The following is a 72,089-nucleotide window of genomic DNA, read 5'->3' on the forward strand; positions in this document are numbered from 1 at the left end:
TCTCTCTCATTTTGCAGAAATGATCATGAGTTCTCTAATTATTGTTGATGCAATATGAATATTGTTCTGGCTTCAGAAAAGGTCTTTTAACCTTTTAAATGGTAGTAACACCTTATTGTTCCTGGTGGAACTGGACACTTCTAATCAAGTGTTATTACCGCCATTACAATTTAAAGTAAATCCTGAAAATGTTATTTACCACAATGATCTGTTGTCCCATGCTCCTTAGAAATACGAACCAGCTAAATCCTTCTATTTTGAATCAATTGGAATTTTACTTTGAGGAAGGGAAAAGAATTTTCCATTCACACAAAGCATGTGCAGCAAAACAAAAATGCTTTAGACAAGGCTCAAAGGGTTATTTCTCATTATTTTTGGCATCCCTCTTCCCATTGAAACAAGTCACAGGCATATCTACAGTTGATCAGTTAACAGATCAGCAATTCTATTAAGATGAAAACTAACCTTGGAAATGTTTAGAAAGAAAAGGGTGTCCTTTGATTTATTGTGCCATTTTATGTTTGTGCCATTATTTCCCTTTTAGCTATTCAGGCTATGTTAAGTGGAAACATCTAGCATTTTTAATAAAGTGCTTCATTCAGACCAAATATTAACCAGAAGCATTTTAGAAGAGCCTTCTGATTAAAGTAAATGAAATAAAGATCATCCAGTTCTGTTCAATAATAGAGAGTATGGCATAATGAACAGAATACAGCAACATCCTTGTGATGACAAACTATGCTGTCATTTCTTCTTAGTGTCAACTGAGGTCTGGGTGTTTTCCTCAGAAATTATAGGAACATTTGCTTTTTAGTAGGTAGCAATGCATTCTAGCTATCTTGCATCTTAAAAATTCTTATGAGTGATATGTGCTTCAAGTGTATATTTAGGTAAAGTTATTTTGAAAATGATTATTTGTTTTTGCTCAAAGTCAGGACCAATAGCTATTTTATGTAATTTAAGGTTTGAAGTTTGCCAAAGGTTTATTAGATTTCCTTGAATTTCAAAATATGTATCTTCATCAATTTCTTTATTTGCATCTCTCAGATCCCATAATCCACTCTCTTCACTACCTTCTTCTATAGCTTGTAAATGATCATTCTTAAGTTCTTTTGGAATCTATAGTTTTATAAAGAAAGATACAAGATTTCTGGGAAGGGTTTCTCAGGAAGGAAGACATAGAGGTTAAAAGGAAAAACTGATAATATTAGATATACCTTGGCACAGAATAATCTTAAAGTTGTAATAGTTTTCCATTAAACTTTAATTTTGGATATTCCATTGACTAATTCAAATATAATATTTAATTCCATTCTTGATTCAAATACATTTAACTTGTATAAAAATGGTACTTTAGAAATTTTTTATCAAGTGCTTTATTTATTTACTTACTTATTTTTAAGTTTTTATTTAAATTCCAACTAGTTAACATACAATTTAATATTAGTTTCAGGTGTACAATATAGTGATTCAACACTTTCATACACGAGAGGGGAGGTGGGTGGCAGAATGCATTGCATAGGTGACGGGGATTGAGGAGTGCACTTGTGATGAGCACCAGGTAGTGTATGGAAATGTTGAATCACTATTTATTTATTTTTAATTTGAGTATAGTTGACACACAATGTTACATTAGTTTCAGGTGTACAACAGTGATTTGAAAACACTGATTGGAAATGATACATGCACCCTTATGTTTATTGCAGTATTATTTACAATAGCCATGATATGGAAGCAACACAAGTATCCATCAATACATAAATGGATAAAGAAGATGTGGTATAGGGGCGCCTGGGTGGCTCAGATGGTTAAGCGTCTGCCTTCCGCTCAGGTCATATTCCCAGGGTCCTGGGATCAAGCCCTTCATTGGGATCCCTGTTCAGCGGGGAGCCTGCTTCTTCCTCTCCCTCTGCCTGCCGCTCCCCCTGCTTCTGCTCTCTCTCTCTCTCTCACTGTCTCTCTCTCTGTCAAATAAATAAAATCTAAAAAACAAAACAAAACATGTTGTGTGTGTGTGTGTGTGTGTGTGTGTGTGTGTGTGTATGAATACTACACTGCTCTAAAAAAGGATGAGATCTTGCCATTTGCAGCAACATGAAAAGACCTAGACGATACTATGCTAAGTGAAATAAATCAGGCAAAAAGAGACAACTGGATTCTTATTACTGTCTACCTTATAGTGAACATATTGAATGTAGTGTTTTTTGGTTAATAAAGTAATTGTTTCAAAATTTCCCAGCCCTTTTAGAAATGGAAGCTTCTCATCACATTGAATTAGTAATCTTAAGAACTATTAAGAAAAATTGTTGGGTGAGACGGACAGAAAAAATTCAAATTGCATGGCTCCATTAAAAAGATGAAGAGAATTTCAAAAAAGAAGAGAATTTGCCAAGACTGAGTACAAGTGGTTGATCTCATTGTGATAATATGAGAAAATGTATGAAGATATATTAATGGATAATAAACCAGAACAAATTTTGAATTGTATTTTCATCAGTTATCAAATGACAATAAATTTAAAACTGCCACTCTCATTGGTATAACCTATAATAATGCCTAGACTTAACCAAATAATTGAAGAGGAATAGAATTTTGTTGCCATTGAGATAATACAGGATAAAGCATATTGTTTGAATTCATAATTTTTTTATTATTAATATAGTTTATTTTATTTGGTATTGTGATTTATATTTTAGAGTATTGTAAATAATATTTTATAAATATTAATGATTTCATGATGTTGTATCTCTGAGATTGGTGGATTTTTCTCTGTGAATTATCAAACCCATAGTGACGTCAATGTGACAAAAACTGAAGTCATTCTTTCACCTGAAGGTAATACATAGTGGGAAGATTGAAACACAAAATGAAAATGAGCAGAGTATTGAGACTGTGCTACAGACCTTGAACTTTTCACTGAAGTTCAACTTTATTTTTTTAAAATTTAAATTCAATTTAATTAACATATAGTGTATTACTAGTTTCAGAGGTAACTTAGTGATTCATCAATTGCATACAATATCCAGTGCTCATTCCATCAAGTGCCCTCCTTAATGCCCATCATTACCCCACCCACCTCCCCTCCAGCAACCCTCAGTTTGTTTCCAATGGTTGAGTCTCTTATGGTTCTCCTTCTCTGGTTTTGTCTTATTTTTCCTTCCCTTCCCCTATATTCATCTGTTTTGTTTCTTAATTTCCACATATAAGTGAAATCATGTATTTGTCTTTCTCTGACTGACTTATTTCACTTAACATAATACCCTCTAGTTCCATCCATGTCATTGCAAATGGCAAGATTTCATTTTTTTGATGGCTGAGTAATATTCCATTCTATATATATACACCACATATTCTTTATCCATTCACCTTTCGATGGACATCTAGGCTCTTTCCATATTTTGGGTACATGGGATATTGCTGCTATAAACATTGGGGTACAAGTGCCCATTCGAATAAATACGTTTGTGTCCTTTGGATAAATACCTAATAGTGCAATTGCTGTGTTGTAGGGTAGCTCTATTTTTAACTTCTTGAGGAATCTTCATACTGTCTTCCAGAGTGGCTGCACCAGTTTGCATTCCTACCAACAGCATGACAGGGTTCCCCTTTCTCCACATATTGGCCAACCTGTGTTGTTTCCTGAGTTGTTGATTTTAGCCATTCCATCAGGTACAAGGGGATATCTCACTGTGGTTTTGATTTGTATCTCCCTGATGCTGAGTGATGAACATTTTTTTCATATGTCTGTTGGCCATTTGTATGTCTTCTTGGGCAAAATGTTTGTTCATGTCTTCTGCCCATTTCTTGACTGGATTTTTTGTTTTTTAGGTGTTGAGTTTGATTAAGTTCTTTATGGATTTTAGATACTAGCCCTTTATCTGATAACATTTGCAAATATCTTCTCCCATTCTGTAGGTTGCCTTTTAGTTTTGTTGACTGTTTCCTTTGCTGTGCAAAAACTTTTATCTTGATGAGGTCCCAATATTTCATTTTTGCTTTTGTTTCCCTTGCCTTTGAAGACGTGTCTAGCAAGAAGTTGCTGCAGCCGAGGTCACAGAGGTTGCTGCCTGTGTTCTCCTCTAGGATTTTGATGGATTCCTGTCTCACCTTTCATCCATTTTGAGTTTATTTTAGTGTATGGTGTAAGAAAGTGGTCCAGGTTCATTCTTCTACATGTGACTGTCCAATTTTCTCAACACCGTCTTCAACCTTTAGTTTTTTAGCACCTTAGAAATAATAATAAGAAAAACAAATCCTTAAACATTCTAATTTTCAATAAATGACATGGCAGTATCACGAAGATTCCTAGGATATATTGATCCAGAAATATCCATTAGTGTGATTGAAGGTGGTAAACAAATATATTGCAATGCTGATGACTCTAAACTAAAATCAGAGCTTTTTTTCCATCCATAGATGAGTATTTTTATCTCTGTGTTTGGTAGAACATAGAGCTGGAGAAATGAATTAGTATTCTGTGAAATTTGTAACTGGAATGAACTTCTGATAAAATAAAAGAGAACAGGTAATCAATAAGGTAAAATAGCCATCTCCTTGATATCCTCACGACTACATCCATCTGTCCACCTCTATATCATCTCAATCTGTATAGTTATCTAGTTAGCTAGCTGTTTGTTATCAACCTATCCACATTCAAATCTGTATTCATATATAGCATAAATAAAAGACTTTTCCAACTAGCTATCTACATGTGTGTTGTGTGTATACACACTTTATTTTGATATAACAACTATAGCTTTCATATTTTCACTTTATCCAGTTATTTTCACAGCTACATGAAACACTATATGATCTAACTTTCAGATAACTATAATTAGCAATTAGCTTTCTACCTGCATTTAATCTTTTTTTTAGCATCTCTCAAAATCAGTAAAATAATGCAGCTTAGTTTCAGAACTCAACACCAGATTAAGAATGGAAAAATCTATGGGGCGCCTGGGTGGCTCAGTCGTTAAGTGTCTGCCTTCGGCTCAGGTCATGGTCCCAGGGTCCTGGGATCGAGCCCCGCATTGGGCTCCCTGATCCGCAGGAAGCCTGCTTCTCCTTCTCCCCCTGCGTGTGTTCCCTCTCTCACTGTGTCTCTCTCTGTCAAATAAATAAATAAAATCTTTAAAATAAAAAAGAATGGAAAAATCTAGATACAAATGAAAGGAGCTAAGAAAACAAATTCATTATAATTTAAAATGTTGAAGACTATTAAATTTTCCTAATGGTAGAGCAGCAGAATGCTAAATATAAAAATTCATTTATTTCATACATGCCATTGAATACAACATTCAGAAACAATCTAAAAATTGCCTCCTATCAGACAAATCTTTAAATATACATGTGAATGGAATATCAAAAAATTTAAACACCAATTCTCTACCTATGTGATAATGATAGTCTCCTGAAATTTCTCCTTGTTTGGCTTTTAAACTTACCCTTCTTTCCTTTTTTTTTAATAAATACAATTCTATAGTGGAATTTTTCCTTTAAAAGAAAAATCACTTGACACAAAGCAGAACTGTCAAGGAATGTCATATATTGAGAAATGCGGTGACAAATGAGGAAAGGCCGAGTCACTGAGAAAGTGCCATGCAGACCGTTCGTTCAGGATAACAAGCACTAAACTGAAGAGGAGAGTGGTTGGTGGAAATAGGTCAAAACAGCCCAGTGAAGTGTTAAGTCTATATGTCAAAATGACCAGTAGATATGTTTACACTCTTAATAGGTGGTCTGCTTATTATCAGAGTTTTGATGTTGATGAATCTCAAATTAGGTACTTTAATTTTGTCAGATGCTTTGGTTTGGTTTGGTTTTGCTTTTGCTTAATTTCAACGGAGTGTGATCAATGAAGACCTTTTTAATTTTTTTAAATTTGTAATGCTACTCAAAATTGCTCTCGAAATACAACGCCAACTCAAAGAATATGTTGCTTGCATTTTCCATGAAGCATAATTAGTTAAATTTTTAAAAAATCAATTGTGCATAAATTTAAACCTTTGAAAATAGGACTGCAAGAAATTCAATCAAATTAAACACTTTTCTAATTCAAAGAATTTTATGATATGATAGTAATATGAGATATTATATAGGATATTATTATATAGTAATCATAAGCTAAGTTCAATTGATGGTTTTTACTTAAACATAAGACATTAAATTATTATTCATAAGTGGACTTTGTTATCCCAGGCTATAAAAAATGATAAATTATCAGGCAAAATAAAACATATTTTTCACAGGATCAAATAGCCTTTTGGGAGGAGATATTTTGGAATATACATTTTTCATATATTTTTTAGAGATAATGATTTTGATTATCACAAGCTCAAAGTGAAAACAACTGAAAGAGGTACTATCTGAGGAAGAAGCAGCAAACTGTGACTGCAAATAAAGATTTGTTGAATCTTTAGTGGAATATTATATGAATTTTTAGAAACCTTTTTCTTCCCCTCCTCATATTTCTCTTGTTTCTCGGTAATTTGGCTATTATATTTAATAAAATACCTACTCTTATTGTGACTTTTTTTCATACACGTGGGAAAAGGATGCCCAAAGACTTAAGGTTTTTTTTTTTTTTTTTTATAATTTATGACTGAATGAATGAAAAAGAGACTCAGTGTCGTTGGAATATAGAGGTCATTGCCCAGCTATCACCAAATTTCTCATTGAACTAACTTCCTATATAATCTCTAGTCCTGGGGAAAGTTTACATTTTTCCAGGTATAGATATCTTACCTCCCATAGTGATTTACTCTAACTACATCTAATTTTCCAAAATGTTCTTCAGATAACTGTGTTATGAAAACTCTTACACATGTCCTTCCATTTTTACACCATGTGCAGAGACCACTCTCATCCCTCCTGCTTGCATGTGATCAAAAATCTGACATTCATATCCTGATAACTTATCCATATTGCAAAATTCCCATTCAAATGCTGTCAAGCATTTTTCACAGACAGGAATTTATGGATTTTTCTATGAATTTCCATCACTTCTCCTCCAAGGCCTGCAGCCCTGAAGGATTCTAGTAGTGTGTTAAGATCATACAATCAAAATTCCTTTCTCCCATCCCTGATCCTGTTATCTCTAGGCAAAACTTTGCTGCTTCCTAAGGAATATCTTCCTCCATTTAATTGCTGTCAGTCACCTTGCCTCATAGCATTAGTTCCAGTTCCAAGGATCTTCTTTTCAACAAGTGAAGTGAATTAAGGATCCTAAATAAGCTCAGGTATATCTACAACTGAATTTTTCCAATCCCAAGAGTGGATGTAATTTCTCAAAATACTAGGCATCCATGAAGATTGCTTAAACCAAAATTTCTAGCCTGTTTCTTAGCTAAAGTCACATCCAGTAAATTTATCTGATGCTTTATAAGCCTGTACATTCTTTCTCTGAAACCTTCAATTTCCGATAATTAATCTCTTCTATACTATGACTCAGATAACTGGGCAGTTTCCATAGCTTCTAACTGAAAGAGAGGAGATATTCTAATAATTCTCAAAGCTAGACCAGAAGTGCCTGAAACAGTCTGGGCTTTGAGTTCTCTTTGATGGAAGGAACTTAACTATGAATTCAGTTTCTTTAAAAGATGTTGGACTATTCAGGTTATTTATTTTCTTGTGTATGATTGAAAAAAATTTGTCCATTTCCTCTAAATTTTTAAATTTATGGGCATAGTATGGTATGTAATGTTCCTTTATTAATTTTCTAATGCCCGTGTGTCTATTAGTTATTGTCCTTGTTCCACTCCTGGTGTAAGTAATTCATTTTCTTTCTCTTTCGTTAGTTGACCAGTCTAGATAGAGTTATGATAATTATATTGCTCTTTTCAAAGACCAGCTTTAGACTTCATTGATTTTCTGTTTTTGATTTCATCAATGTCTGCTGTTATTTTTATTATTTCTTCCTTTCTGCTCAAGTTGAGTTTTTAATTTGCTTATTTTCCTAGTTTTCTAAAGGAAAAACTTAGGTTTCTGATTCCACACCTTTATTTTTAATAGAAACACTAATGACATAATATCCTTTTTTAGTACTGCCTTAGCTCCATCCCTCCAATGATGATAGATTTTCAGTTTACTTCAGACAGGCAACCCATAAGAGTTAAGAGTATTCTTACTTCCATTGAGAGTTTCTTTTTGACTAACTTCTGGGACTAAATATTTGAGCATTTTCCACATATCTTTCTGTTCTTGAGTTTTGGTTTTATTTTGTTCCAGTCATAACATAGGAACATATAAATATGTGAATATAACCTATTTTATTGCCATAAACAATGTTATGATCAAAACACATTGTACAGTATCCCTTTCTACATTTGTTATGTTTTTGAAATGCACAAACTATGGTATATATTAATGATTGCTCCACATGGACTTGAAAACAATTCCTGTTATTACTGGGGGAAGAGTTCTTTAAATGTCAATTAGATCAAAGTGTCTGATGGTGTTGTTAAGGTCTTCTGTGTCCTTATTGACTATCTGTCTACTTGTGCTACCAATTGCTGACAGAGGAGTAGGAAAGTCTCCAATTTTGAACATGAATTTGTCTATTTCTCCTCACAGTCCCTTAAGTTTTTGGTTCAGATATTTTGAAGCTCTTTTCAATTTTCTACATCTCTTTTTTTAAATGATTTTATTTATTTGTCAGAGAGAGAGAGCATATGCACAAGCAAGGGGAGTGGCAGGCAGAGGGAGAAGAAGGTTCCCCACTGAGCAGGACCCTGGGATCATCACCTGAGCAGAAGGCAGATGCTTGACCTACTGAGCCACCCAGGGTGTCCTTCAATTTTCTACATCTTAAGTTGGAGCCCATTAGGTTCTTCTTGAAAGTTTACCCACAAAAAGATTTTAAAATCCTTCTGTAAGTATAAGATTTAATAAGTGTTTGTGCATTCAACAAATGCTTACTGAGCACCTCTTTGTGGGAGGTACTATTTGGGAAGCAGAAGTGAATAAAACAATATCATTAGGATCTTGGGACTCATATTCTCAATGGGAAGGAGGTAACAGAAAATAATATGTACACAAATTTTATGGTATTTTAAAAGTTGTTAAGTGCTATGGGAAAAGGATAAAATAGAGGAGAATAGGGATGAGTGGTGCCATTTAGGTATGGTTTGATTTAAAATAAGATCAGGAAAAGTCTTATGGAGAAAGTATACTTTGAAGAAGAAAAAGAAGTTCACCCTGTAAAAATCTGGGACGGACAGACAGTATTTCCAGGACCTGAAAATAACCAACATAAAAGGCCCCAAGGCAGGGGCGAAGCCGGGCATGTGTAAGAGAGAAAGATGGCCAGTGTGGCTGACTAGAGTAAGCAAGGGGAAGAGTAAGGGGACATGCTGTCAGGGGGGTGATGATGGGGAACAGCTCATGAGTGTTTTGGTATGATTTGGGCGTTCAGAGGGAAATGTGGAGGCATGGTAGGGTGTTGGCTATAAGAGTAATATGATCTGACTTTCATTTTAAAAAACATTACTCCAGCCTCTCTGTTGGGAATAGACTGGGGTATGGAGCATGAATGGCATAATCAAATTGTCATGCCATTTAATAAGGGTGACCTTTAGAGAAGATTTCTCCTTTGAGTCCAATTCAGAGTTCTTTCTCCTTTCCAGTAAAATTGTATTTAATTGTCAAAAATGAAGCATGGCTTTATTCTACAATTAATGGGACTTAAAATGCTAAACTGCAAATCACAGTGGCTTAAACTATACACCAGTAAAATATGAAAAATATTCGGAGATATTTCATATGATCAACTTCTTCATGATGTCCTTGCTTTGCCATTAATCACATACATTTGGAGTGTTCTGAAAGAAATATATATTAAATTTATAATATTTTTCGTCTTTTTAAAATTTCTTTAATTTATATTTTCTGTATTTCTCACTCAACCACACAGTTTTTAACCCTAAGTACTTAAGGTTAATATTCTCTAGTTTGAAGAAAAAAGAGTAACAGACATGATTTTTTAAATTGAACATTCTGTTACCCATTTCCCCACCTTAGTCCTCAAAATAGACTCGTTGTGTATAAGATGTACTGTAACTCAAACTTTCCATTACACTTATTTGCCTAACTTGTCTGCATGGTGGTATAATTAGCAGAAAACTGATTAACAGGCTGTCAATTTTGTTATTGTTGTTGAATGATGCATGAACAGTCATAATACAGTATCTGAGACATTCTATGTACAGCCCTTTCCTTGAACTCTCTGCCTAGATTCAATATGTCTATAACTGAACACATTTTTTCCCACTTTCAGAGCTGTTCAGAAACCTTCGGGTTCTTCAGGCCAGAAATCTGGAAGTCGTCTTTGGCTCATTCTTCTTTCCTCCGTACATGCAGCCATTCACCAAACGGAATAAACTTTTACATCTTGATTACCTTTCAAACCCTTTTTATTTTTTTGCATTTCTATTATCGTCACCACAATTGATACCACCACCTCCTTCCCAAACACCTGCAATAAATAGCCTTTTGAAATGCCTCCACTGGCTGAAAGCTAACTCAGTATCCATTTTCCGCAGTCTGAGAGATTACTCCTGAATTCAGATCTATCGCCTCACTTCCTTGTATAAATCATTTTGGTGGTTGTCCATTGTTCTTAAGATAAGGGCAGAATTTCATATTATGGCCTATAAAGTCGTGCCTGATCTAGACTCACATTTAATCATCTCAATCCATATCCTGCTTCAGTTTTTAGCTTCCAGCCAGGTCACTTCTTCCAGGTCCAAAGACGGACGGTGGGTGCCCTTTCAGTTCCCGGAGGGACCTCCACATTCCCCTTACTCCATCTTCCGCCCCCTTTATTCGCGCCCCTCTCACAACCTCTTTTTTGGCTGAATCCTATTCACTTTTCAGATCTCAGCTTAAACGTGTTGTTTGTATTTGTGCTATTTTTTCTTTGTTTTTAATTTTTGTTTTACTTTACAGATGAGGGATTTTTTTTTAATTTATTTTTATTTTTTTTATCCTCCCAGCCGCAGTACTATGTACTTTCCTTTGCCACAATCTTTACTTTTTCTTCTTCTTCTTTGTTTTTAAGATTTTATTTTTTAAGGTAATCTCTACCTCCACATGGGGCTCAAACCTACAACACCAAGATCAAGAGTTGCCCCCTCCCGGACTGAGCAGCCAGGCGCCCCTTTACTTCTAATTATTATGTTTTTAAATCTATACTTCCTGCCTACTACGTGGTAAGCACCAAGAGGTCATACGCAACGTCTGCTCTGTTCAGTGGTTTAACTCAGGTCTCAACACAGTGTCTGGGACACGCTGTGCAATCAATACATATTTGTTGAATGAATGAATGGATAAATTTCAATGAACTTTTTTAATACAATGGGAACTTTTATCAAGTAAACTGAATAATATAAACCCTATTTATCCTGTAACGGTGATGATTTTAATTAATTCTAAATATCATACATTTCTGATCATATATTTTTGTAATAAATTTGACTACAATTTACAGAAAATGTCTTATCAGAATAAATAATACAATAACATAATTAATATTCTATTTAAAAGAGATTTAATCTACTCTAATTAGATACCATTTATTTTTGGGAGAAAATGTGTTATCCCTGTGAAATATCCAATTTTTAATTAGGAAATAATGACACCACATATAAAAATATCTCTAAGGACAACTTACTGATCCTTTTACAAGTTTTGGTGTTTTAAAAATTGTTTAAAAATGTCTTTTCTTCAACATTTGATATTTGAATGTTATTTTGGTTTGGATATTGAAAATTCTGGTGCATGTATTTGGATTATTATTTATAAACTAAGGCACTTAGGCAAAAATACATGGGTAGTGGCAGAGAAAAACGGATTTAAAGAATTGCAGAAAATAATGACAAACGTACTTAAGTAATTAAAAATATTTTAATAGCTATACTGAAGGCAGAATATCATATTTAAGTGTTTGTATCATAAACAGGATTTGTAGCATGCATTTATACTCCGTTCTTTTTGTTAAGATGCCACTGGTGTTTGTAATGTGGAACAGATACCTAAATTCCAATATCATTAATATATGCCAAGTACTACTCCTTTATCTGACACTATTCATCACATTCTAATTAATCATTAAGGAAGAAACCAACTATTCCTTTTCAGATATGGACCAGTAGCTCTTAGGAAAATTAAATCATCTTTCAGAAACATTTCATTCCTTGGTGCTAATAATTCAGTGCAAATGAATTTTCAGAATAACAGATCATATTATATAATTTTCTTTAAGATTCTTCATCTCATGTATTAAAATTTCATTCTGCATTTGAAATCTGTTTTTTTTTCCCCAAAGTCATTTGCAATATTGTGATAAGTAGCAAAAGGCCATTCACAAGGTATAATATGAGCTTCAGCTGAAGCTAGAGAATGAAAAAGAACATTTTTGTTTGTTTGTAAAAGCAAGACTGAATAGTGGGTCACTGTGAACAAGAAGGGAATGCAGAATATTCTCATTCTTTTAGTAACATTTAATCTCATTTTAACCTTTGTCTCTTCACTATTACACTTGATAACATTTCAGTGGCCCAGTTTTCTAGGATAATTTGCAATTCCCTTACATGCTTATCATAGTACACAAACAGAAGAGATCAAAGGACAAAAAAAAAATCCTTCAGGGCCCATTTATATGTATTATTATTTTAGATCCATGATTTCACTTTTGATGAGAATGAGTTGCTATAAATAGGTGTGATACTAAAACCTGAGTCATCAAGGCACTTACCCATCAAACCCATTGTGGTTCTCATCCCCCTTAGTAGTCAACAACCATTAATTACCATGCTCCACAATCTCCCAGTTTATATCCTTTCCTTGGCATGGAAAAGATAAAGGGACGACTTTAACAATTCTATCTTTCACCACAGCAATTTGGGGGTACGAGCTCCATTTTATATTTTTAACAGAGACAATGATCTTTGTTGTTTTGTTGGTATTATTTAAAAAGTCATTGGTAACATTTTTGAGTGCATAATTCTAATTGTAGACAACTGGACTTACCAGCATATAAGTACAAATAAGTACTTATATGTACAAAATAAGTACATATAAGTACAAATAATAAAGTACAAACATTAACATACCAACTAATGCTTAATGTTTTAAAATTTCACTTGATGCAAAGTAGGACCTCAGATTCCCCAACTCTACCCTCTTTGGCAGTTCTCCTCTGCCTTTATTACTAGCATATTATAAAATAAAATAATCATCCTTCATATATACTTCCTTCTTCATATGATCTATGTCATGTAATGGCACTTTTGCTTTCTGGAATTTTAATGATCCTCAACATGTTAGTATGTGGCAAGAAGTGTTAGTGGCACATTAACCAGCTACTATCATCTCAGTGATCTAGAATGTTCTATATCAGGGAAGTATTAAAAAAAATTCTCTTACATAAAAATAACAGATTTATTAAGAGGTTTTATGCAGAATGGATGTATAAGAAAGGAGAAAAGATCAATTTATGAAATTTTATGCTAACCTAATTATGTGCATTAAAGATATTCTGTGTGTTGAACTTTTTCTCTGGGAAAGAGTAAAGCCGTACTAGAGACAGAATATTCATCAAATGGATAATAATAGAGGAATTAGCAAATGACTATTATCCTCAATCATGGCCATAAAGGATCAATACATTTCTTAAGTAGATTTAGCTTTAGTTTCTTTCAGGGTCAGTGTGGAAGCAGGGGTTAAATGCCCCAGGGGAACCAGAACTGTACCTCAAAGACATGAGTATCTTTTGATAAATCAGTAGCCCCAGATGTTGCGATGGGTGTTATTCCACAACTGGGAGCTATCAACTGAGATCTCCCCTGGTCTGGATGCTCCCTTGACAAAGAAGTTGGAATTTGGTGATGACCAACATGTCTTGCCCAACTTTACTTCTACTGGTTTTGTGTTAGAGGACTCAAAAGCCCTATGAAAGATCACATAAGAATGATCCTGCTTTTGGACTAAAATGCAGTGAAATAATAAATACATGGTTTTGTTTCACTTACTAAAATATCTTCAAATAAGTTGACTTTTATTTTAAGAGACTTAGTGTTACAAAGTCTTAACTTAAATAATCACCATGACCAATCATGAAGACTAGAATAAACTCTTGTCTGTTAATCTCTTTAAATGTAAGGATTAAGCCTGGAGTTTACTAATCTAGGTGAAGCTGATCCAAAGAACTCCTATTACAAGTTTGACACTATAGGGACACTTTTCAAAGAAACTAAAATTAGTACACAAAACTTAGGCCGTGGGTGGATGTTTTCCACAAAAATTTTGACATCATTTTTGAGATGGGATCTCTAAAACCATAGGATTTTATTGAACACATAGTTCAGTATGAACAAGACCAATGGAGAATGCCCCAGCTTAGTTAGAGTCACTGAATCATAGAATTTGCAATTTTCTAGGATGATTAACAGTGGGTAATATTCATGTCCTTTAGAGAAAAGTCAACACCAAGGGCTGTGACTTCCTACACTGATTTCAATGGGTCACGTCAGAAAACGGTATCCCGACATTGGTGCATTTCCCATCGTCAAGATATTTGATGCTTGTATAACCTCATTGTGATAAATTGCATTGTCGTGTTCACTGTAGGTCCAGTGTATGTCCTTGTCCCTAGACTTTATGCTTGGCTTTCTGACTTGTTAGGCCAATGATGTATGGGCAGAAGTGACAGTATGCCAGTTCAGAACCTAATCTCAGGAAGTTTATGTGTTCCACTTACACCTTGCAATTGTAGAGGAAAAAAAACCCAACTGCCCAGCTAGTCCACATGTGCAGGGACAGTGACAGAAATGTGGGCTAAAATTACCCTACATGACCAAAAGACCTGCAGTGAGTAGTGCTGTCCCAGTTGCTGCTTCCTAATGCAGAGACATACAGCAGAGCCCAGCCTAGATTAGCCAAACTCCAGCTCATCTGCAGACTCATGAACCATAATAAATTATTGTGTTTGAAGCCACTGAGTTTTGGGGTGACTTGCAACTCAACAGTAGATTATGGATACAGTCATCAATAACAATCCAGTCCAGACTGAGATTTCGCTGGACCACTTTTTATGTCCCACCCTCGCAGCGTCAGGTGAAGGTTGGGTCCACACATCCTTCTTGGGCTCTTCTGTCTCAGCTCTGCATCTTCTGCAAACAACTACTGACAAGAGAAGACAGATCCACAAAAATGAGCAGAAGAGTGCAGCACAGAGCCATCAAACTCCATTCTTACAAGAAGCATAAATCCTAAAAGCCACAATTTCTGCAGAGACAAACCTCTCATAAAAAACAGAATAAATAAAACGCATGCCACACAGAACATTTGGCTTCTCTAAAATATTTGCATTCAAGTTAATGGTTTCTTCTCAGTTTTTTCCTTCTAAAGGTGGAGAACATGGTCACTTTATATATGAGTAATTGAAGGACTGATTAAAGATGTTTTCTAAGGTAAAAGGAAATTTACGCAAAGAATAATTCAAGTCCTCGCCACTGAGAAAGATAAAAATCTTTTGTATTTTAAGATGTCTTTTGGCACTTCAGTTCAGACAATATAACACATTAAAAAAATACTGAAATAAGAGGATCCTAATGTATATACAGTTATATATTTCACTTTCCCCACAGAATGTGCTATGAGCATTTCTTATTATTCAAATTTAATAAAATGCAATATTAATTGCTGCAAAATATATCATCAAATCAATATACCATAATTTATTTAAACAGTTTTCCCTCTCTATATTAAAGTTTTCCCCAATTTTTCCTGTTATAAAGATGGACATGGACATTTTTATATGTGATTTTTAAAATTGTTTCTCTGGTTACTTCTTCATGCAAAATCAGAATTTGAATTACTTGGTCAAAGATTTAAAATGGCTTTAAGTCTTCTGATTTAATGTTATCAATAAAAAGCTTTTTTATGCACCCCTTTATGCACCTTAAATAACATTCTCAGAAATATATAAACTGACTCTGAGCATATAGTTATTAGTTTTTCAATAGTTGTATTCTCTACCAAATGCCATGTATTTATAATATATAATACATATAATATACATAAAGGCAGAGAGCTATTAATTATTCACTTTATATATGCCTCTGTTCAAATATAGTCTCTATGAGGTCAGGAACTATTTCCTCACCACTGTAGCCAGCACCTAGAATACCTGGGGACAAAGTAATGTTCCATGAACATTTGTTCAATGAATGAATAAAACTCAAAGTTGGATTTTAACTTTCTTTAAAAATTAATCTTTAATAGTAGAATTTTTTGAATAGCTCAATTTCCTGATACTGAATCTGTGATTATGTCCTTAAATATCACTGAGTTCCTGTACAATCCAACATTAAGAGTATCAGCCCTAGCATAATTCTTTATTAGAGAACTCTATTTTCATAGTCTTTTTAAAGGGTTACTACTATGAATACAAAGAAAAAAAATCATGCTGTATAAAAATATTGGTGGTTTTGTTTTGTTTTTACTTTTGGGTAGATGATACAGTGGCTTTGTGTTTGTTTATACAATGATCTTTATGTCTTTTATTTTAGCTAAATCTGACTTTTTGTCCTCTGACTGCAGGTGTTTGAAACAATCTGAAGCCTGCTGATATTTTAAAAATATTATTACAGATAGAATGAGAAGAAAATAGAAATTATAAACGTCTGTTCTTTTAGTATCCTCTATGTTCTAAATTTCTCTCACTGGATGTCAGGCACTGAATATTTCCTGATTATCTTTTTTGTCTACATTACATAATTTCATTTATTCTTTGCATGACTTTTCTACATTTATTCCCCTCGAATGTCTATGCCAATTCATTTTGTATTTACAAAATGCCCTATTGACACGTCTATTTTTATGGTTATTTTCTAGGCTTTTAGACTTCTGTAGAGTTTAAATTTAATAACTGTGCCCTTACCAACTAACTGAAGTTAAACTATGTTTCTCCATGCTAGAGTTAGAAAAATATTTACTGACAGTGGACAAGTAATAATAAATTAGAGAAATAAGTACAAATTTATGATGGATCTTAGAACAAACTTTGATTATTGGGATTTTGAGTGTTATAAAAAATGTATTTAATATTTATAAAAATTTATACATAGTATCATATTTGATGGCGATAAACTGGACACTTTCTGCCTAAGATCAGGAACAAGGTAAAAAAATCTTCTCGTGACACTGCTCTTCAACATTGTATGGGACCCCATAGCTAATATAGTAAGAGAAAAAGAAATTAAAGGTATACAGATTGAAAAGGAAACAATAAAGCTGTCTTCATTCATAGATGACATGATTATCCACGTCGAATATCCCAAAAACTCAACAAAAATACTTAGAACTCAAGAACAAGTCTAGCAAGTTCACAGGATTAATGGACAAAAGTCAGTTGTTGTTGTTGTTGTTTTAATATACCAGCATATAACAATTGGGATTTGAAAATTTTAAAATAATCTCATTTAAAATAGCACTAAAAGAAGAGAAACACTTAAATGTAACATTAACAAAATGTGTGCAGGAGCTATACACAAGGCACTATAAAACTCTAATGAAACAAATCAAAGAAGTGCTAAATAAATGGAGAAATATTCCATGTTCATGGTTAAGAACATTCAGTACTGCTAAGATTTCAATTCTATTCAATGTGATCTATAGATTCGATACAATTCCATTAAAAATTTCAACAAGTTATTTTATAGATACTGATAAATTCTAAAGTTTATGGGTAAAACCAGAAGACCTAGAATTGCCAATCCAGTATTAAAGAGGAAAAAAAATTAGAGGACTCACACTACCTAATTTCAATAGTTAACAGAAAGCTACAATAATCCAGGCAGTATTGCATTAGTGAAAGAATAGACACACAGATCATTGGAAAAGAATAGAGAGCTAGATAGAACCATATGAATATAGTTGGCAAAGGTACAAAGTCAATCCAATCCAATGGGAAAGTATGATCTTTTCAAAAAATGATGTTGGAACATTTTATGTCCACATGCAAAACAACAACAAACCCGTAAAAATGGCTTAAACACAGACCTTATACCTTTTACACAATTTAATTCAAAATGAATCATAAAACTAATTGTAAAAAGCAATACAGTAAAATTTTTAGAAGAAAATATCTGATCAAAATTATCTTGAATTTGCTGATGAGTTTTTAGAGGGAATACCGAAAATTCAATCAATTAAATAAAAAATTGAAAAGTTGAACTTAGTAAAATTAAGAAAAGACAAGTCAGGGCGCCTGGGTGGCTCAGTCGTTAAGCGTCTGCCTTCGGCTCAGGTCATGATCCCGGGGTCCTGGGATCGAGTCCCACGTCGGGCTCCCTGCTCAGCAGGAAGCCTGCTTCTCCCTCTCCCACTCCCCCTGCTTGTGTTCCTGCTCTCACTGTCTCTCTCTGTCAAATAAATAAATAAAATCTTTAAAAAAAAAAAAAAGACAAGTCAGAGAGTGGGACAAAATATTTGCAAAACACATGCCAGGTAGAGGATTGGTATCCAAACCTACAAAGAACTCTTAAAATTCAACAGTTAGAAAACAAACTACACAATTAAAAAGTAGCTAAAGTATCTGAATACATACTTCACCAAAAAAGATATATAGATGCCAAATAAACACATGAAAAGATGTTCAAATCATTTGTCATTAAAAAAATACAATTTAAAACATCGAGATACTGTTGCACACATATTAGAAATCCAAAAAGCTGACAATACCAAGTGATGGCAAAGATAAAGTGCAACAGGAACACTCATCCATTCTGGTGGGAATGAAAAGTGGTACAGTCACTATGGAAGAGAGTTTGGCAGTTTCTTACAAGGTTAAAGATAGTCTTATCATGAAATCCAGCAAACACGCTCCTAGCTATTTACCCAACTGATTTGAAAACTTAAATACCTTCAAAAACTTGCATGTGAATGTTTATAACAGTTTTATTCATAATTGCCAAAAACTGGAAGCAATCAACATATTCTTCAATAGGTGAATGGATACTGGAATTGAACAATTAAGTAAATAGATGGTGGATGTTCAGAGCCAGGTATCTTCTTGTTGGAGTCAGAGTTTATAGATAAGCAAGGGGAGGAAGTTAGAATGCTCCATGTGTCAATGAATTAGAGTTGGAGACATCAGTATGAACTCACGTTTCACTTAATATGGACACAGATTGTTATATGTAGAAATATATATAGATATGTTAGTATACACCCATATATTTACCTACTCTCTCAGATGAGAGAAACTGGAGGAAATAACATTCTAGTAGCAAAGAGCACACTAGGACCCAGATCTTTGTTCCTAATCTTTCTAAAACAAATAAACAAAAGCTCCTTAAAGACTGTAATGAAAATAAACAAAATGACTGAACTTTGAGCATAATGTAGTGCCATAAAGTAAGGAAGGTCACCAACACACACGCATGTGCACACACACACACACACACACACACACACCACAGTGGTATTTTAAAGTGATGCAGAAGCCAATTGAAAGATCACCCAATAGCCAAATCTAGAACAATATGAGCAAAAAAATTAAGTAGTACTGGATTATAACTCAAAGTATGAAATAAATATCTACAAGTCTGTACTGATAGAAATAAATGATTGAATAAATGAATACTGTAAATAAATGGGGAGAAAAAACAAATCATTCATATGTTAGAATTCCAAATAATTTACATAAATACTCCATTCATGAAGCATACTCCCCACTACCTAAGTGTTGATTGTACCTAATGACTTTCTTTCAAGGAATACATACAATAAAGGGGGAAAGAAGAATAACTTTGGAGTAGAGAAACCTGACAAACTACTTCAGCCAGGTAATCAAGGTTAAAATCAGCAGTAATTAGTCATTAGTAGTATGTACCCTGATACAGTTTGATGAGAAATGCACTTTACATCTCCAAAATCCAGTCTAATTGTGAGAAAAACATCAGACAAATCCCAAATGAGAGACCTTTTACAAAATACCAATACCCCTCCAAACTATCAAGGTCACCAAAGACAAGGAAAGTTGGATAATTGTTACAACCAAGAAAAGCCTAAGGACACATGGTAACTAAATGTAATGTGGTATCATAGATGGGATCATGAAATTAAAAAAAAGACATTAGATAAAAGTTAAAGAAATCAGAATAAAATATGAACTTTAGTTAATAGGTGCCTTTGAGGGGCGCCTGGGTGGTTCAGTGGTTACACATCTGCCTTCGGCTCTGGTCATGATCCCAAGGCCCTGGGATTGAGCCCCACATTGGGGTCCCTGCTCAGCAGGAAGCCTGCTTCTCCCTCTCCCACCGCCTTGCTTGTGTTCCCTCTCTTGTTGTCTCTCTCTCTGTCAAATAATTAATTAAATAAACTCTTCAAATAAACAGATGCCTTTGGATTTTTTTCTCTCAAGTATATATTATGAGCTATTTGAAAATTTTTAAAAAGTTCTTATATTCCGGCAATTTTACATTTCAGTAGTTTCTGTATTAAATTCATTTCAATCATTTAAAAAATATGGCATAATAGATTATAATTTTGGTCTGTAGAGAAAGGAAAGTGCAAGCATTTTCAGCTTTCTGTTATAGAATCAGTTTTGACATCATGTTTACACAACAAACAATGGGGCAAAAATACTTATGACTCTTTTCTGAATGATCTAAACCAAGAAGTAATTTAATCCATATGTTTTTCACAAATGGTTCATCAATTATTGATTAGGCTTAATGAGTATGTTAATAAGCAGAACTCAAGTGGCTTCTTTAGCCCTTCTGTGTTTTCCAGGTCCTCATAAATTTTTGAAATGGTAACTGCTGGAAACAGATTGTGGATTGGTGCCAAGAAGCCATAATGCAGACCACATATGGTGTTCAAGGGCTGATGTTTGTCCTTTCAGGATAGTATCAAAAATGCACTTTGTATGACATTTGTTCTCATTGTAAATTAATTTATAGTTTCCCCTTGTGTACTTGCTACACATATTGTTTCCTCTTCACAGGAGATATTAAAATATGGATTTTGCTCATTTTAAGGTTTACATTGCAAAGGATCAAATTCAAGCCATGTTGTCCTTAGAGATAGATACAGTAATGGAAACCTGGATTTCAAACGGAAACATCTGTAAATTGGCCTCGCTCTAAAAAGCTGTACTCTCAAAGTCCTGAAAATAATTTCCTGACCCTGACTCATGTACTTTCACTGTCTACATGACATTGCATGTAGTAATCTATCCTTTTTAACATGTTAATGCATTCTGATTATTTCATCAGAAAAAGAGAGTTAAAGTGCAATTGCTTTCTTGGATGGGGAAAGAGCTACACAAAATATGTACAGAGCATAATTAAAGTATAATTTTTGCTTGAGACAATGAGCTACAAACTGTTATATTTACATACAATCAACCTTCAATAACACAATCTGGAAATAATATGAATGAAAAGCCATTAAAAGAGTTTATTAGAGACAATTACTTGAACTTTGCTTCAGATGTTTCAAAATAACACCCTAGTTAACTAAATTCTCTCTGAATGGATATTATAATGATGGTTTATTAAAATTATTGCAAATATATTGAAAAACTTTTATTTAACATTGTAGATGTTATTATTGTATTACAAAGGATAGAGCTCTTCCAATTGTAACTTCAGTATGTTCTTAGGATTGTTGCTCAAAAACCCAGAGAACTAAGAAAGATATACAATGACATCTAGCTACAATGATATTGTTCACCAGAATATCAAATTCTTTGTTTTAGGATTCAAAGAAGGCTGACTGTACCTTTATTGCTGACTATACTTTTAACAACCTTCGTAAGGAAAGCAACATAATAAAACAGATTCTGAAATAAAACAATTGGTTTTATTTTATCGGTGCTTTTTTTCCCCCGTGACTATGATCTTTACTATTTCTAGGTTCTTATGCATCAAAATATTAATTTCTTTCAGATAACTTTAATTTTGGTAACATCCTTTATGCTTTCATTTTGAACTTTAGTAAAATGATAAAATGTCTAATTATTTATTTGGCCTTGTTTCCTAAAGCTCAGACTGTCATTGTTGACATGAGTATCATTATGAAAGCTGTGATAAAAGAGTAAAACCATAAGAAACAGATTAAAGAATAGATATACTTTAAAGAAACTAATTGCAATTATCCAAGGATAATAGTTTAAAATGGTGAGTAAAAAGTCGGTCAATTATTCAGGTATTTCATAAAAAAGGGATAAATAATAATTTATACAAACCACTGAAACAAAGTGTTTATTCAGGTATTTTGTCCCTTTGTCAATGCACCTTAAATTAAATGGTCTTTATTAACTTATCCTGATGTTTATTCTTTTTACTACCTTCTTTCGCTGAAAAAATTGAAAGCTAATCAAACCAATATTCTAACCCTCTTCAAAAAATTACAGCCACCAGAAAGATCTTTTTTTTCAAATTGTGTTTGATGTATGTATTTAATATTTGTAGGTGGGTCTCCTGGAGAAAGAGATTTCATGATTAAATCGTGACAGTTAAAATTGGGACTGAAATCTAGCATGCTTTTTAACTTAGATGTTGTTTGCAATGTTATGGCACTCTCTCTAGGTTGATTGATTTCTGGAAGTTATCAATTTTAGTTTAAAGATATTTTATTTTCAAACACATTAGTTCTTTTACCCTCAGAAAAATCAAACTTTACCAGAAAACCATAAATAATCATAGAAATAAATAGTAGGATCCTAATTTACATTTAACCTTTGTTTTAAATGATTAATGGATGCTATTTATGTAAACTACTTCTACAATGCACCATGAAATGAAATTTAAATTGCAGATTTTACAGTGGTGTATTTTAACTAGTGACCCTATCCCCATGAAGAAAAATAAAAGAAAACCAATTACATTTGTAATAAAGATGCTAATGCATTTCTTGTTTTAAAGTTATTTAAGTTGTGATTGTGTAAGAAACTTTTATTTCTACCGAACTAGGAATAGATGCTCTGTTCCGTGGAATTTTCCAAGAGAGAAATGACTTGGTTTCTGCTCCACTCTCAACTTTGACAAACTTCCCTCCTAGGACCAGGTGTTGTAGGAGTCAGCAAGTAGACTGGTGTGAATCAGGCTCGGGATATTTTGTGCATGCAGATTGAGGAAGAGGTGTGAGATTTTTGTTTAGTGGATCAATCACTGGAAAGGTTGCACACACTATCAACCTGTTCTAGTGGGGGATCAGAGCACATAGGGCACTCTGGGAAGAATTCCATTCACAAAGATCTCTAGACCTCTCAGTAGGGAGGTTGAGTGCACCATTGAGGGCACCTGGTCCCTCTGGTCCCAAGAATTCAAAGATGAGCTATTAAGATGGCCTATTTCCACTACTTTCCAAGACTGTAGGAAAACAGCCTGCCTCTGCCAGTGGTGTAATTAGGGATTGAAAGCTGGCTAGCTACTTCAAACCAAGAGTACAGCAGAGAATACTTTTCCTAATATCACTCACAGATCCACTAAAACTTACAACTTACACCTTGACCCCAATCTCAAACAGTAGATGTAGAAATGATGGAACATGTCAATGAAGGGAGACAAGAAGAGATGGAGAATATTAAGAGAATTCAACCAAATAGAGTCTGGAAGAAACAGAGCAACTTAAATGTAAAGATATTATAAAAGCAATTTTTAAAATCAGACAAAATAAAAGAACCATCAGTGTATAGTTGGTGATTTGGGAAAACAAGAAGACAAATTTCTCAAATCACAGAACAAAAATACAAAAGTGTGAAAATCACGAGAGTCTTAGATTCTTGTGATTGGTGTGAGATTCAAAAAAAGAAATAGATGGCAGAGAGCAAATGATAAAGAACATTCATTTGAATTGACAAAGACTAAGTCAGTATATCTATTTCATATCTACCTATCATTCACCTGCATAGATAAGTGAAAAATGTGTATCAATACAGCAGAATTGAGAGAGAATATTACCCATATAGCCTATCTGAAGAAAATAATGGAGAAAAGACTCAAACCAAATAATAAATCAACCACAAAAAGGCCACAGAATGAAAAAAAATAAAGTTGAGAAGAAACACTATTGACTGTGTAACAGTATATATGTGTATCTAGGAAAAACGTCAATAAATGGGACAAAAAAAATTCAGTTGCATAAAATCAGATTTTGCATTACTGTAACATCAATTAAAAATAATAGTTTTTAGTAAATCCACTGGTTTGTAAGCAAAATGTGCAACTAGAAAATGCGGTAAGTGTAAATGTAAGGAACCATCAATAAATGTCTTTCAGATTTGGGGTGAGTCAGTAGAGAAGATAAAAGCTGCAATTTCCACATATAGAGATATAGATATATTATAAAATAAGAAATATACATTACTTTATAATAATAAAGGCTTTACCAAAATCCATCATATATTTGATTACAAAGATAATTAAACCAATTTAATAAGTAGAGATATTAAAACCTGCATCCTGTGATCATAGTCCAATCAAGAGTAGGAAAAACAAAATTGGAAAGTTTGCCAAAAATGAAATTCTATTTGAAAATTAAGAAATGATCCCTAGCTAATACCACATCAAGGAAAAATAATCTGTCAAATTGTTTAATTTTTAAATAAAGTGTGCATATAAAAATCTGTAAGACACAGAGAAATGGGGAGACATTAAAGTTACATATCTTTATTATTAAGAAAGTTCTTTAGTGTTCATCAGAAGAAATTTAATCTGATGTTCACTTTGGTATGGATTATGACAAAATGTCCAAAAGCATGTAAGAAAAGGAAGTTAATAAATACACAAACTGAAATCAATAAAACAGAAAACTAAGAAATAGTGAGAAGAATGCATATATCCAAAACCGTTCCTATAAAAATATCAGATTAATAGTTAAATAAATTTTGGGTGCCTGGGTGGCTCAGTAGGTTAAGCATCTGCCTTCAGCTCAGGTCATGATCCTGGGGTCCTGGGTTTGAGTCCTGCATCAGACTCCCTGCTCAGTGGAAAGTCTGTTTCTCCTTCTGCCCTTCAACCCACTCATGCTGTCTCCCCCCTCTCTCTCTGTCAAATAAATAAATAAAATCTTTAAAAAAATAGTTAAGTAGATATTTAGCCTGAAACTAAAGAAGAGTCAAAATATACAAAATTAGTAATGAAATATGAATAGTCACAGATATAAAAGAAATTAAACAAATACTAGGTACAAATCCTTGACAATTAAAGTTGAAACATTTGAAGTATTGCTAAGATGCCCAAGGACAGTAACTTCATCCTCTTCTGACCTCAAGTGTCCTGACTCTGTCCTGGGAGATGGAATCACCATAGTCTGCATGGGTAGATTTTTCAAAGGCTGGGTGGGACAAGGGCGAGGTGGGGCAGGGGAGGGGACAAAGTCTCCAGGGTCTCCAGGGCCATTGGTGTCCAACCTTCTAGAGGAAAAGGCTGATGTCTTCATGATGAGCTGTGACAAGGCAATAATTTTTAGATATTATAACTTCCCAGGAGGAAAGGATGCTACAGAAGGTGTTCCTTTACATTAGTAAACATAACAATAAAATTAGCTACGAGATATATGTGCTCCTTTTATCCCTATAACTCTGATTATGTGTTGTTATCCTTGTCCTAGCTTATTTTCAACCCTTTCTATTTCTATTAATTCGTTTACCTTTTCCTTACTAAATCTGATTCCTATGAATATTGGCCAGTTATATTTCAACTCCTATTAAGTTTCACAAACTACACTTAGTAAAAGTAATCTTCACTATAAAAACTGATATTTGCCTCTGTTATCCATAATAACTCACTGATGAAGGAGATGATACATTTAAATGACAAGCACAGCAGTGATAACATAAATTAGACTTTGAGATTTTATTTATTTTTTTAGAGAAAAAGAGAGTGCCCATGTATGCATGAGTGGGGGGAGGGGCAGAGGGAGAAAAATCTCTAGCAGACTCCCTGCTGAATGCAGAACATTATCCAGGGCTGGATCTCAGGACCCTGAGATCATGACCTGAGTTGAAATCAAGAGTGGAAAGATTAGGTGAGGGGGGGGAAAGATGGTGGAGGAGTAGGGGACCCCATTCCAACCAGTCCCTGGAGTTGAGCTGGATATCTACCAGACCAGTCTAAACACCCACAAAATCAGCCTGAGATGTACGAAAATAGATCTGGGTCTCTACAAACAGAATATCGCAGGCAGTTGGTTTTGAGGTACTGAGTGGGTAGCCATGATTGCCTGGGCAGATATCAGAGGATAAACAGCAGTGGGGAGGGAGCCAGCCGTGGAGATGCTACACCGCCGGTGAGCAACAGCCTCCTGTGCTGGGGACCGGGTACAGACTTGCAGACCGGTAATGGCAGGGACAGGACTTTAGGGCAGCCCCACCTGGATGGAAAACCCGAGCAGTGGGGCCGCATGTGAGAACTGGGGGTGGCTGGCAGTCTTCGAAGCACAAAGGACAGGGACGTGTCCCGACCTGGAGGTGAGGACTGGGAATGCTGCAGAGGGGTGCATAACCCAGGGTGCCAGTTTATAGCAGCACAGACAGAAATGGAGAGACTGTGGCCTGGAGAACTCACTGAAGAACAGACTGCAATCTCTTTGCTCTGAGGCAGAGGGTTGGAAATGGTCTCTTCTTCTCTGACTCTTGGAAGAGAAACGGAAAGCTGCCAGGGAAAGCCTCCAGAGAACAAAAGCTCCCCAAAACCAGTTTTCATTGAGCCCATCCCCCACCACAGGGGGCAGGGCAACTCTGCCCCAATAGGGTTGCCTGAGTAACAGCACGGCAGGCCCCTCCCCCAGGCTGGGAGAACAAGAGGCCAGCAATCCTAAGGTCCCTATAAAACACGTGCATCTTGCTTGGGTTGTGGTCAATAATTTGGACTCTATATATTCCCTCAACCACCCCTCAACAAAATGACTAGGAGGAGGAACTCCCAAGATAGGAAAGACTCAGAGATTATGACTTATGCCACAGATTTACAAATGGATTCAGATATAACCAAGATGTTGGAGATGGAATTCAGGCTAGCAATTGTGAAGACAATAGCTAGAATGGAGAAATCAATTAATGGCAACATAGAGTCTCTAAGGACAGAAATGAAAACTGAATTGGCACAAATTAAAAATGCTATCAATGAGATCCAATCTAATCTAACAGCTAGGCAGAAGAACGAATTAGTGACCTAGAATACCAATTAATAGATAAAAAGGGAAAAGAGGAGGCCAGGGAAAAATAATTCAGAATTCATGAAAATAAAATCAGACAAATAAGTGATGCCATGAAATGTTCCAATGTCAGAATTATTGGAATCCCTGAGGAGGTGGAGAGAGAGAGAGAACTAGAAAGTATATTTGAGCAAATTGTAGCTGCGAACTTCCCTAACCTGGGAAATGAAACAAACATTTGTGTCCTAGAGGCAGAGAGGACCCCTCCCAAGATCAAGGAAAGCAGGCCAACACCCCGGCATGTAATAGTAAAACTCGCAAATCTTAGAAACAAGGAAACCATCTTAAGGGCAGTTAGGGAGAAGAGATTCCCTATGTACAGAAGGCGGAACATTAGAATCACATCAGACCTATCCACAGAGACCTGGCAAGCCAGAAAGGCCTGGCAAGACATATTCAAGGTACTAAACGAGAAGGACATGCAGCCAAGAATACTTTATCTGGCAAGACTGTCATTTAGAATGGATAGAGAGATGCAGAGCTTCCAAGACTGGCAGAAACTGAAAGAATATGTGACCACTAAGCCAGCCCTGCAGGAAATATTAAGGGGGGTTCTATAAAAGGAGAAAGACCTGAGAGTGATATAGAAAAGAAATTTACAGGGACAATCTATAAAAACAAGTTCTTCACAGGCAACATGATGACACTAAATTCATATCTTTCAATAATCACTCTCAATATGAATGGCCTAAATACTCCCATAAAACAGCACAGGGTTGGGGCGCCTGGGTGGCTCAGTCGTTAAGTGTCTGCCTTCGGCTCAGGTCATGACCCCAGGGTCCTGGGATTGAGACCTGCATCAGGATCCCTTCTCTGCAGGAAGCCTGCTTCTCCTTCTCCCACTCACCCTGCTTATGTTCCCTTTCTCGCTGTGTCTCTCTCTGTCAAATAAATAAATAAAATGTTTAAAAAAAAATCACAGGGTTGCAGATTGGATAAAAAGACAGGACCCATCCATATGCTGTCTATAAGAGACTCATTTTGAACCTAAAGATAGATCCAGACTGAAGGTGAAGGGATGGAGATCCATCCTCCATGCCAACAGACCTCAAAAGAAAGCTGGGGTAGCAATTCTTATATCAGACAAATTAGATTTTATTTTTTTTATTTATTTTTATTATTTTTTTTAAGATTTTATTTATTTCTTTGAGAGAGAGAATGAGAGACAGAGAGCATGAGAGGGAGGAGGGTGAGAAGGAGAAGCAGACTCTCCGCCAAGCAGGGAGCCCGATGTGGGACTCGATCCCGGGACTCCAGGATCATGACCTGAGCTGAAGGCAGTCGCTCAACCAACTGAGCCACCCAGGCGCCCCAGACAAATTAGATTTTAAACTAAAGACTGTAGTTAGAGACACAGAAGGACACTATATCATTCTTAAAGAGTCTATCCAACAAGAAGATCTAACAATTGTAAATATCTACGCCCCCAACATGGGAGCAGCCATCTACAAAAGCCAATTGTTAACCAAAATAAAGAGTCATATTGATAACAATACGTTAATTGTAGAAGACCTCAATACTCCACTCTCAGCAATAGAGAGATCATCTAAGCAGAAAAATCAACAAAGAAACAAGAGCTTTGAATGACACACTGGACCAGATGGACCTCACAGATATATACAGAACATCCCACCCTAAAACAACAGAATACTCATTCTTCTCAAGTGCACATGGAACTTTCTCCAGAATAGACCACATACTGGGTAACAAATGAGGTCTCAACCGATACCAAAAGATTGAGATTATTCCCTACATATTCTCAGACCATAATGCTTTAAAACTGGAACTCAATCACAAGAAAAAATTTGGAAGAAATTCAAACACTTGGAAGCTAAAGACCACTCAGCTCAAGAATGTTTGGGTCAAACAGGAAATCAAAGCAGAATTTAAACAATTCATGGAAACCAATGAGAACAAAAACACATTGTTCCAAAACATATGGGATACTGCAAAGGCAGTCCTAAGGGGGAAATACATAGCCATCCAAGCCTCACTCAAAAAAATAGAAAAATCCTGAATTCACCAACTAACTCTACACCTTAAAGAACTAGAGAAAAAGCAACAAATGATGCCTAAGCCACACATTAGAAGAGAAATACTTAAGATTAGAGCATAGATCAATGAATTAGAAACCAAAAACACAGTAGATCAGATCAACGGAATTAGAAGCCGGTTCACTGAAAAAATTAATAAGATCGATAAACCACTGGCCAGACTTATACAAAAGAAAAGAGAAAAGACATAGATTAATAAAACTATGAATGAAAGGGGAGAGACCACGACTAACACCAAGGAAATAGAAACAATTATTAGAAATTGTTATCAACAACTATATGCCAATAGACTGAGCAATCTGGATGAAATGGAGGCCTTCCTGGAAACCTATAAACTACCAAGACTGAAACAGAAAGAAATTGACAACCTGAATAGGCCAATAACCAGTAACGATATTGAAGCAGTGATCAAAAACCCTGCAAAAAACAAGAGTCCAGGGCCTGATGGATTCCCTAGGGAATTCTACCAAACATTCAAAGAAGAAATAATACCTATTCTCCTGAAGCTGTTTCAAAAAATAGAAACAGAAGGAAAGCCTCCGGATTCCTCATTCTATGAGGCCACCATTACCTTAATCCCAAACCAGGCAAAGACCCCATCAAAAAGGAGAATTTCAGACTGATATCCCTGATGAATATGGATTCCAAAATCCTCAAAAAAATCCTAGCTAATAAGATCCAAAATTACATTAAAAGGATCATTCACCATGACCAAGTGCGATTTATCCCTGGGATGCAAGCATGGTTCAACATTTGCAAATCAATCAATGTGATAGAACACATCAATAAGAGGAGAAAGAAGAACCATATGGTCCTCTCAATTGATGCAGAAAAAGCATTTGACAAAATATAGCATCCTTTCCTGATTAAAACTCTTCAGAGTATAAGGATAGAGGGAACATTCCTCAAGTTCATAAAATCCATCTATGAAAAACCCACAGTGAATATCATCCTCAATGGGGAAAAGCTAAGAGCCTTTCCCTTAAGATGAGGAACACATCAAGGATGCCCACTCTTGCCACTATCGTTCAACAGAGTACTAGAAGTCCTAGCAACAGCAATCAGACAACAAAAAGAAATAAAAAGTATTCAAATTGGCAAAGAAGAAGTCAAACTCTCTCTTTTCGCAGATGACATGCTACTTTATGTGGAAAATCCAAAAGACTCCACCCCCAAATTACTAGAATCATACAGTAATACAGTAATGTGGCAGGATACAAAATCAATGCACAGAAATCAGTTGCTTTATTATACGCTAACAATGCAACTGTAGAAAGAGAAATTAGAGAAACGATTCCATTTACAATAGTATCAAAACCATAAGATACCTCGGAATAAACCTAACCAAAGAGGTAAAGGATCTATACTCTAGGAACTACTGAACACTCATGAAAGGAATTGAGGAAGACACAAAAAGATGGAAAAACATTCCATGCTCATGGATAAGAAGAATAAACATTGTTAAAATGTCTATGCTACCCAGAGCAATCTATACCTTCAATGCCATCCCGATCAAATTTCAATGACATTTTTCAAAGTGCTGGAACAAACAATCCTAAAATTTGTATGGAATCAGAAAAGACCCCAAATCACCAAGGAAATGTTGAAAAAGAATAACAAAGCTGGGGGCATCACGTTGCCTGATTTCAAGCTATATTACAAAGCAATGATCACCAAGACAACACGGTATTGGCACAAAAACAGACATATAGATCAATAGAACAGAATAGAGAGCCCAGATATGGACCCTCAACTCTATGGTCAAATAATCTTTGACAAAGCAGGAAAAACTATGCAATGGAAAAAAGACAGTCTCTTCAATAAATGGTGCTGGAAAAATTGGACAGCCATATGCAGAAGAATAAAACTCGACCATTCTTTAACACCATACACAAAGATAAACTCAAAATGTATGAAAGACCTCAATGTGAGACAGGAATCCATCAAAATCCTAGAGGAGAACATAGGCAGTAACCTCTCTGACATAGGCCACAGCAACTTCTTTCAAGATACATCTCCAAAGGCTAGTGAAACAAAACCAAAAATGAACTTTTGGGACTTCATCAAGATAAAAAGCTTTTGCACAGCAAAGGAAACAGTCAACAAAACAAAGAGGCAACCCACAGAATGGGAGAAGACATTTGCAAATGACACTACAGATAAAGGGCTTGTATCCAAGATCCATAAAGGAAATTCTCAAACTCAACACCCAAAAAATAAATAATCAAGTCAAAAAATGGGCAGAAGACATGAACAGATACTTCTCCAAAGAAGACATACAAATGGCTAACAGACACATGAAAAAATGTTCATCATCATTAGCCATCAGAGAAATTCAAATCAAAACCACATTGAGATACCACCTTACACCAGTTAGAATGGCAAAAATTGACAAGGCAAGAAACAACAAATATTGGAGAGGTTGTGGAGAAAGGGGGAACTCTCTAACACTGTTGGTGGGAATGTAAGTTGGTACAGCCACTTTGGAAAACAGTGTGAATGTTCCTCAAAAAATTAAAAATAGAGCTACCCTATGACCCAGCCATTGCACTCCTGGGTATTTACCCCAAAGACACAGATGTAGTGAAAAGAAGGGCCATATGCACCCCAATGTTCATAGCAGCAATGTCCACAATAGCCAAACTGTGGAAAGAGCCAAGATGCCCTTCAACAGATGAATGGATAAAAAAGATGTGGTCCATATATACAATGGAATATTACTCAGCCATCAGAAAGGATGAATACCCAACTTTTACATCAACATGGATGGGACTGGAGGAGATTATGCTAAGTGAAATAAGCCAAGCAGAGAAAGTCAATTATCATATGGTTTCACTTATTTGTGGAACATACGGAATAGCACGGAGGACACTAGGAGAAGGAAGGGGAAAAGGAAGGGGGGTAAATCGGAGGGGGAGATGAACCATGAGAGACTATGGACTCTGGGAAACAATCTGAGGGTTTTGGGGGGGGTGGGGGGATGGGTTAGCCTGGTGATGGGTATTAAGGAGGGCACATACTGCATGGAACACTGGGTGTTATACACAAACAATGAATCCTGGAACACTACATCAAAAACTAATGATGTATTGTATGGTGACTAACATAATATAATAAAATAAAATTTAAAAAAAAGAGTGGAAAGATTAACCAACTAAGCCACCCAGGAGCCCCAACTTTAAGATTTTATATATATATTTATAACATATATTCATGTGTATAATTTATATATAATCACTATATAATTCAGATTAGAGACATATAATTATATATAGTACATATGCATGTAGTATATATAAATTATATATTATATATATTGCCAATCTGAATTATAACAACTGAGTGCTCCTGTGAAAATAATACACCAAAAAATTGTTTGCAGCTTTAACAGTTTGTGGAAAGCTAAAAGTTATATATTAAAAGTAACAAACTACCTATATAAACATAAGTAATTTTATTTTAAAATTATATTTACAGGGGTGCCTGGGTAGCTCAGTCGGTTAAGCATCTGACTCTTGATTTCAGCTCAGGTCATGATCTCAAGGTTGTGAGATCCAGCCCCTCGTTGGGCTCAGTGCTCAGCATGGAGTCTGCTTGAGATTCTCTCTTTCCCTCTTCCCCTCCCCTCCTCAATAAATACATAAAATCTTTAAAAAATTATATTTACAATGTGAACTTAAAAACACATTCCTATTGTAAACATTTTGTTTGGAACATTCATGGATCACTAATAGTTTACTGAGGCTTATATAAAAATACTGAATTAGTTTCAGTTTCTCTGGTGACTATCACATTTTTTCAGTACTTACCAACTTATCTGATATAGAATAAGCATTAAATAAATCCTTACTACATACCATTTCCTGACTGCAACCTATCCATGTCTCCCTGGACCCTCCATGCACCTTTCTTGTGCTCCCTGCAGACACTTCTATTATATCAATGAATCACAAGTAATTAAAACTGTCTTTTTTCATATCCTTACCTCTAGCAATTAAAAGTATATGAGATGAAAGTAAGGACTTTGAGTGAATGTGTGGCAAATAAAAGACTATGACCAGCAAGTGTCGTTCTATTGAGTAAATTCAGTGAACAATTCATCTAAAAATTTAACTTAAAAACAAACAAACAAACAAACAAAAACCTTGGTATGTGTCTTATTAGCTGATGACATTTTAAACTAACTTTTCCTAATACCGTTGTTCAAAAATTTCATTCAGTCTTACAGTCAGACTAACTAGAAGAGTCTTGAACAATTCTCCTTCCATTATTTCAGGGACATTGGGCTTAGAGATTTTTCCATTCATTTAATTTACTATTTTTATATTCAAATGAAATGTTTTAAATGACATAAATTTATTTTTTAAAAGAAATCAGAAAGACTTGTTAGAAGTTCTGTTTATACATTATTCTCCCTTGGATTTGCAGAATGTTTCACACGTTTGAAAATGATTTGTTTTGATAATTTATTTACATGGCCAAAAAGATAACCTGGTTAGTTGTAACCTGATATTAGGACCAACTTGTACAGATTTGAGGAGAGGTTGCATAAAAGTCTCATCTTGACTTTGAGAAAGGGATCTTTCCCACCTTAAACATTAACTTTATGCATTGTAAATTTCACAAAAGTCCAGTAACAAAAGATTTTCACAACTGTGAAACAATGGAAGAATAGAGTCATGACATAGTATTTGCTGCTTTGTCCAGCAAAGCCAGGACCCTGATTTTATGGAAAAAAAAAAAAAAACAAAAAACAAAAAACAACAACTTGGCATAAACTTTAATAAAGAATCAGACTGGAGACAGATCAGCATTATGACTTTTCCGAGCAGATGCAGAGTTTGATGAAACAGAATCTAAACTGGAATTTTAATTTGTTCCTCAAGTTACAATTGAATTATATGTAACAGTAACCTTAGGTTGAGAAATTTACTATGCCATAAATGAGGCAATAATTCTTAGACGTTATAACTTCCTTAGAGGAAGAGATGCTGCAAAAGGTATTCTTTTATATAAGTAAACATAATAATAAAATTAGCTATGAAAGTACCTACCAGATGGATGTGCTTCTTTTAAATCATTGTTTATGTATCATCACTATTGTTGTCCTAGCTTATTTCCAACCCTTCCCATTTCTACTAATTCATTCTCACTTTTCCCTTACCAAGTCTGGAAACTCTGGTTACCAAGCCTCCATCTCCAACACATACACATACATGTACACACATACATACATTCACACACCCTTCACGCAGTTTACTCCTTATTGGTGAAACACACATTTGTTCATTTTTTTTCAAAATAATCACATATTTCCATGGTGGTAATAATACATAAACAGAGGAGACATTAGAGATCAGTGGGGAAATAAGTTTGTCAGTGGTCCTAAGACAACTCTTAATGTACATGGAAAGAAATTGTTCATCCTCCTTACATCTTACAAAAAACAAATTTCAGATGGATTAATTTCAAATGTGGAAAACAAAACTTTAAAACTTTCCGAAGAAAATGTAAGAAAATATATCATGGTCTTAGATGGGAAAGACTTTTAAGTTGCAAAAAAACATAAATTATAGGAAAACTTCTTCAACTTCTATATAATGTAATAGACCATTTTTCTTCATTAAAAGATAGTATATTAAATGTAATGTGGCATCCTGGATTGAATCTTGGAATAGAAAAAGGATATTAAGTGAAAAACCAGGGGAAAAAAAAACAGTCTAGAGTTTAATTATTAGTAGTATAACAATGCCGGTTTCTAGGTTGTGACACTATACCAAATGTAGCAGATATATGTACAAAGTTCAGAGTATATGGGAACTCTCTGTACAATCTTTGTAACTTTTAGGTAAATCTAAAATTGCTTAAAAACAGGGTAGTATAAAACAAAAACAAAAACAAAAACCACAAAGTGGGATAAGATACTGTACAATATGTACTCCAAAATATTTTGTGTCCAGAGTATATAGGCAACTTTAATGCCAATTTTTTATATAAACACAATGGTCTCCAAATGGAGGAAACATTTTTTTTTAAAGATTTTATTTATTTATTTGAGAGAGAGAATGAGAGAGAGAGAGAGAGCATGAGAGGGGGGAGGTTCAGAGGGAGAAGCAAACTCCTTGCTGAGCAGGGAGCCTGATGCGGGACTCGATCCCAGGACTCCAGAATCATGACCCGAGCCGAAGGCAGTCGCTTAACCAACTGAGCCACCCAGGCACCCCAAATGGAGGAAACTTAATATTACGTTGCATAATATTGAAAAAATTAAATTGCAAAAGAATGCATAAAATATGAATATATATATAAATTTTGAAAACATGTGAAACAATATTGCTTAGATATATATTCTCATTTAATAAAATAGTAAAAGCATATGTAAAATAATAAAATTCAAAAGTTAGGATAAGGAAGAATACATAGGAGATTTCAAATACTATAGTATAGATTTATTTCGTAAAGCAGACAATATAAGCAAACTATACTTTTTTGTACAATTCACATATTACATAAGACATATTAAAACATAAGCTTTAAACTCTGAAAATTATTATATGAAATTATGAATACATATGTATAAAATTAGATTGTTCCTTAGACAAGTTTCAAGATTGAGAATGCATTAAAAGTGATGGTAGAAGTTGACATAATTAAAATGAAAACAAAACTTGTATATGGGAAAAGGCATCATTTATGAAGTTAATGGATGGAATAATAAACTTGGAGACTTTATTTGCAGCATATAAAATAGATAAAGGTTAAAAATACTAGCATATAAAATGGTCCTAAAATCATTAACATTTTATATACAAGAATTAATGTCAAACTATACATTGAATGGTCACTGAAGAAAAACAAGTTCTATCAGTTTTCTATTGCCATGATAACAAGTTACCATAAATGTAGTGGCTTAAAACAAGGCAAATATATCATCTTACAGTTCTTGAGGTCAAAAGTTCAGTACAGGTTTCATTGCACTAAAATTGAAGTGCTGGTAAGCTACCTTCCTTTTTGGAGGCTCTAGAAAAAAAAGAACCTGTTTCTAATAGAGCAAAATGCATTTCCTACTCATTTTGGTTATTGGCAGAATTCAATTCCTTGTTTTTAAAATTGAGGTCACTGTTTTCTTGCTGGCTGCGAAATGAGGGACACTTCAGCTTCTAGTCCACTATTCCTTGGCTCATGACTCCTTTCCTCCATCTCCAAAGCTAGTAGTAGGGGGTCCTACTCACTTTGCATTTCTATTACCTGCTCTACTGCCTTCCCCCCAAACTTTTAAGGGTGCATGTGATTGAATTGAGCCATACTAGCTAATCCATGATAGTTTTCCCATCTCAAAGTTCTTAACTTTAAAAATATCTGCAAAGCCCCGGGGGGCGGAGCAAGATGGCAGAGGAGTAGGAGACCTGGATTTCGTCTGGTCTCAGGAATTCAGCTGAATAGGGATCAAACCATTCTGAACACCTACGAACTCAACAGGAGATCGAAGAGGAGAGTAGCAACAACTCTCTGAACAGAGAAGCGACCACTTACTGGAAGGTAGGACGTGCGGAGAAGTGAATCCGAGGCGATATTCAGGAGGATAGACGGCGGGGGAGGGGGCCTCTATCGGCCGCTTCTGGCAAGTGCTAGAGCTGCGGAGCACAAAATCGGAACTTTTAGAAGCCGGCTCCTCTGAGGGACGTCGCTCCAGTGGCTAAGCGGGGGGTGGAATCCTTCCGGGACAGTGTGGTCTCAGGACCCTTGGGGTCACAGAAAGACTGGGGGTCTTTGAGTGCGGCAGAGCTCCCAGGTATCGGAGCAGGGAAGCCGGCTGCAGAGACAGAGCCGAGGCGTGGGCTCCCAGCTCGGGGTTGCCATAAACTGTGATCCGTGGCCCAGTCGGGCCACTGCTCCTCCAGCAGGGACCCAACAAGCGGCAGAGCAGGGGAGACTCCCCTTCCTCCCCTGGGAGGAGCGGCGCGGGAGCGCACCGCAGGGATCTGCTGGGTTTGGAGACCCCACACGGGGTTGGGTGCCAGAGATACAAACGCTCGGGCATAGGCCGGGTGAGCACGGAGTGCGGCTGGAGACCGGGGAGACAGGAGTGACTGCTTTTCTCTGGGGGTGCACTGAGGAGTGGGGCCCTGAGTTCTCAGCTCCTCCGGGTGGAGATTGGGAGGCACCATTTTTGCCCTGGTCCTCCAAAGCTGTACCGAGAGCTTGCAGGGAACAAAAACTCCTGAGACCAAACCCGAGCAGCTTGCTTGGCTGGCCCGGACCGACAAAGGCGGGGCAATTCAGCCTCCGGCAAAGACATTTGGAAACCACGGCAACAGGCCCCTCCCCAGAAGATCAGCAGGAACAGCCAGCAAGCCAAGACCAAGTTTACCAATCAAGAATGGGAGAACTCCAGCGCTAGGGGAATACTGCACATAGAATTCATGGCTTTTGTTTAGCATGATTCATTAGTTCATCAAAGTTAATTTTTTTAACTGTTTTTTTTTTAATTTTTCTTTTCCCTTTTTCTTTTTTTTTTTAAGATTTATTTATTTATTTGAGAGAGCGAGAATGAGAGAGAGAGAGAGTACATGAGAGGGGGGAGGGTCAGAAGGAGAAGCAGGCTCCTCGCTGAGCAGGGAGCCCGATGTGGGACTCGATCCCGGGACTCTAGGATCATGACCTGAGCGGAAGGCAGTCGCTTAACCAACTGAGCCACCCAGGCGCCCTCTTTTTGCCTTTTTCAAACAACATCTTATCAATCCCTTTTTAAAAAAAAATTTTTTTTTATTTTTCATTTTTAGAGTCATGTTTTATCCCTTCATAGTAGTTACCCTTATTTTTGGCATATATGTATATAAGTTGTTCTCTCTTTAAAATTTTGAGATACAGTTTCTTCTAACAGATCAAAATATACCCTAAATCACTAGTGTATGGCTTTGTTCTAGTCTCCTACCTGATCACATTCTCTCCCTTTTTTCTTTTTTTTTTAAATCTTCTTTCTTTTTTCAAACAACTTATCTTATCAATTCCTTTTATGAAATCTTTTATAATTTTCATCTTTACAGTCATCTTCCATCCCTTCATTGTATCAACCCTTATTTTGTACATATATGTCTTCCTTCCTTTAAAATTTTCGGAGGCACTTTTTTCTAACAGACCAAAATACGCCCAAAATCTAGTGTGTGGCACTGATCTATGCACTAGCCTGATCATATTTGATCATATTCTGCTTTTTTTGTATTGTTCTGTTTTTGTTTTTTCTTTTTTTTCTCTTTCTTTTTTCTTTCTTTCCCTTTCTTTTCCCCTGGTTTCAGGTCTTTTCTGATTTGTATACAGTATATTTGCTGGGGACGTTGTTAACCTGTTAGCATTTTGTTCTCTCATTCATCTATTCTCCTCTGGACAGAATGACAAGACAAAAAAAATCACCTCAGCAAAAAGAACAAGAGGTAGTACCGTCAGCCAGGGACCTACTCAATATGGACATTAGTACAATGTCGGACCTAGAGTTCAGAATCATGACTTTAAAGATACTAGCTGGGCTTGAAAAAAGCATGGAAGTTATTATTAGAGAAACCCTTTCTAGAGAAATAAAAGAACTAAAATCTAACCAAGTCGAAATCAAAAAGGCTATTGATGAGGTGCAATCAAAAATGGGGGCACTAAATGCTAGGATAAATGAGGCAGAAGAGAGAATCAGTGATATAGAAGACCAAATGATGGAAAATAAAGAGGCTGAGAAAAAGAGAGATAAAAAGCTACAGGATCACGAGGGCAGAATTCGAGAGATAAGCGATACGATAAGATGAAACAACATTAGAATAATTGGGATCCCAGAAGAAGAAGAAAGAGAGAGAGGGGCAGAAGGTATATTGGAGCAAATAATAGCAGAGAACTTCCCTAACGTGAGGAAGGAAACAGGCATCAAAATCCAGAAGGCACAGAGAAACCCCCTCAAAATCAATAAAAACAGGTCAACACCCCGACATCTAATAGTAAAATTTATGAGTCTCAGAGACAAAGAGAAAATCCTGAAAGCAGCTCGGGAGAACAGTTATGTAACCTACAATGGTAGAAATATTAGATTGGCAACAGACCTATCCACAGAGACCTGCAGGCCAGAAAGGACTGGCAAGATATCTTCAGAGCACTAAACGAGAAAAACATGCAGCCAAGAATACTATATCCAGCTAGGCTGTCATTGAAAATAGAAGGAGAGAGAAAAAGCTTCCAGGACAAACAAAAACGAAAGGAATTTGCAAACACGAAACCAGTCCTACAAAAAATATTGAAAGGGGTCCTCTGAGCAAAGAGAGAGCCTAAAAGCAGCATAGCCCAGAAAGGAACACAGACAATATACAGTAACAGTCACCTTACAGGCAATACAATGGCACTAAATTCATATCTTTCAATAGTTACCCTGAAGGTAAATGGGCTCAATGCCCCATTCAAAAGACACAGGCTATCAGATTGGATTAAAAAACAAGACCCATCCATATGCTGTCTGCAAGAGACTCATTTTAGACCCAAAGACACCCCCAGATTGAAAGTGAGGGGGTGGAAAACCATTTACCATGCTAATGGACACCAAAAGAAAGCTGGGGTGGCAATCCTTATATCAGACAAATTAGATTTTAAAACAAAGACTGTTTTAAATAATGAGATGAGGAACGACACTCTATCCTACTTAAAGGGTCTATCCAACCATGCTAATGGACACCAAAAGAAAGCTGGGGTGGCAATCCTTATATCAGACAAATTAGATTTTAAAACAAAGACTGTTTTAGGGGCGCCTGGGTGGCTCAGTCGTTAAGCGTCTGCCTTCGGCTCAGGTCATGATCCCAGGGTCTTGGGATCGAGCCCCACATCGGGCTCCCTGCTCTGCGGGAAGCCTGCTTCGCTTCTCCCTCTCCCACTCCTCCTGCTTGTGTTCCCTCTCTCACTGTGTCTCTCTCTGTCAAATAAATAAATAAAATCTTTAAAAAAATAAATAAATAAATAAAACAAAGACTGTTTTAAACAATAAGAGATGAGGAACGACACTCTATCCTACTTAAAGGGTCTATCCAACAAGAAGATCTAACAGTTGTAAATATCTATGCCCCTAACATGGGAGCAGCCAATTATATAAGGCAATTAATAACAAAAGCGAAAAAACACATTGACAACAATACAAAAATAGTGGGGGACTTTAACACCCCCCTGACTGAAATGGACAGATCATCTAAGCAAAAGATCAACAAGGAAATAAAGACTTTAAATGACACACTGGCCCAAAGGGACTTCACAGACATATTCAGAACATTCCATCCCAAAGCAACGGAATACACATTCTTCTCTAGTGCCCATTGAACATTCTCCAGAATTGATCACATCCTAGGTCACAAATCAGGTCTCAACCGGTACCAAAAGATTGGGATTATGCCCTGCCTATTTTCAGACCACAGTGCTTTGAAACTAGAACTCAATCACAAGAGGAAAGTTGGAAAGAACTCAAATACATGGAGGCTAAAGAACATCCTACTAAGGAATGAATGGGTCAACCAGGAAATTAAAGAAGAATTAAAAAAACTCATGGAAACCAATGAAAATGAAAACACAACTGTTCAGGGCGCCTGGGTGGCTCAGTTGGTTAAGCGACTGCCTTCGGCTCAGGTCATGATCCTGGAGTCCCAGGATCGAGTCCCGCATCAGGCTCCCTGCTCAGCAGGGAGTCTGCTTCTCCCTCTGACCTTCTTCCCTCTCATGCTTTCTCTCTACCATTCTCTCTCGCTCTCCATAAATAAATAAAAATCTTAAAAAAAAAAAACACACAACTGTTCAAAATCTTTGGGATACAGCAAAGGCAGTCCTGAGAGGAAAGTATATAGCAATACAAGCCTTTCGCAAGAAACAAGAAAGGTCTCAAAAAACAACCTAACCCTACACCTAAAGGACCTGGAGAAAGAACAGCAAATAAAGCCTAAACCCAGCAGGAGAAGAGAAATAATAAAGATCAGAGCAGAAATCAGTGAACTAGAAACCAAAAGAACGGTAGAACAGATCAACCAAACTAGAAGCTGGTTCTTTGAAAGTATTAACAAGATTGATAAACCCCTGACTAGACTTATCAAAAAGAAAAGAGAAAGGACCCACATCAACAAAATCATGAATGAAAGAGCAGAGATCACAACCAACACCAAAGAAATACAAACAATTCTAAGAACATATTATGAGCAACTCTATGCCAGAAAATTAGATAACCTGGAAGAAATGGGTGCATTCCTAGAGATGTATCAACTACCAAAATTGAACCAGGAAGAAATAGAAAACCTGAACAGACCTATAGCCACTAAGGAAATTGACGCAGTCATCAAAAATCTCCCAACCAACAAAAGCCCAGGGCCAGATGTCTTCCCAGGGGAATTCTATCAGACATTTAAAGAAGAATTAATACCTATTCTCCTGAAACTGTTCCAAAAAATAGAAATGGAAGGAAAACTTCCAAACTCATTTTATTAGGCCACCATTACCTTGATCCCAAAACCAAAGACCCCATCAAAAAGGAGAATTACAGACCAATATCCTTGATGAACATGGATGCAAAAATTCTCACCAAAATACTAGCCCATACGATCCAACAGTACATTAAAAGGATTATTCACCACCACCAAGTGGGATTTATCCCTGGGCTGCAAGGATGGCTCAACCTCCACAAATCAATCAACGTGATACAATACATTAACAAAAGAAAGAACAAGAATCATATGATCCTCTTAATAGATGCAGAAAAAGCATTTGACAAAGTACAGCCTCCTTCTTGATCAAAACTCTTCAGAGTATAGGGATAGAGGGTACCTACCTCAATATCATAAAAGCCATCTATGAAAAACCTACAGCAAATATCATTCTCAATGGGGAAAAGCTGAGAGCTTTTCCCCTAAGGTCAGGAACACGGTAGGGATGTCCACTATCACCACTGCTATTCAACATAGTAGTAGAAGTCCTAGCCACAGCAATCAGACAACAAAAAGAAATCAAAGGCATCCAATTTGACAAAGAGGAAATCAAACTCTCACTCTCTGCAGATGATATGATACTGTATGTGGAAAACCCAAAAGACTCCACCCCAAAAGTGCTAGAATTCATACAGGAATTCAGTAAAGTAGCAGGATATAAAATCAATGCACAGAAATCAGTGGCATTCCTTACACCAACAACAAGACAGAAGAGAGACAAATCAAGGAGTCGATCCCCTTTACAATTACACCCAAACCATAAGATACCTAGGAATAAATTTAACCAAAGAGGCAAAGGATCTGTACTCAGAAAACTATAAAATACTCATGAAAGAAATTGAAGACACAAAAAATGGAAAAACGTTCCATGCTCATGGATTGGGAGAACCAACATTGTGAAGATGTCAATGCTACCTAGAGCAATCTACACATTCAATGCAATCCCCATCAAAATACCATCCACTTTTTTCAAAGAAATGGAACAAATAATCCTAAAATTTGTATGGCACCAGAAGGGACCCCGAATAGCCAGAGGAATGTTCAAAAAGAAAAGCAAAGCTGGCAGCATCACAATTCCGGACTTCCAGCTCTATTACAAAGCTGTCATCATCAAGACAGTATGGTACTGGCACAAAAACAGATGCATAGATCAATGGAATAGAATCGAGAGCCCAGAAATGGACCCTCAACTCTATGGTCAACTCATCTTTGACAAAGCAGGAAAGAATGTCCAATGGCAAAAAGACAGTCTCTTCAACAAATGGTGTTGGGAAAATTGGACAGCCACAAGCAGAAGAATGAAACTGGACCATTTCCTTACACCACACACAAAAATAGACTCCAAATGGTTGAAAGACCTAAACATGAGACAGGAGTCCATCAAAATCCTAAAGGAGAACACAGGTAGCAACCTCTTCGACCTCAGCCGCAGCAACTTCTTCCTAGAAACATCGCCAAAGGCAAGGGAAGCAAGGGCAAAAATGAACTATTGGGATTTCATCAAGATAAAAAGCTTTCGCACAGCAAAAGAAACAGTCCACAAAACCAAAAGACAACCGACAGAATGGGAGAAAATATTTGCAAATGACATATCACATAAAGGGCTAGTATCCAAAATCTATAAAGAACTTCTCAAACTCAACACCCAAAGAACAAATAATCCAATCAAGAAATGGGCAGAAGACATGAACAGACATTTTTCCAAAGAAGCCATCCAAATGGTCAACAGACCCATGAAAAAGTGCTGAACATCGCTTGGCATCAGGGAAATCCAAATCAAAACCTCAATGAGATACCACCTTACACCAGTCAGAATGGCTAAAATTAACAAGTCAGGAAACGAGAGATGTTGGTGGGGATGCAGATAAAGGGGAACCCTCCTACACACTGTTGGTGGGAATGCAACCTGGTGCAACCCCTCTGGAAAACAGTATGGAGGTTCCTCAAACAGTTGAAAATAGAGCTACCATATGATCCAGCAATTGCACTACTGGGTATTTACCACAAAGATACAAATGTAGGGATTCGAAGGAGTACATGCACCCCAATGTTTATAGCAGCAATGTCCACAATAGCCAAACTGTGGAAAGAGCCAAGATGTCCATCGACAGATGAATGGATAAAGAAGAAGTGGTATATATACACAATGGAATATTATGCAGCCATCAAAAGGAATGAGATCTTGCCATTTGCAACGACATGGATGGAACTGGAGGGTGTTATGCTGAGTGAAATAAGTCAATCAGAGAAAGACATGTATCATATGACCTCACTGATATGAGGAATTCTTAATCTCAGGAAACAAACTGAGGGTTGCTGGAGTGGTGGGGGGTGGGAGGGATGGGGTGGCTGGGTGATAGGCATTGGGTAGGGTATGTGCTATGGTGAGCGCTGTGAATTGTGCAAGACTGTTGAATCACAGATCTGTACTTCTGAAACAAATAATGCAACATATGTTAAGAAAAAAGAAAAAGAAGGAGATAGCAGGAGGGGAAGAATGAAGGGGAATAAGTCGGAGGGGGAGACGAACCGTGAGAGATGATGGACTCTGAAAAACAAGCTGAGGGTTCTAGAGGGGAGGGGGGTGAGGGGATGGGTTAGCCTGGTGATGGGTATGAAAGAGGGCACATTCTGCATGGAGCACTGGGTGTTATGCACAAACAATGAATCATGGAACACTACATCAAAAACTAATGATGTAATATATGGTGATTAACATAACAATAAAAATTAAAAAATAAAAAAATCTGCAAAGCCCCATTTATATCACAAGGTAATATACTCACAAATTCCAAGAATTTGGGAGTAGACATCTTGGAAAATCATTATTTTTCCTACCACATTGTCTTATATAAGAGGGAAGAATTACCTAAACCTTTATACTGCTTGGGGAAAAAAAACCTGCATTTTTTTCATTTGTTTTGGTATTGAGAAATCTGATATCTATATGATTCTTTTTCAAAAAAAGATTTTATTTATTTATTTGACAGAGAGAGAGAGAGAGAGCACAGGCAGGGGGAGCGGCAGGCAGAGGGAGAAGGAGAAGCAGGCCCCCCACTGAGCAGAGAGCCCAATGTGGGGCTCGATCCCATGACCCTGGGATCATGACCTGAGCCAAAGTCAGCCACTTAACCAACTGAGCCACCTGGGCGCTCCTATCTATTGCTTTCTGAAAAATTTAGCTCTTTTCTCCCTTTCTTTTATATCTTTAAAAGAAATGCTCCTAAAAAAAAAAAGAGAAGAAAGAAAAGAAATGCTTCTGAAGTTCACAGTCCAGATATGCTAAAAGGTAATAAATGACTGGACATTGAAATTAATATAAAAAGTTTAATTTATAACAACACCTAAAACATAGTGATAAACATAACCACATACATTAAGTCTTCTATGCTGAGAACTATAGAACATTAAGAAAGATCAAAGCAGACCTATAAATAAACAGCTCTGAGAGGCGAGAGAGGCTGGAGGTTGGATCAATTGCCAATGGCCAATGATTTAATCCATCATGCCTATGTAATAAATCCTCCATAAACAAACAAACAAACAAAAAACAGGTGCAAGAGCTTCTGGGTTGGTGAACACATGGAGATCTGGGGAGAATGGTGTAACTGGTGAGAACATAGATGTTCTACACCCCTTCCCACATTTAAGCTTTTCTTCCATCTGGCTGTTTCTGAGTTGTATCCTTTTATGATAAATTGGTAATCTAGTGAGTAAATGGGTTTCCTGAGTTTTGTGCTAGCAAATTAATCAAATCCAAGTGTGGAGTTATGGACTTGTAGCTAATATCTGAAGTGGGGGAAAGGTGCAGTCTTGTAGGACTGAATTCTTCACCTGTGGGATATAATGCTATCTCTGGATAGATAGTGTCAGAATTGAGTTGAATTCTCCAATACCCTGCTGGTGTCTGAGACTTGCTTGTTGGTATAGGGAAGACGCTTCCACACATACATATATTGGATTTGGGTCCAGGAACCCAAAAAAGGTATGATTTCACTAGAATTTCAGTACTTCGGGTATACTAGAGGCTTTCTCAGGTTTGATTAAATAAAGCATCAATTGCTTACTAAAGGTGGACTACTGTCTTTTTTTTTTTTTTTTTTTGAGAGAGAGAGAGAGAGAGAAAGCACACAAGCAGCAACAGGAAGGGCGGACGGAGAGGGAGAGAGAAATCCAAGGAGGCTCCATGCTCAGCGCCATGAGCCCACCTGGGCGCGCAATCTCATGACCCTGGGATCATGACCCGAGTCAAAAAAAGAGATGGACACTCAACTGACTGAACTACCCAGGCACCCTGGAGTCTTTTAATAGAGAGAGGATAACAGATTGATCATGTAAGTGAATGCAGTGTATTTGCTTTAGCCTGAACATGAGGTGCCAGAAAAGACTCTAACCACTTGCACTGGAATACTTCATACTCAAGTCATTAAGATGAGATTAAAAACAACTATTTCTTTCAATTACTTATTTATTATTTTCTATATCATGCTAAAGTTTATGTATTAGAGATGTACATAATTTTTTACACTCTCTGATACATTTGATGATAAGTTGAAGCCCAAAGTTTAAGTGCCTTTGTATTTAATTCATCTAAAACCAATTTATTTTTTCAAAACTTTAATGCAATTTGCAAAATAAATATAATAAGAATATTAAAATCAAGAAGAAATATTTTGGAATTGATGCTGGTGAAAAGGAAATAGTAGCCTTGGATCATGTTTATGGAACATAAACTCTATCCTAACAATACTGCTTAACAGTGCCAAAATGAGTATCTTGCTTTTACTACAGCTGATATTTCCAGTTAACTTTTTTATCTAGAACAGTGCTATTTGTAATGCTATTGTTATTGACTCTTTTCTCCTTTATCTATGTAAAACTAGGGAAAGAGTATATATTTTTCTTTGATCTTTACGTGGAAAAAATCTTTATATAATCTAAGATTTTTCAGAGTTTAGGACATGAGGCACATTTGTTTGTCTAATCCAAATAAACACCCTCATGAAGTTTTCTCATCTTTGAAAATAAATAGAACAGTATACAAATCATGAGTTCAAAAAAATGGCCATGCATGCAGGTCAAGGAATGCAGTAGCAAGAGCACATTATAGGTCACCCTCTTGTCTCCTCCCAACCATCACCCCTTCTGAACTCTGTAAGTCTGACCACTAATATGATTAGTTTTTCGAATGTTTGGAATTTATATAAAGGAAATTATTCAGAATGCATTCTTTTGTGTCTGGTTTCCTTCCCTCAGTATTATGCTCATTTGATACATTTGAGTTAAACCATGAAACAGTCCATTTATTTTCACTTCTGCTTAGTATTCTATTGTATGATTACAATATATTCACTAAATATACAGTTGGTGGATATTTGGGTTGTTTCCAAGTTAGTATTATTATGTATAACACTGCTGTGTACCTTTTTGTACATTTTGTATGCTTTTGTTTGAGTAGATATTTAGGAGTGGATTTACTGGCTAATGGATGGGCTATGTATGTTTTCAACTTCAGCAGATAGTAGAAAAATTTTTTTTCAAAAGTGACGGTACAAATTGACTTTCCCAACAGGAACTATAACTTTTACATGATTTATCCTTCAATATTTGATGGTTCTTGATGCTATTATAGATTATATATTTAAAGTACATTTTAAGAATGGTCCTGATATATAGAATATACATATGGAATACATATGGAATAACCAATATATATTCCATATGGATGTATCCCTAAATCTCCATGCATTCATATATATATGTATACATATATATATACACATATATACATACACACACACACACACACACACACACACATATATATATATATACACGGAGAGAGAGAGAATGATTTAATTTTAAATCATGTCAGTAGTTTTATACTTGTTTATATGCACAATCAGGTCATCTGCAAAAAATGACAATTATATCTGTTTCTAATCCTTGAATCTTTTATTAATTCCCTTGCCCTTTTACACTGACCAAAAGCTGTACTACAGTATTACCTTGAAGGCATGATAATAGACATCTTGATCTCTTGATCTCACAGGAAAACTTTCAATATTTCACACTCAGGTGTGATGTTTGGTAGACACTCAGAAGTTTACTTCTGCTCTTATTTTTCTTAAAATTTTTTATCTTAAGAAATTTGTGTTAAATTTTATCAGTGATCTTTTTACATGTATTGAGATGATTGGTTCATTTTTCTCCTTTATCTTATTGACATAATGAATTATGATTGATTTTTTAATGATAACTGAGATTTAATGCCTGGAATAAACCCAACTTGATTTTGATGTACTTTTTTTTAAACTAATACAACTGGATTAATTTTACTAATATTTTATTTGGGATTTAGGCATCTGTGTTCACGAGAAACATTGCTTTGAAATTTTTCTTTGTTGAAATATCCTTGTCAAGTTTTGTATCAAGGTTGTGCCAATTTCATAAAAAGAGCTATGAAATGAGCCTCCTTTTTCATTCTCTCATGAATGTTTGGAAAACTAGTGTTATTTGTTCCCTAAAAGTCTAGAATCATTTACCAGTAAAGCCATTTAGGCCTGGATCTTTCCCTGTAGTTTAAATACTGACTTCATTTTTATGGTAAAATTATTCTTTGGTATAAGATATTATTTGATATAGCATTATTCACATTTTCTATTTCCTCATGTTCTAGTTTTAGTAAGTTGAGTCTTTGTAGATAATTTGTCCATTTCATATAAGATTTTAGATTCATGGGTAATATTCATCTTACAATATACTTTTGTAATCTTATATCTATTCTATACAGATGTCCTCTTTTTCATTCCTGATTTTGAAATTTTTTGTGTTCTCGCATTTCTTTGTAGATATTTCCAGGGATTTATCAACCTTATTAGAGTTTTCAAACTAGCATCTTTGGCTTAGTTCATCTTCTTTATTGTATGTTTTCTACTTTGACTTATTTTTTTCATGATTTTCTTTTTTCCTCTTTACTTGGTTTTAATTTTCTATTATTTTTCTTACATCTTGAAATGAATTCCTAGATCTCTGATTTTGAGCTTTTTAAAAAATATATGTAATTTTAATGCTGTAAAGTACTCTCTAAGCTTGGCATACTTAAGTTTAACAAAGTTTGTTATGTATGTTAATCTTCTGTTTGTATTGTACATCCTTTTCTTCTCTGTGTGCTCCAATCTGTATATTTTCCATTGACCTACTTTCCACTGTACTAACCCCTGTGACGAGCATGTGGTGGTAAGACTTCCTAACAAAACAGATGATATGCTTGCTTAAGTTTTGTGGATTTTCAAGTCCTTAAATTAATTAGATGTACTTTTAATGAGATTGCTGTCATGTCATTGGCTTATATCAATACCTTCCCATGAATTAGACTTCTGTTTTATTATTGTAATGTTCAAAATGAAGGTGCACAACTGCAAAACTTCAACATTTTATGAAGGTATATGCTATAGTGCTGAAGCTCAATATGAGAAAATGACATAAAATTTCATAATGGGTTTATTTTTAGTGGAAAATAAAATGGAATATTCAAGCAAGTATGATGTGGTACTTTAAAGTGAACACAGAATACTTCTGCAAATTGTTTTTCCATTACAATTCTGACAGGTTTTTTTAAAAATTCACTCCATTGCTTCAGTATTGCAGTTGCTGATACAATTATGCACACATTGACTTAACTGAGTACTTGAGATGATGGGTAAAATCCATTTCAAATGCAGGTGCAATTTTATGACTCAAAGACTTAAAGGCTCTAAAAGTATTCTTCACAGAACATGACTTGATTTTACAATCTTTGCACACAGAATTCTTTCAATATAATCAACAATAGTTTTGTTTGTGAACAGGATACGTGGTTAAGTGAAGTTTTTCAAGCCATATAATGATTTTTTTGTGTGTACAGGTTGTTGAAGTCATAGGTCTGCCTTTCTTTATTTCTTTACCAGAAACAGGCAGTAGGGGGGTCCAGTGTATATAAATTCATTTGGATCTTTGCAGTTTGCCTTTAGATTTTTTAGACAGATTTTTATCTGTTTATATCGTTTTTGTATTATATGTACATGATATATATTAAAACATGTTCTTTGAGGGGACAGAAATTTATTCACAGATAATTTATATGTATAAGAAAAATAAAACACATTGAACCAAGGGATCACAAAATTCTTTGGTATTTTTCCTTTAACCAATCAAGATTGTTGGGACACTGAAAAACAGACTTTAATAACTTACTTGAAAATCTAATGTTTTCATATTATTAATATGTCATTTTCAAAATTCACATAGGCAGAGCGACATGACACAAAATTCTATATAATCCTTCAATAAGCTGCATTTGGCTTCTTTACATTGTAATTTTGATTTTTGTTCTATTTTTTCTAAATTTGATTTCCTTTGTATGTACATAGTCTGTAGGAGTCCTTGCATGAGATATGATACTTTAATTATACTTGTTTAATCATATCATAATTGATACATTTCTACCATGTGGTAGAGAATTCACCCAGATTCTGTTTTTTGTTTGTTTTGTTTTATTTTGTTTTTGTTTTTCTTGTTTCCCCTGGAGGTGGGGGTGGGGGGGCAGTTTTTTTTTAAGTGAGAATTAAGATATAATTAAATGTTTATGTTGACTAAACTGACACTGACTGGACTGAAGTATGATTCAATTTGTAATTAATTTTGCTATTTCCATGTGGCCGGTACCGTGGGGTTACGTGACAGGGCACTGCCTGAAATCTAGACAAAGTGGATGAGTTTGGCTACTTGCCCATTCAACCTAAGTCATAATGTCTGCCAGGTCAGGGGAAGGAGAGCCTAGAAGGGCACAGAAAATGTATGACATCTTAAGTGACTATGAATTAACCTACAGCCAGATTAACGCTCTTTTCTATGTCAGAAGGGGATTTTCCTGTATTTGCCCTTTCAGGGAGATATGTATTAAATGGAATGTGGAAGAATACTTAAGTACCAAAGTGGTATTCTCTACAGTGGGAAAGAGATAGTTCATGAGATCTCACCATAATTGGATAATAATTATAACGGCTAACATTTCTTATACTCTTTACAAGGCCTAGGACTTTTCTTGACACTTTACCCATATTAGTTGAATTAGTTACTGACAAGCCTGTAATAAGGGTACTATTAATATCCTTATTTAATAGATGAGTAAAATTGGACATACAGTAGTTGAATAATTTGCCCCAGGTAAGTTATTACTTGCTTGTCTAGTAATACCTGGGTGAAATGTCCTTCAAGACTATGGATCTCTTTGGTTTAGGAGACAAGAGATCCATAGAAGCAGAACTTAAGATTTTATTCCCTACCTACCCTTTTCATCCGATCCTATACACATAACTGCAAATAACTTAGAAAAAGAAGTCTTCTAGACTGCCCTACCCCCTTGGCTTGGAATCGAGTCTTTCCTAGTTTTCCTGGTGTCTTCTGGCCTATTGTTTCACACCTGGCTTCTTCCTTTCAGCAATTTTTCTGCTTGATTTTTTTTTTTTTTAAGATTTTATTTATTTATTTGACAGAGAGAGACACAGCGAGAGAGAGAACACAAGCAGGGGGAGTGGAAGAGGGAGAAGCAGGCTTCCCGCAGAGCAGGGAGCCCGATGCGGGGCTCGATCCCAGGACCCTGGGATCATGACCCGAGCCGAAGGCAGACACTCAACGACTGAGCCACCCAGGCGCCCCTCTGCTTGATGTTTTGTTAGATGGTCATGTTGCTCTTTGCTTTTGATTGACAAGCCTCTTTTGTCAGTATCTCAGCTTCACAAACTGCCTCTCTATAGCCCAGTTGGGTAGAGTACGAAGATAAGCCAAAAATGAAAAAGAAAAAGAATGAAGACTTTTTGAACTAGACACCTTGATAACATTAATTTAAAAAGGACTGAGGTGAATAAGTTGGAAGCATTGTCCTACTTGAAATGTAAGATTCTAGATCAGGATTAATTTGGGGTGATAATATAATACAGAACAGATTTAGGAGGCAGTAAATCAATTGGGATTAGCATATAAGGGTTACTTATTACATCTTAAGAATAGACACTGATATAACAGTTAATATTAGTTAGCATTTGGATTTAAAGAAGTTAAATGGACTAGATATTAAATTCCTTAGAGAATGGTAAGAATTTGGGGCACCTGGGTGGCTCAGTTGTTAAGTGCCTTTGACTCGGGTCATGATCCCAGGGTCCTGAGATCTAGCCCTGAGTTGGGCTCCCTGCTCAGTGGGAAGCCTGCTTCTCCCACTCCCACTACCCCTGCTTTTGTTCCCTCTCTCGCTGTCTCTCTGTCAAATAAATAAAATCTTTAAAAAAAAAAATAAAGAATGGCAAGAATTCACCAAGTGGTTGGTATACAGTAGGAACAATGAGGGGGAAAGATGATATATCCAGTGGGTACAACACTCAAAGAAGGAATATCTTGTTCTATTTTGTTGTTGCATGTTCATTTGCATACTGTTCCATAAAACATCAACATTTTCTGAGAAATATTTAATTCAAAATAGTGTCTGGTAGCCCTCATTGGATTAACTAAAATACCCATGAACCATCCTTCTTTTTAGCATTTGTGACACCCAGAGCAGGAGGACCACCTGCCATAGCTCTAACTGGTTTGAAATCATAAATTAAGGTATGACCAATGTTTGACCTCTGTAGCTTATTTCCTGGGCACATTTTTGTTATGTGGAAGCTAAAGGAAATGTACTCTGCCCCAGGTAAGTCCTGCGCTAGTAGCTTGATTTGGACAGAGATTTGTTGGGACAGGCAGAAGCAAACAAGTCAAGTTCCTCAAGGAGCCAGATCAGTTGGACTTCTCTGCTACCCTTACCCCACCTCATTTCACATTTCTGACTGAATTGTCCAGACAGTTCCAGGTACCTCCTAAAATACATGGGGAGAAGAGATGGTTGGAGGGAGCACTGTACCTATGACCCTAGTCTGCCTAGACTTCCACTTTGGGTGATTTGGGGCAGTAAAAAAAGGGAAAAAAAAAGTAAAGCCACTTTTTTCTCTTTGGTTTTTTTCTGCGCATACTAAAGTACTCTTAATCTCACCTATTCTGGCCTGGTGGTGGGGAATGGAGGAGAGGGCAGAAATTATTAGTTTAGACCAAGAATTTCTCCTTCATAATTCCCATGAACTCAACCCATTAATGAACTTTCAAAAATCATTTTTATTACACTGAAGAGAGGCTAATACCAGGAACTTCTATTTTCCTAGTCTTAGGGCAACATTATCAATGAAGAAAACAAACAAATGAACCTCCAGCAATAATTAAAACTACAACAAACAGCAAAATGAATCAGAAAATCTGGACACCCTCAGATTGCTCTGCTATAATAGCCAAATGTGAGAGGGTGGTGGAGAGTCTGATGAGGTTTACAAAAAATTATAGTGACTCAATAATTTTATATTCAGCCAAGCTGTCTTTTATATGTGAATATAAAAGTAAGGAATATACTACTAGTGAATTCTTTTTTTTTAATATTTATTTATTTATTTTAGAAAGAGGGAGAGAGCATGAGCGGGAGGGGCAGAGGGAGAGGGAGAGAAAATCTCAAGCAGACTCACACAGAGTACAGTGCCTGACCTAGGGTTCAATCTCACGATCTTGAGATCAAGACCTGAGCCAAAACCAAGATTGGAGGCTCAACGGACTGTACCACCCAGGTGTCCCTACTACTAGTGAATTTCTATAAAAAATTAGAAGATAAGCTTCCACAAAATAATAGCCCTATTAAAAAATAGGTACTTACTAACGAACTCATAATGAAGTAAAAATCAGTTAAAATCAAATATCTAAATATTTCACATAAGATTGTGAAAATAAACAATAATATGAATGTAATAATCCTCATATCAAACCTCATATTTTACTTACCAACAATGTTCACCAGTAAGGGATGAGAACAACGTGGGAGAGAGTAAAATGTGAGAGACTGCAATTTCATTTTTGACCTCATTTTAAGAAAGACAAATTAAATAATGCGTTAAAAATGCCTAAGTAGAAGTAGACTGTGTAGAAGAGTTCCCATTAAAAATGACAACCTACTACATTTCTACACTTCTAAGATGTAAAGTTTAAAACTACTGACAAGGCAATTTTTTAAAAGCATAAAAACCATAATTACTCAAAAACAAGAATGGAAAGAACAACAAAAATTTGTGGTGGAAGTTGATTATCACAGAGCAAGTAGGTAAATGGTAACGGCTTTAATTATTAAACAGAAGTTGAGCTATAAACAATAGTGGGGAAAATAGAAAACCAGCTTGATATACAACACAGAATTCTCTCAATGCTCAGGAACTAGCACTAATGGTTGCCTCTGGACTTAAAGATGAAGAACACATGGAATAAAGTAAGGAGGGGTGCTTTAAATTTCTTTGAAGATGAGTTAAATTCTTGATTCCACTACTATTATGGAGATTCTCTACCAAAGTGCCCCACTGAGTCACTGCGCAGTTAATTTCAATGACCTAACAATATGTGCAAAACTTCCAATCACCTTTTTTTTTTATATTAAGCATTAACAGACAATGAAAATTACCAGATATATGAGGGAAATCTCTAATATGGAAAAGGGAGAACAAAACAAATGCCTAAGTAAGTCAAAGCAACTTTGAGAAAACAGAGCTCTGTTTTATAGGATGGAAAACCTTGAAAAACAATTTGCATAATGGCTTCAGGTAAATAAATAAATCTATTGCATTATATAAGCAGGTACAGAATGTAATAAGAAAGAAATATTCAGAGAACAAAAAGGAATTTTGGAAATAGCAACAGAGAAAGAAGAAATGAAAAACACAGATGTTTGCAAGGTGAATTTGAGGTAAACTCACCAAGAGTAAAGCAAAGCAATGAAGAGAGGCGTAATGGAAAAGAAAATTAGGAAACTGTCTGATGGGGTCGATAGCAAAATAGTGAGTTCTACAGTGACTTTAAAGGGAAAACAGAGTTGAGGAAATCATCAATAAAATATTTACATATTCCATAAAATATTAGGTAGAACTGAAGATATGAGTTGCCAGGGTAAAAAAGCCTGATAAGTATCTGGCATGATGAACGAAAGGAGAACCCGCCAAGCATATCTTTGTGAGAATCATGTGGCTAAAGAGGAGATTCCACAAGCTTCTGTTTTAAAAATTCACATAAGTATTAAAGATTTACATAAGTATTATGTAAGCATTTTTATTGAGATATAATTGACATATGACATTGCATAAGTTTAAGTAAGATGTATGATGTGTTGATTTGATTTACATATTGCAGTGTGATTACCACAGTCACATAATTATCATTTCTTTTTTTGTGGTGAAAATATTTAAGATCTGGTCTCCTAGGAACTTTGAAGGGTATAATACACTATTGCGGATCATCATAACTCTGCTGTGTATTAGATCTCCAGGATTTATGCATCTTACAACTGAAAATTTATATACTTTAACAACATCTCCCCAATTCCCCCACCCCTAACTCCTGACAGCCACCACCCTACTCCCTGGTTCTATGAATTCAGACTTTTAGATTCCACATATAAGTGAGATCATACAGTATTTATCTTTCCCTGCCTGGCTTACCTCCCTAAGCATATTGCCCTCAAAGTCCATCCATGTTGTTGCAAATGACAATTCCTTCTTTTTAATAGCCCGGTAATACTCCATCGTATATACAATCAGTTCCTAATTTATGATGGTTTGACTTAATTATTTTTAAACTTTGCAATGGTAAGAAAGTGATACACCTTCAGTGGAAATTGTACTTTGGATTTTTATTTTTTGGGGGGGGCTAGCGATATGCTGTATGATATCCTCTTGTGTTGGGCAGCTCCTAGTCAGCTACGTGATCACAAGTATAAACAACTGATACACTTATAGCCATTCTGCATGCCTACACACATTCTGTTTTTCACTTTCAGTATAGTATTTAATAAATTGAATGAGATATTCAACACATTATTACAAAATAGGCTTTGCATTAGATAATTTTGCCCAATTGTCAGCTAATATAAGTGTTCCGGGCACATTTAAGGTAGACGAGGCTAATCTGTGATGTTTGATAAGTTAGGTGTATTAAATACATTTTCAACTTTGATATTTTCAATTTATGATGGGTTTATTGGAGTGCAACCCCATCATGAGCCAAGGAAGATCTGTGTGTATGTGTGTGCGTGTGTATTCTTTACCCACTCATCTGTGGATGGACAGATTGTTTCCATATTTAGCTATTATGAATAATGCTGCTATAAACAAGAGAGGGCAGATATCTTTTCAATATCCTGTTTCATTGTCTTTGAATATATTCCCAAAAGTAGGATTGTTGGATTATATAATAGTTTTATTTTATTTTAATTTTTTGAGGAATCTCCATACTGTTTTCGATAGTGGCTGAATCAATTTACATTCCTGCCAACAGTGCTCAAGGATTCCCTTTTCTCCACATCCTTGCCAATGCTTGTTATCTCTTCTCTTCATAATGACAACCATTCTGATGGGTATGAAATAATACCTCACTGGGGTTTTGATTTGTGTTTTTCTAATGACTAGTGATATTAAGCATTTTTTTCATGTATTTATCTGGATGTCTTCTTTGGAAAAATGTCTGTTCATTTTCTCTGCCCATTTTTAAATCCTTGTAGAAACATAGAAATGTTAGTTGTCTCTCAATACTTCTTTCCCAAACGCCCTTCTTTCAGTCAATGGAATCATTACTCTAATTGCCCAGCCTTGATCTTTCTTTTTCACACATGAAATTTATTGATTATCAGATCCTGTCAGCTCTTCTTTCAAAGCAGATCCAGATTTCAACCATTTCTAACCATCTTCTCTGCTAACCCTTTGGTTCAACTTACCATTCACCTTACCCGGATTAATATAAATAGCTTCTTAAATGATCTTACTGCTCCTCACCCTCCAAAAAAGTCTCTTTATGTGTCAGTCCAAATAATCCTTTAATATGCCAATATATTCCTTTCCTCTGCCTTGAGGTTTTTGTCTCACCCAGAGGAAGTTCTTAAGTTCCTTCTCCAGGCACCAAATGGTTATACATGGCCTTGAACTCCATGACTTTTCTGATCTCTCCTACTGCTCTTCTTGCTTGCTCTCTCTTCCCCATTCTGGCCTCTTTGGTTGTGCAAACACAGAAATGATACTACCACCTGTGAACACTTTGTAACCTTGGCTTGGAATGCTCTTTGACATACGACAGCAAATACTCAGAAAGCTTGCTCCCTTACCTCCTTTGAGGCTCTGTGCAAATGCCACCTATCTAAGATGCACAGTTTTCTCTACCCTGCTTTTACATCTTACAGATGTATTGTTTCTTTATTGTCAGCTTCTTCCCACTAGAACATAAACCCCATGAGGGTAAGGACTTTGTTTTATTCATGTTGTATCCCCAGTTAGTAGGATAGCAGCTGAAACAGAAAAAGTATTCTTTTTAAGTGAATAAATATTAAACATCGAAATTTGCAAACTAGATCCATAATGAATCCAATTGTACACAGAAAATATACCCAGAAATGTAGAAGGAATGTACAAACGTAGGGGGACATTTGGAAGTGAAATGCATTCTAAAGTAAAGTAGAGGCTAAAACACTAACATAAAAGATACAATTTCCAATGGAAATTATAAAGAGATAAAGAGCATGTATATGGAGAAGTACAATTTTCAATTATAACATTGTTATGAAAAGTCATGAATATTGCACTACATATTATCTTGATTCAAATACATATAAAGGTAAAGATGTAGAAATTAAATAAAAACTGAAGTTTCACAAGAAATCTAGAGGAGGAGATATCATGGTTTTCTACTATCAGTTTCTCTTCTGTTTCTCAGCAACTGATTTTCTCGTAAATACATGATGTTAAGTGGAGATTTTCTCAGGCAGAATGATTTAGAGAAAAGTCTCCTTGGAATTTTAGAGATTTATAGCTTTTGTGTCATGTTGCCCAACAGTATTCCTGTTGCCTCTAGTGACAAATGTGTTTGGAGTTAGGAAAAGTTTACTACCTGAAAAATATGGCTTCTGCCTCCTCCCTGCTCTCTCTGGCCAGTCACTTTCTATTATCTTATTTATGTATTTGTTTATTTTGCTAGGTGCACCACAGGTCCAATTTAAATACAATAAGAAATTCAGTCATTTTCTTTTATTTTTATTCTTCTAAAGTGATACAGAAATAAAATTGCATACAGAATTACCTTTCTTGCATCTTACAATGAGTAAAACACTGAACTTTCTTTCATCATTTGATTTTTTTGTGGCCGACTTGCATGTTTTTCTTATCAACTCATTATTTCATTCTTTTTTCTCTAGTCTTCACATGTAAGCGTCAAGCCATTATTGGGCACCATGTGGCTAGGATATTGCCCCTTCTTTTCTCAAGGCTAGTTTACAGTCATGTTTTCTTTTCAGGAACCATCTTTTTTTTAATCATCTACAACTAATCTTTACATTTTTTGTTATGTAATTTGATAGTATTTGATACATTGCTGTAATTATTTTAATAGTAAAACCAAATTGCTGCATTGCTATTGTTTCAGAAAAATCCTTTAGAGATGAAATTGAGCTAAAGCCTGTATTATAATGAAAGACTTCAGGGAAAAAGGCTTAGATATGCAATTAACAAGCTTAAACATATAAAGAAAATCTCTTTAGTTTAAAAAGGGGAATTTGGGAGATTTCATTTTGATTTTCCTTCTGATCATGTTAAAGGCGACCTTGAGATAGACCTTTGTCATAGCAAATGCCAGTTTTGGGTTCTTGTTGCAAATATTGTCACAACACTTTTGAGTTCAAAGTTCCTTGAAAATCTGAAGTGTTCTTAAAATATGATTCTCGATATTTGCACATAGCACAAAGAGCAACCATAAACCCACATAATTACTTAGTGACCTGTGATCTGTCACACTACAAAGAGAGTAGACCCTTAAAGAAACTAAGCACATCATAATTTGATAAATTTAGCAATTTTTAATTTCTAATCCAATGCTAAAATGCTCATGTTCCTTAAGCCAATACTAGCAAAGGAGGGCAAAGATATGCTTTAAATCACTATGCATATTGCTTTCCTCTTACCTCTACTAATTTCCTAATTTCTGTATTATTTCAGCATCTCAGATTGGTTCTCTGCACCTTTGTTCCTTTGTAACTTTTCTAGTATAAACATTAGCAATCTATCAGAGCTCTTTTTTTATGTGTTATTTTATCCTTCTTTAAAGTCAAACTATGAATGGCAATGAAGTTTTATTTTGTGGTCAAATTGCCTTCAATAGACAAATTGCCTGAACCACTCACTCGCTAGGTGGTGAAAGATTCCCAGGTTTGCCTGGGCTTAGTATAATCAGAAACCATTATCAATTAGTGAAGGTTGCTTCAGAGGAGGGAAGGGAACAATGTGGCTTGCATAACAGGGAGTCCTTGCTATACACTTCTATCTCCTCTGCACATGAGGATAAATGAGCATCATCACTTGCTGAAAATGATTCTATCCTGGTCTATTCTATGTCTTCATTCTGACACTTCCTTCATAGGCGTTTCTCCAGCTGACACATACCTTCTGATCCATCACTATCCTCTGCAGCATAGCCTCTGCTCTAACAGTAACTCCCAATTTGTCTATGGGTTAGCTCAAGGATGGCTACCCAGCTTGTCCTCTGTAGTCAGCAATGCCCATGCCATTGCCATCCTTAGAATGGCGAACTGCCTCTAGCTATGCTGGCATCTATGCCCCATATCAACTGTGCACTCTCTTCGTGTCTCTCCATGGCTGATGCTACAGAACTCACTGCACACCTTGTCCTACTGAGCTCGCCTTCCACATGTGGGTCATTGCTTGGTCATTCTCATATATATCTCTTCTTCATTTCCAGAATAATATTCTAGTTGTGAAAGCTTGACAGATCTCAGTTCTCTCTCTTTCAGACATTCTTTTTTGGCATTTTCTGTCCCAGAGAGTTTATCCATTCTTATGTCTTCAGTGATCACCTCTACAGATTTGATTGCCAAGTCTATAGAACTTGTCTGATAATAAATAAGAACTCCCTAAGGTAGTCCTTGTATGTCTTGTGATTACATGGACAGTATTTTCCATGTTTTATAACTATACATCCTTCAACCACTACAACACACACACATCCATATGCATATGAATGTGAATATTCACATCTAAATTGCAACCCTAATGCTGTGATTTTCCCGCAAAATCCTACAAATAAATTTATCTCTTTCATTCTGACCACAGAAATCCCTAAAAACTACTTCTATATTTAACTTGGTCTCTGAGACATTTGCCTTTGTTGACAATTTACTTTCCCTCTTCATAAAATTCTTCTGTCTTGGATTCCACCACCTTTTGACATTCTTCTATTTCTCTGGTTGCTTCTCATCAGTAGGTTTCTAAATATTACAGGTCTCAAGATTTTCAGCCATCAGCCTGCAGCTTTTCTCAGTCTCTTTGACTTCCTTTCTGGGGTAGCAGAGGAGGGAATGAGCCTGGTGGCACGGGGTTCGGGAGGAGATGAGATATGCTATTACTTCATCTGCCATTGGTCTTGCCCATTTCTAATCTCACTTGTCCAGCCTACTGGAAATTTCTGTGACCTTCCCAAATGACTTTAAGTAATTCATTTTTCTGTTTTATTCACCTATGAACATGTTCTGTAGTTTGTGTTTGATATACAGGTTTGATTATGATTCCCATTGTACAGATTAGAAAATTTGGTGTAAGAGAGGTTGAGGAACTGGGGTTCAACTCAAGTAATTTGATTCTAGTGTTCAGGCTCATAAACGCATAATCTATCTTACCCTTTTCCAGAGAAACATAAATATAAATAGTTGGAAAACCTCTTAACTTAATTATTCTTATTCTATTAACTTTTTCCATGTAAGGCAGATATATTATGTGTAAGCATACACATTTTTCACTTATCCCTAGATCCCTCCCTTCTATTTCAGAGGAGGTGATATTTTCCTCTTCCCAATGCCTACAATCCCCTTTGAGATCTGGTTCCTACACTGTTCTTCTGCTGTAATGATTTTGGTCTAGCAACCAGCTACTTTTCTTCTGACTTTTTTTTCTTTACATAAAATTCTTCTGTAACAAAAAAGTTCCTCCAACCCTCCCATTACTGTGAGATGTCCATTATCTTCACTACCAAGATTTTGCAAATGTGATCTCTTCTTTAGTTGTCGTGTTAAATTCTCCAATTCCTAATCACTTACTAAGACATAGAAATCTACTTCTTCCTAAAACTGCTTCATATAAGTTGTTCCAGAAACATTCCTAATGACCACTTGATGGTCAAATTTTAGGGGCCCATGTCATTGTTTATCTTACTGATTTTTTTTTTTTTTGAAGTATTGGACATGAGTAAAACTAGCTTCCCTTTTGTTTCATGAAACCAGTCTCTCTGTTTTCTTGAATCTCTGCTAATACTTTACATTGATATTTGTGGTTCTTTCATCCCTCTTCTTAGAATTTATTTTTCCTCAGACACAGCCCTCATTTCTCATGTTATTCTCTAGACCGGTGATTCTCAAATGTTAATGTGCATCCAAGTCACTGGTAGATCTTCTTAAGCTGCAGTTGTGACCCAGGAGGTCAGAGTGGGGTCCAAGATCCTGATTCTCTGTCAAGTTCCTGGAAGAACCAAATGCTCCTGCTCGAAGAACCACACTTTAAGTAGTAAAATAAGAAATATTTTACCTCTGTACTCATTCTCATCTCTGTATATTCTGAAAACTACCAGCCCTAACTGGGTCTTTTTCCTGAGTACCATACCCCTGCCTACCTGACTTTTCAAATCAGATGTCTTTCAGCATCTCAGATTCAAAATAGGAGTCACTATCCTCACAGCCAAGCAAGCTTCTTCCTTGTATATATGTGTGCATGACAGTAACAGCATCTGCCAACTTTTCCAAGTTGTTAAACCCAATTCTCTTTTGCCTCTTTGCTTCATTTTTCTTCTGGTCGTCAGATCAGTTAATTCTAGAAAGAAAGGAAGCATCATAAAATATGCTGACTCAGGCAAGCATTATGGTAGGTGTTTACACGTCTAATTTCTGATTATGTTTTCTTTACATGTTCTTCCCCTTTTCCTGTAAAGTTTGCAACTGTATTTGTATACTTTTTAATTTTGTAATTATATATTACCAACATCTTTCCTCATTTTCAAGGTTTCTTATCCAAAATATCCTGACATTTTCACCTCTACATTTAATTATATTTTATTAGTTTCTGTATACCATATTTTTTATTTTGAATTTCAAACAATCCCATTTGTCTAACTTGATGTTTTACATTTTTTTCACATTCTTTTAGTGATTAACATATATACTGAATTTTTATGTTATGTAACTTATTCTTAACTTAAAAATCTCCTCAATACCTAATAAGGACATTGTCACTTTAAAATTTTTCTGGTGTTCATCCACATGTGAAATAATTTACATTATAACCATTATCATTCACATAATTGCTCTCTATATTTTCCATATTATTTCATAAGTATTGTCTCATCTTAAAATAATTTTTATAGGGATTATGGGCAGAATATCACTTAATGTTATACTTACATATTCCTATATTTTCTGTTCAAACAAAATAAAACTTCAAACAATGTTATGTCATTCTGAGGAAGCCATATCATAAAATAAATAGTATAATTCCAATCAGTATTAATTTAAATTTCCATCATACAATCTTGGGTGCAACTGAATATATTAGTCTAAAATAAATCTTTAGTTTTCAAAGTTCAGGTACAATTTTTTTTCCACTTCCATATTGAATTGTACTAAGTATAGGAAACAGATTTTGTCAGCAGTCTAAAAATATATTCCTGAGAAAACTGCTCAGAGATGCATACCAAATATAAATATACTTGAGACAAAAACTAAATGGCAAGTAGGTGTTTAGGTTTTAAAAATGGGATCTGTAAAGAAGTTTATTAGGATGACACGTTGTTTACACTTTTCTCTAGGCATCTGATATTTATTTTTAGCCTCTTTACTTAGGCTAAGATCAGGATAAATGAAGCAAGAATGCCACAGTTATTGATGGTCCATTGAGTACACATGTTTACAGAGAATTTCCTTTTTCAGAACCTCCTCATAAATCAATATCGAACTTTATTTTATTATCCCTAAGTAAACTTTATTTTAGTTAACGGATAATCATTCATTACTGAGTTATTTTATTTAACTGGTCAAGTTGACACAAAATACACTCTGCTTTTTGGTTCAAAGAACATTAATAGCTGTACAACATTCTTCTTTGTATAAAAAAGAACTGTAAATATCTATATGCGTTAGCATGGTTTAAATGAACCATTCTTTTATGTGTCTGCACAAATAAAGCTAAGTTTAGATGATTCTCACCTGTTCATCAGAAAAATACCCTAAAGGACTGCTTCCAGATACTTTAATGAAATTGCCGGTTTCTCTTGTCCTTTCAGGCTTTATTTGCATGGAAAGAGTAATAGACCTGAGTCAATTTCCTCCAATTTCCACGACCTGGAGGAAATGTATAATTTATCCAAAATTATAGAATCCTTTTCCCTATATAAATACTTAAAACAGTCTATATGGTAATGTTATATATCACAAATAGCTAGAAGATTGAAGAGAAGAAATGATTGAATGATAAGCAGAGTTGGAAAGCTGAATCAATATGACTGACATTTGCTTTCTGTAATACTTTAGTCAAGTCCTATAACAGTTCTCTCAATTTTTTTCTTCTTTAAAACATACCAGTGTTTTTTTTACGTTAACCAGTTACACCACTTGAATGCTTAACATCTTGTACTTTGCCATGCTTGCTTGTTCATTCATTTCTTTATTACACAAATGTTTATTGTATGCCTATGATGTTTCAGACACTATTAAGATGCCACAAGAGAGAAAAATCTCTAATTTCCTCACTCTTAAATTCTAGCTAAGGAAAGTGGGTATTTAACAAATAAGCAAAGAAAATTATAATTCTGACTAATGAAAATTTCTCTAAAGAGTATAAAATATAATACGAAGAGCATAGTAGTATGTCAATTTCAGTGGTCAAAAATCTCTGGGAGATGACATAGCACTGAGTCCAACATTTGAAGATCAAGGGAAATAATATTTCATGCAGAGGGAACATCAGTGCAAAGGCTCTGAGGTTGAACCTGAGCCCACATGTTTAATGAGTGACTGGAGCCTAGTTAACAAGAGGAGACTCTGTGAGACATGAATTGAGATAATTAGGAAGAGGCAGGATGGACTTCATCAGCCATGGTAAGAAATTAGATTTTATTCTAACTACAATGAAAAAAACATTAGAAGAATTTAAACTGGTTATGGTGTAATCTGATTTGTATTTGGAAGACATCTCTGACTATCACCTTGGATACTACTGCCACAGCCTCGATGAGTAATGAGCATGCTTCATGCCAAATTTGTCCCAATGGTGATGTTGAGAAATTATTAGATGAAGGATATATGTCCATGATAAAGCTGACAAGACATGCTGGATTACTGAATGTTGAGTATGAGGGTGAAAGAGATACATATGTCTACTTGGCTGAGCAACTGCATGGTAGTGTTACCATTAATTGAGGTGGAGAATTAATGGTATTTTCTTTCTTGAAAGAAAGAAAAGGATGGTAGGAAGAAGAGCTTGAATGAAAACTCACAGTTCAGTTTGGGGCCTGTTATTTTTGATAGTCTAAAAAACATGAATATTATTATATTATGTATGAAAAGTGACACTTACCATGGATAAGACCATGGTAAGTGTCACTTTTCATCAAATAATCATTATTTGCCTTATAACAGATTTCCCCCTTGAAAGTGTCCCCTCCTTACTTAGTCTTTATAGATCCAACTATAACAGAATGAAGAGTTTATTCTTGGTAGCTCTGGCATGAGAATTTTCTTTAGGGAGAGTCAGTTTATCAAGAAAATGGCTTAATGAGCTTGGTTAAGGAGATGAGACAAGACAGACCTGCAGAGTAGGATGGTTGGTTGATATCAAACCAGGAGGGTTCTGCATAGGACAGAAAGCGGTTGTTTTCCCAGAAGAAGAGAGGAGTGGGAGAGAAAAACAAAAGCCTGGAGCAAGTGAAAGATACTGTGGAGGACCACGTGCTCTACCACATCACCCTGTCGTTTTCTCTTAAATCTTAACTAAAGCAATAAAAGCAACAGCACCTTAGCTTTTTTGATATGTGTTTATGCATAAATGATTAAGAGGCTGGCGAGGTTGTAGGAGTGCGAGTCACAGGTAAACTGGAAATTAAGGATTGGTCATTTCTGTGCTCTGATGTAGACTCATCTATGAGAAGCTGAATGTGATTTTAAAGTGAATCATGTCAAAAAGTTTGGAAGGCACCACAAGAAAGACTCAAGGCACCACGAGAAAGATTCACAGGAGTTTTGAGTTTCAAGTAATGTAATCAAAATGCTAGAAGTATAGGCAAACAAAACAACAAAATTACAAATTGGCAAAATAAAGTAAGTGTAAGCTGGAACGGGGAGTTCAACAAAAGCATCCACAGAACAGGGTGAGTGATTGCTTTACTTTTGTATTATTCCATTTTGGATGTCCTGATCTCCATGTATCTTGGACTTGTCGGGGAAAGTCTTCTAGTCCTCTGTTTGAAGGTACATTTATGCAGAAGATTCGGATCCGGACAACAAAGAAACACACTTGGCTGCCCAAATCCTTCTGTGTATCCTCGATATGAAAACAAGATATTATCTCACATGGTGTTTTGGTATCTTAAAAAAAGGGGGGGATAAGGTAGGAAATGGCATTTATTTATCTCTACTAAAAGTTTTCAGGGGTGCCTGGGTGGCTCAGTCGTTAAGCATCTGCCTTCGGCTCAGGTCATGATCCCAGGGTCCTGGGATCGAGCCCCGCATCGGGCTCTCTGCTCAGTGGGAAGCCTGCTTCTCCCTCTCCCATTCCCCCTGCTTATGTTCCCTCTCTCACTGTCTCTCTGTCAAATAAATAAATAAAATCTTTAATTTTTTTTTTTTTTTTCAAATAGCTTTACAGAAAGGGGAAAGGAACAGGAGAAGAAAATCTTTTTGTCAGCCAGGAAGAGAGATAGAGGACTTTAAGTTTGTTTTGCTGTGTGCGTGTTTTTTCTTTTTTCTGTCAGTATTTGTTTCATACAAAATGTCTGCTCACTGCTCACATCAAACATTTGGATGATCCATATAGCCACTTGCAATGTGTCTTGCTTTCAAATTGATGGTGATGGTGGGTGGGGTGGGGAGGGGAGTTCTGTTAAACTAGTCTTATGAGTGTGTGCACTGTAATCTCCAGATCTTTCAGGGCTCTTCTGCTGCTGTTCTCCCTGGCATTAAAGGTTCCCTGGGTGATCTAACAGATGATTCTTGACACAAATATTCAAACTGCAAGGTGATAAGTTACTATATAAAGCAGATTTGGAATCCAGCAATGCAAAGATAAGTTTTAAAATAATAAACTGAGTCACATTTTTCAGCCATATTTAAATTACTTTAAGTACTTAAAAGTGAAGTAAATCATTGTAATAGATTTAAGTTGGGAAGTGCTCTATACTTAAAATGAAATATGAAAATAATACAATTTGAAGAAGAACAATTGTAGGTAAACAGCTATAATTATAACTATTGGTAAAGGGGGGAAAGTGGAAGAATCTATATATTATTTAAACCCTCAAACCACAAAGGCAACATTTTGAAATGTAAGAAAAAAAGAACGCATACCTTAATCTGAAAGATATTTTCTAAACTATGAAAACAAAATGTGTCTTTACTTTGCTATAGAAAAGGGATGACTCTTTTGATTTTAGATTCACAGGTACAAACCTGAGAATAAAGCTATATTTTGTGAAGTTTTAAAAGTAATAGACATAACTGGTTATAAATCCAAGTGATTCGTTAATAGTGCTTAGCATCAGAGTCTTTGGGTTTCATTTCCCACTTTGTCAGTTAGGAGGTATGAGATTTGATGCAAAATACTCAAAATCTCTGGACCTTTGTGTCTACAGCTGTAAAATAAGGAAATTAATAATATCTATATGGACTGGCCCTCACCAGTGGATTCTGGAAATAAGTTTTTCACATGTTGATGGAGACATGGATAAATAATTTACTGGCGTAAATGGGACATTGGTAATGTTCAGAATGCAATGACATCTTGTTTACTCATAACAGCACCTCCATTGAATGAGTTCAAGTTGGAGAGAGTTGGGGGAGCAAATGACTATAGCTCTTGTTTGTTAGGGAGACCATGGTGACTACTGTGTCCTAGACTAGCTTCTTCAGACTTCCCTGGAAGATTTTACACAAAGGAAAAGTCAAATCAACAATTTTGAATCTCCTAAAATGCACTTATAGAGAATCAAAAGACTGTATGGAATTGCTTTAAAAAAAACCCTGATCTTCTATAGTCTTGGCTGACAATGGCCCCAAGTCTGGACTGTTAATGTAGAGTAGCAATATCAAATATCCTTTGCCACATGCCTTACCTATAAGGTAAGGGGGGAAGTTAGAAAACCCTGAGATGTAGAAAGAAGATATTTGAGCAAACAATAATGTCTGAGATTTTGAACTTCCACAAGATCTGAAATGATCTTACTTGTGAGAAGAGATCCTTCTTCCTTCTTTTTGATGGATCAGACCTCATTTGATTAAACTCACCTAGGCATTGCTGAAAAGGAATAACTCTTATTTCCAGGGTCATAGAGAGAGTTGGATCACAGAATTTCCTAGATGGAGTAGAGTAAGGTCTTCCATGGAATTGGGGAATTATAGCCCAAAGGGATTGCAAGAGCTTGCCAATTTTTATTGGCAAATATGCAAAGTGGATTCTAATGCTATTAGACAGAAATATAAGATGGATCATTAATGTTAAGTTCAGTCACCCAGAAATAAGGATTGAATGCGTTGGCTCAAGTGCCTGGGAGTGGCATTAATAGTTGGATTCAGTGGTAGCACACTATATAGGAAAGAATTTGGAAACACAGGACGGTAGGAGTGTTGGAACGGATCCAGTATGTACAAACTCTCAGGCACTCCTTAACCACCTTCCCCAGAGAGAGTCCAAAGGACTATGAATGCATAAGAAATGCACTGGTGCAGGGAACACAAGCATCCTTTAAAAGCCCTATGCTACTTTTCTTCAGATGTCCAATATAATTGTTAGGGACCACATAATGTCCCCCCAAAGTTTAAATGTTGAAACTCTTATCTATTATCTCAGAATGTGACTGTATTTGAAGACAGGACCTTTAAAGAAGCAATTAAGTTAAAATGAGACTATTAGGGTGGGCCCTAATCCAATCTGACTGGTGTCCTTATAAGAAGAGATTAAAACAAACAAAGAGAGACAACAGGGGTTCGGGCACACAGAGAAAAGGGCATGTGAGGACACAACAAGAAGGCAGCCACAAGCCAGAGAGGTCTTGGGAGAAATCAGTCAACACCTTGATCTTAGACTTCTGGGCTCCAGAACTGTGAGAGATAAATGTCTGCTGTTTAAGCCACCCAGTCTGTGGTATGGTGTTATGACAGCCCTAGCAAGCAACCCAACAAGAATGGGGAAAAGCCACAGTAGAATTCTCTTCCCATGGTTTGCAAGAACAGTGGGACTGAGAGTGGTGGCGTCCAAGAAGCAGCATAGACCCTTTGTATACAAAGGTCACTCAGTATGGTTTAGACAAAGGTACTTATTTATCTCAGAAAAAAATCTTGCATCTCTTATTTGACATAATAATTCAGCGATGTCCTCCAGTACACAGGCTCTTTCCATCCTCCACTTTCCCTTTCTCATCATTTTACTGACTGACATCTCACCTCATGGTCACAAGATGGCTGCCACCACAACCACTATAGTTTTCTCACACAGCAAAGGGAGAGCAGGGGCAGGAGGTGGGGGGGGGGGCAAAAGTGCTTTTTTTCTCCTGTGGCTTCCTCTTTTTGTTGGAAGTAAAATCTTTTCTCGAGGCCCCCAGCTGATGTCCATCTCATTGGCCAGAACTGGGTCACATGAGCCCCTCCATAGGAATCACGGGCAAAAAGCAACAGAGTTACCCTGATTGAAATGGACGACCAGCTGATCCTTGGGGTGTAGCCCATGGACTCCTGCAGTGTCTGAGTCCCTCTGAGTCAGGGGACTGTCAGGTCCAAACAATTTGCATAATAATACTAAAACATTATTTGCCTATTTTCATTGTGTGGACAGTTGCACTATTGGTATAAAAGCAGAGACAAGAAGCCTGCTGTTACTTGGTAAGGCCAGACATTGAAGAGATTTGCAAAAATGTAAAAGATAGTGCCACTCTTCTCACTAAATGGGTTTCTTTGGAAAATATTATTGTTCATAACATATTTCATAAAAATTGCTTGTTTATGAATATGTATTGGGATTATTATTGTTTTTAAATGAATTAATAAACATGTTTTAATTTAAAAAAGAAAAAGAAGCAGCATAGACCCATTGGAGACACGGTGGCTGCACTCACCATAATAAGCCATAGGAAAGAAGTGGTAATCAGAGTAATCTGGCCCATAGCATCTGATTTGCCAGAAGTGGCAAATTGATTATGGCATCCTTTAAAAATAAAACAAGTGCACACTAAGCTACTGCTTGATCTACCAAAATTGTAAAATTCTAGGTCAGATAGGCAGAGGACTTGATTCAAGTAACTATAACAGGGACTTACTGCCTCTTACTCAGGTCTCAGAGCCCCTTGATTGACAAGGAGGACAGGTCCTATTAAAAAATATTCCTGAAACACAGCCACAAGTAAATCTTTCTCCAAGACTTCAACAGAGGGACTGGAAACCATTTACCAGGGTAACTGTGCATGCAGGAAATGGAATTGTCCAGAAGTTTGGGGAGTTATTAAATACCAGCACTGACATGACAAAAATACCACTGCAGTGCACAAGTCCAAGTAGGGCTTATGATAGTCAGGTGATAAATGGAGTGTTGGCTCACATCAACCTTGCGGGGGCCAGGCGGATTGTAGATCCATTCTGTGTCTATTTCTCAAGGCCAGAATTTATACTGGGACTATTTTTTATTGTTGTGTATTTTAAAATTTATCCTTACAATTCTGTCCTTTTATTTTTATTATATAATTTGAGACTTTATTGCTAAGTACATGCATGTTTATTGGGTAAGAGCTATTATAATTTTAAAAAGGGGAACAAAAGCTTCTGGAACTTCCCACCCTTCATGCTCCCATCGAAATAGCACCATCAATGTGTGCCCTAACTCCACATCCTTAGAGGAATTGCAGAGATTAGTGCCCCTGTCCAAGAGCTGTAAGATGAAGGGTCTTGACCCCAACCTTATCTCAATTAAAAAGCTTGTTTGAGCAAACACTGCTGTAGTCTGGGATCAAATAATTCTGTTGTTAATTGCTTAATAATCAGAAGGGAGAGGAAAAAAAGTGTGACTTTCTTCTCTAATCACTCAGCCAGGGCTTCCTTTGTGCTTTGAGGATACCCGGAATGGCTTCCATCTTTGAGGACAGCTCACCTGTGTGCATATTTTGGGGTCTGCCTCTTTTTTCATCACTCAGATGCTGTCTCCTTTTCTTTTTTGTTTCCTCAAAGGTTGGAGTTAATAATGTGACTTTCTCTTATTTTCTATTGCCATTATGGATTTATTAATAGAATGGTAAGGTGGGAACAAAAGCTCTGTCTGCATCTGATTAGGAAATTTCTCCCTCATTTTTTCTTTAGCTAATGTATATGTTATACTAACTTATGCTGCATATGCACTGCATTATGAGTATTTTTTCAAAGCAATTTTCAATCGTAGAATAACAAATATTTAAATAGACAAATCAAATGTATTTGATCATAATGTTGTCATTGGAAATTTAGATTGTTTTTAAATCTTTACTATTTTAAATGGTTCTAAATTGACTATTTTTCTCCAAAACAATTTCTTCTATTTATGATTATTATTTTAGGAGAGAAATCACTTTAACGAAGTTTCTGTATCCTCCAAGACTCTTGTTACACATTGCCCAATTGATTTCCCAAAAGTGTGACCCTGAATTTCTGATTAGCAATCTGTATATACAAATATCCATCATTTCACTCTTGCTAGCATTTGGGGTTATGCTTAAAATAAAAATAATAATAATAATTTGATAGATTTTTAAAAATACATTTTTTACTCTTCTAATGAATCTTTAAAAGGCAACTCTTAAAATATACCAGATCATGTTCTAGGTGTCTGAGATATGGTCAACAAGGTAGACAAGGTGTGTTCTTAGTCCTTCATGGAGTTTACCTTTGGGTGAGGAAGAGGGAGAGGCAGGTAACAGACAATAAATACAATAAGTAAATGAACGATATAACTTAGAAATGATACCACGCTGTGGAGAAAACTCAAGGGGATAAGGGAGTGGCAGTACTTCTCATTATTGCTACTCATCAAATGTTTGTTACTTTTAAACTTCTAACCAATTCTGGAGGCTGGGGCTGGAGGCTGGAGGCTCCTGCTTGAATGTGTTTTGAGTCAAAGTGCCCTGTGTCATTTCTGAGCTAGAGCGTTTAATAGTCAGTGAGAGCCACAGCAGAGACCTGTTTTTTCTTATGCGGTGGCTGGCAAAGTTACATAGTTTCTGTGCCACCTCAGGTCTGGTCTGAAGGTACAGAGAGTGCTAAGCAGAGCCCTCGCTTGACCCAGGAATGACATTTAGCAAGAACGAGAAATAAATCACCATGGTTTTTAGCTTCTGCAACTTCGGGGTTGTTTTAACATAAAGGCAGTGTATTTTGCTGCTTCAAAATTGCATTGATTGATTATTACTGAGAATAAACCTTTTTTGTTGGTTATCAACCTGTGTTTCCCTTTCCAGGAATTGTCTGTTCACAGCCTTTGTTCATTATTTTTTCTAATGGGCATTTTGTTGATGTAAGAGCAATTAGAGATCAGAGATTTCAACTCTTTTTAATAATAATTACAATTATTTACAATTATATACAATAAAAATTTAAAAATAATTTTTAAGTTGATTAATTTTCTGTTAATTTTGTTTAATTGACATAATTTTATATTTGGTATTTTATATTGCTGAAAATATTTCTTAACAATTCCCAATTGACTTTGGAATATATTTGATGATGTGTCTTAACACATACAGATAGATTTGAAATCTAAAGACACCAACAAAGCGTCTAAAGTAACCAGAAGCTTGTGAAAAGAAACCATGACATGAAGGCCTCAGCTCTCATGAAAAAAAAAGAAAAAGACTCATTTATTGTAATGGGTTAATTGGAAATTACTCTGCATGAGCTCAGAGCCTTAACGGATTCTCTGTCACT

This window comes from Eumetopias jubatus, unplaced genomic scaffold (assembly GCF_037043125.1).
Source record: "Eumetopias jubatus isolate StellerSeaLion01/CBP00866 unplaced genomic scaffold, mEumJub1_p1.0 scaffold_12, whole genome shotgun sequence".
Classification (NCBI taxonomy): Eukaryota; Metazoa; Chordata; class Mammalia; order Carnivora; family Otariidae; genus Eumetopias; species Eumetopias jubatus.